This window comes from Chiroxiphia lanceolata, chromosome 3 (genome assembly GCF_009829145.1).
Source record: "Chiroxiphia lanceolata isolate bChiLan1 chromosome 3, bChiLan1.pri, whole genome shotgun sequence".
Classification (NCBI taxonomy): domain Eukaryota; kingdom Metazoa; phylum Chordata; class Aves; order Passeriformes; family Pipridae; genus Chiroxiphia; species Chiroxiphia lanceolata.
In genome coordinates, this window is record NC_045639.1 from 66,898,183 (window position 1) to 66,969,503 (window position 71,321).

At 38.8% G+C, this 71,321-nt stretch overlaps 2 protein-coding genes across 3 annotated transcripts in view; one reads left to right on the forward strand and one right to left on the reverse strand.

Moving 5' to 3' along the window:
* Positions 1–18,860: 18,860 nt before the first annotated feature.
* RFX6 (regulatory factor X6) lies at positions 18,861–53,703 on the reverse strand. The gene is made up of 19 exons (XM_032683039.1): positions 53,535–53,703; positions 53,173–53,329; positions 51,482–51,605; positions 50,189–50,250; positions 42,973–43,050; positions 39,934–39,961; positions 35,578–35,685; positions 33,179–33,256; positions 32,972–33,085; positions 30,868–30,917; positions 30,310–30,469; positions 28,763–28,907; positions 27,474–27,583; positions 25,333–25,450; positions 24,123–24,245; positions 22,539–22,748; positions 21,512–22,021; positions 20,409–20,627; positions 18,861–19,638 (listed from the first exon to the last, which is right to left on the reverse strand). Exons 1-19 carry the CDS (start codon positions 53,701–53,703, stop codon positions 19,472–19,474), a joined length of 2,730 nt encoding a protein of 909 aa, XP_032538930.1. The 3' UTR covers positions 18,861–19,471.
* Positions 53,704–70,712: 17,009 nt separating this feature from the next.
* Positions 70,713–71,321, forward strand: part of GPRC6A (G protein-coupled receptor class C group 6 member A) — a 13,348-nt gene continuing 12,739 nt past the window's right edge. For both annotated transcript variants that reach the window (XM_032682016.1, XM_032682017.1), the window contains exon 1: positions 70,713–71,099. In XM_032682016.1, coding sequence (XP_032537907.1) covers positions 70,909–71,099 — 191 coding nt within the window. In that variant the 5' untranslated portion in view covers positions 70,713–70,908. The remainder of the gene's footprint in view (positions 71,100–71,321) is intronic.

The window sequence follows — 71,321 nt, forward strand, 5'->3', positions numbered from 1 at the left end:
AATAATACTGGAAGAAAGTGTGTATAGAAAATTAGTATAAAGGTGGACTGCATGGCACATAAAGCAGACACAATTTTTTTCATATATCATCCCAATTCTTGACAAGACCTTAAGGCTCCATGGTCAAGGAAAATAGTGCCCTAAGAGCATATTAATATTTCTTCTGTCTCTTTTTTTAAATGGAAAAAATAAGAAATATGTCCTCTGAGATTTCAGCTCTGGAGCTTGTTGATGCACTGTATTGAACCTTTTGCAATGGCCAATATACTTTAAATAAATTAGAACTATGTAGCACCAAAGTTTTGACACAGAGAAACATTTTTTTTAGGTAAAACAGAACTTTGTTAACAATTTCTGTGTGAAAGAAGAAAGCACAAATATCACACATATACATATATGTATACTCTCTCATAATAAAAAGCTTAATTATGGTATGAGCCAGCATGTCTAGAGAGCAGCTGGCTCTGCTGGGCCAGCTACCCGCTACCATCCCTGGATGGTAGTCACAGGTAGCAGCCAATCCTCTGCACTCTGGCAGGCCTTGAGGGTAAAATGGGAATCTGGGCTACCATCCTACGGGGGTAGGCCAGAGGAGAAAAGGACAGAAAGGGAGGCCCTGCCACTGCACAGTGATGCTCTGCGCCAAGAGCCATGTGGGATGTTTGTCAGCGGGCAAGAGGAGTGTCCTTCTGCAGGGAGAGATGAAGCGAGCAGGGCAGCTGGGAGGTGGTAGGGCTCCGAGTGGGGGGAGATGAAAGGAGGAGAAACTGAACACAAGTATGCACGCCTCCAGGTCTCCAAAGGCTAAAGCTGTTAAACTTTGGAACCACATTAGCTCCAGGAAATAGTTGAAGTTCACATCCTATCCCCACAGTCTGCATTTAGCTGCACGTTTACTCTTAAGTTTATTTTTAATTTTATGGCCAGTCCACATGCTACTCATTGGCCTCTGCTCCTGACCCTGCCATATTACTTGGGAGTTTCAAAGAATACATTTTTTTTCTTTCTGGTAGTACAATGCTGAACCACATTCACAAACTTACACATTCCCCAACTTTCTTTAACTGTGTATGGTATTTTTTTTCACATTTCCATAGTAACTTTTACTTCAGGAATATGCAAGAAGGCAATTTAAGCAAGGTGGTTAAGAAGTTAATTAAGGTTATTAAATTACAATAACACAGCATTTTTTGCTTCATTAACAAAATGAAGTGCTTAAAATCATTATGAGTCCAGGAACTGAGGAAATAAACCCTTGACTAAGCCTCAGCACTTCCTAAAACTGGGAACTTCAACTGGCATATCTGAATCCTGCACACAGCAGGGATCTGGCCAGGGGAGGCCAGCATCGAGGCTTTGCCATCTCCTCCCATAGGGACAGAGGGAGGAGGAGGACGGTGAAGAATGTGTCCAAGATCTCCAGCCTCTTAGGACTGCACAGCAGACAGAGAATGAAGAGCAAAGGGAATTCCATCACAGGATGCTCCCTTAGGTTTTCCTGATCAACTATGGGACTAGAGGAGAAAACTCATCACCCAAGGGAACATCTGTAGCAGATGGGTTTTCCTCACAAACACCAGACAAATCTTAAAACCTGAAGTAGCTGTAATGATGGCAGTTTTGACAATCATATTCATCTTGGCTGAGGTCAGGATCACAGTTGTCTGAACGTGGAACATTCACAGGGAGTTAGTCATATAAACCCAGACAGCAAAGCCAGCCTCAGCATGGAAGATTTTACTATGTACCAGGGTTGGAGCTACAGCAAAAAGAAAATGTGTTCAGAGCATCTCAGATTAGCATCTCACATAATGCTCAAAACCTTCACACATTTGGTAGAGGCTTTTCTAAAAAAACTATGCCTAGTTTACAACAACACTTTTAAATTGATAAGTCACATTTCCATCAGGCAGAAAATTTTATGATAGTGGGATGGGGTTTCAGACGCAATTTTCAAAGAAATGTCCTAGTCCAACTCCTTAAAGGATTCAATCTTACAAGTGTAGAAAGCTCTTGTGCATTCACTTCTGTTGTTAGTGCTATCACATCTCACCAAACTCCTGCAAACTGTGCCCCTGTTTTTGCGAAATCAGTAGTAACGATTTCTTCTGGATTTCGTTAAGAGCCTATGTACGTGGTAGAAAGCTGGCAACTAGTAGGAAGAAATGAAGGTTTAACTGGCACCACAACAGTGTTAAAAAGGGGATTAGTATTAGCATGTCCTTTGAATTCAGAGTAATAGAAGTAAAACCAGACGCGTTTTGTTTGGCATCTATTTCATGTCCCAGTGAAACTGGCATACCACCATTTGATCAGGCACGAAGCCATCCCAACAGATGGTCCCCAGCAGCAGCAGCCAAGAGTCCATGTATGAACATCAAATGTGTTTGAGAAGGGCAGGTCTCCAGGCTGCCAATGTCAAAATTGTTTTCCATTCCCAGCTTCCATGCCAATGGCTAGCTGGGCTATTCAGCCCCTCCACGGCACTGGGGACAAACTCAGCATCATGGGGAGGGTGTATGATCAGGAGTGTTGTCAGACCTTTTGTGCTCACTCCTGCCTGACCTTTTGGAGGAGGCCTTCATCAGATCAGTAGAAAAGTGCTGCTGGACACACCATTTGTGTTTAAATAAAAAGATGGAAAAAGAGTGAGCTTCTGCTGCATGATTTTCTCATGACCTGTATAGGTATAAGGGCACCAAAGTGCTTACAGAATGGGCACTCCTGGGAGGAAATGAGACATTTCTTTAAGGGCCAAATGAGCACAGATGAGCACTTACTTGTGCCAGCCACTACACATCATAAGGAGAGACTTTTTTTTTCAATTGGCAATTAGATGGCTGCTGAGCAAATCTATCGCTGGTGTTTCTAGGTTGTAGATTACTTAGGTTGTGAATTTGGTTTGCAGAGGTTTAGCTAATCCACTTTGGATCTGAATGAGCCTCAGCTCTTCCCTGTCCCAGTCATCACACCTTTATGTACAGCAGTAAATGCCACTCAAGCCCTGTTGAGCCTTTTGCTTTCCCTTGTTGTACCTGTGCAGGGCTGTGCCTTCATTCCCAAGAAAGACTGAACCACTGAGATTACAGCCAAAAGCTCTGCTTTTCCTTCCTTTTTTTCATCCTGTTCCAAAACAGAAGGTGTTTATACTGCCAGGCCAAACGCTCCCCCTCTACCACATGAGAGAATAAAGAAGGAGGCAAGCAAGCCTGAAATCTTGGAAGAATGTCTGTAATGCCAGTTGGGCATGCTGCCCCCTTGCCCACCAGCGCCTGGCCTGGGCGAGCTAAGGGCATGGAGCAAGAGTGGTGGTAGGAGCTGCCTCCAGCTGGATCCTCATGGTCACACCTCTTGATGGTGCACTGTGGAAAGACAGGAGAACCCTGAGGCTACCTGGCTCTAAGGCATGGTCCTCGCACCACACGGTACCCACAGGTGTCACTGGTTATGGAGATGGTTTTTTCCCCCTTCCTCATCTTCTACGTGTTTTTCCACTCTACAGGAGAGGTTAGCCTTTTGAATTACAAAAGTATTCTAAAGTTCCTTTGGAGCTCACAGTGCTGAGATCATGGCTTAATTGCCATCCACTGTATATCATGGCATTGTCCATCAAGGAGCATCCCAGAGCTTAACAAGCCAGACCTGTAAGCTTCACAAGCATGCAAACATAGACATATGTATTCCAAATAACTTCTCTCATTGCTGAAGCGCAGCCATCCTGCCATGAATTGTGGCAATTTTTCAACAATGTGCAGCTGCATTACCAAACCGTGCAGGGTAGGAAGCAAAGGATACCTCATTTCAAGGAAAGCCAGGAGGAATCTGAGGTTGGCTCCATAGAATTAATCCCATGTGAATTTGTCTCCTGACCAGGTTAAATAGTTGGCAAGTGGAAAGGAAAAGAGAACATATTTTATTAATACTGGGGCTTTAATTTGCTTATATTTGAACTCTTTCTTGTGTATGAATCTTGAAAATAGCTTGTGATTCAACATCAGATGCTTTTGTGCAATTGTCCTGCCAAGAGAAACTTGTTTGAGCTTCACTGATAGTCCAATACCAACAGTTGATACAATCTGGCTAAACCCTAAATTTCCATTTGTTATGTTCCTTGAATGTTTCCAATACTAAATAAAGTGTCAAAAATGAAATGGATCTATGAATATGTTAGAGTGCAAAAAAAGGGGTTACATACACTGATCCATATATACGGTGTATTCAGTGAATACCAGAAGGTCTTCAGTCTGGCTAGGGTGCCAGAGTTGGTGCCAAACTATCTGCAAACAGCTTTTTTAATAGCATCTGCCCTGGTAAGGCCTCAGGTGGACCCGCTCTAGAAAATGCTGACACAGTCCATGATGGCACTTCCAGCAGTCTTGCAGCACCACCTAATGAATTACAAGGTTTTTTCCTGGCAACATCTGCAGGTCTGTGGGAATTCCTCAATCGCAGGTTGAGCAGACCTGGAGTCTGGGGCAAGAGGGAAGTAACATATGTGGTTTGATATTAATAATTTTGCCTGCAGCTTCTGACTGAAAGCTCATGAAGGAATAAGTCAGAAACAGTCCTTTTGTAGTGATTTTAGTTTTGCTCAGGTTTGTTTGACTTAGAAGCATTGTCACTACAGGTACTTTATGTTTTCTGCAGGTTTGGTTCTGGGTTTGCATCAAGCATCAAATTCTTTGTAGGTCTGACATAAAGCCCTATTTATCACATTAGCAGATTTAGCAGATTTTTAAATCATCTTTTTCATTTAAATCATATGCTAGAAGACAGGGAAGAGACATTCCACAGTATTATCTTTCTAGTATGAAGTTTTATAGGTCTGTGGGTGATACGTGGATACTTCCATATAAAGTGTTAAAAGGACTGAAAAAATGAGGTTTCCAGTGGTATCTTTGCCACTTTATCTCTTGGGGGATTTTTTTTTTCTCTTGTGAAAGCTTGCGACATTTTGGAGTGGGATGTGTGCTGTCATCATGCTTAAGGACTACTTTGATGCACAGCAGCAATTTCAGTTTAGATCTTAACCAGGGTTCTTAGCAATTCAGTTCAAATACTTACTGGGCACGTGCGTGATTTTTCCCTTTTAAATTCTTCTTCCAGTGAGCAGAATGGTGCTTTGCTTCCCTGAGTCTCCTGAGATCTTGCTAACAGAGGGAGTTGGTTGGGGAGTTTTTCGAGCTTTCCAGGACTGTGCTGCCATCTCCTGATCAAACTTGAGGTTTCCCCTGCTGAAAATCTATCGGGACAAAGGCTAGCAATCTTTTTCGTTCTCTTTCCAGAATGGACAGTAGAATCATAGAATCATTTCGGCTGGAAAAGACTTCTAAGATCATCGAGTCCAACTGCGAACCTAGCACCACCGTGTTCACCACTAAATGATTTCCCTAAGTGCCACATTCGTATGCCTTTAAATACCTCCAGGGATTGTGACTCAACCATTTCCCTAAGCAGCCTGTTCCAATGCTTGACATCCTTTCTGTGGAGAAATTTTTCCAAATATCCAATTTAAACCTCCCCTGGTACAACTTGAGGGCTTTTCCTCTAGTGCTTTTTACTTGGGACAGGAGACCGATCCCTATCTCATTACAACCTCCTTTCAGGTACTTTCAGGGAGCAATAAGGTCCCCCCAAGCCTCCTTTTCTCCAGGCTAAACCATCCAGCTCCCTCAGCTGCTCCTCATAAGACTTGTGCTCTGCAAGGAACTCCATCCGTTCCTCCCACCTACTGTTTGTCAAGAGTGCTTGTGCAGAGGACACCTGTGGGCAGTGGCACCGAGGCTGGGTTTGGAAGAGGACTGAAGCTGCTGGGAGCTGCTCTTGCTAAGGGCATTCCCCGGTTTGCCTGGCAGGTGACTGGGCAAAAGTCCATTCTGGAAAGATGAATAACATTTTCTGAATGTTAGTTTTTGGGAAATTCAACCTAGATTTTTAGGAAAGTTTTGTTTTGGGGGGTTTTTTTGTTGTTTTTTTTTTTTACATGTCTAATCCTACCTTTTCTGATGCACTCACTATCTGCCCATCTCCAGGGTCCAACTCTGAGGCCTACAGGTGTTTGTCCAATCTCCTCCCCTCTCTCCACCTCAGTATTGAGACTTGCATCTTTCTCTTTCCCCTGAGGCAGCATGATGCTGCACCAGATGCCTCCCTGCCACTCACGCTCCTCTTTTTCCTCCTGTGGGGAGACTGCCTTGCTGCACCCCCTTTAACCATTTTTAGGGTGTCCAGCGGCACTTTTGGGGTTTCCCCTACAGCACAAACACTGGGTGGTCTCCCCGGGAAGACGGCAGGCGCCAGCATCCGGGGGCAATTGACGCAGCCCCATTAGCGGGACACGGTTCTCACCATGGGTTTAGAAAAAACTGCTGCCGGCCATGAGCCGCATCCGCACCGCCGACGGCTACCGCACCGCACCCGCACCACACTCATCTCTCACAACACACGGAGGCCCGCACCGCACCACGCCCCGCAATGCTCTCTGCACCGCGCACGCCTCACGCCCCGCCCCATCCTCCGCACTGCGCCTCGCACCGCACCCCGCGCTGTGCCCACCCCAAGCTCTGACCGGCGTTCCGCACCACGCCCACCCTACAGCGTGACCAACACCGCGCCCATCCCATGCTCTGCACCGCATCCCACCCCACGCGGGCACCACGCCTGCCCCAACTCAGGACCGCGCCTGCACTGCGTCCCGCACCGCGCCCACATCAGCCCCGCCCCACGCTCCGCACCGCGCCCTCACCGCGCCCTACGCGGGTCAGCAGGGCCGCGCTGCGCCCACCAGGAGGCATCCCAGGGCCGAGGCGGTGTCGCTTGCGCCGTCAGCGCTTATTTATGTTTTTTTATTTTAATTTTATCTTATTTTATTTTAATTTTATGTTATTCATTTGATTTTATTATTTGGCTTTGGTGTTTTGGTGGTGGTGCTGCTGGTGGTTTGGTTTGGGGTTTTTTTGTTTATAATTTCCTTTTTTGGTTTTGGCCAGTGGCAATAAACCCTACGTGTGGTACGTCTAAGAGTACCTTTTGCAGTGATGCTGTAATCTCACTAGATTGAAAGGAACAAGTAAAACGTTAACTGCCCCACTGTACATTTATAATGGCAAAGTGTTTCCCTCTCAGATATTGAGAGTCTTTCTTGCATCCAAACCCAGGGTGTTATTTACTCTTTAGCCCCTACTCCGCTTATTTATTCAGGTTTATTTATCTCAGTAAGTGAGTCATTATTGGAAATTCTTTTTAGCAATAAGGCATGAATTTGCTGCTATGTTCCTTCTAAAACAGGAGTAAAGATTTAATGGTAGCATACCACCTCTCCTACAGTATGATTTCTGTCACTAAAGTAATGGCAAGTGGAATAAGAGACAGGTGGTGGTATCTATAAACTCTGCTAATGGCCCCATCAACATATGTTTAATGTATTCTAAACTATACTTCACATCCTACTGTTACCAGTACATTTCCTCTGGCACCTCTTCTCAACAAAGAAATTTGGAGAGGAAAGGAAACATTAATAAACCCAAAGTGTTTAATTTGAAAGCAGATATAAAGTTTAACACTGCTTATAAGAAAGCTTATTTGACAAGAGATCAGCTCATTACAGATCTCAATAATTTTGTTGCTAGCATTAGTGAAAGGCTTTGACAAAGCAAAGGCTTTTTAGATATAGTTACGGCCTTTCTGCTGGTGTTTGGTGTTTGATCATGTCGCACAATAACATCAGCTTCTAATGGATTACAAAAGTCGACCAGTCATGAGACAACCCTGGGTAAATGTTTGTTGGGAGGAAAAAAAGGTCAGTCTACGACAACAGGATTTCTCCTGCTTAGCTTTTTAAAATGTATCTTCCTCTGTACACTGTATGGATATATTTCAGGCTGACTTCAGATCCCTTGCTATTTGGTGAGGTCTTGAACAAACCTGCACTGCCATTTCCCCTCCAAACTTTCAGAGGGTGAGCTTCCAGTGGTGACAACTTGCCTCCTCCCTGTTCACGAGGAGCTGCCAGAGCAGCAGGGCCATAATCCCCAGCAGCGTCACCAAGTGCTTTGAGAGCACCGATAAAAGTGATGACAACACTGATAGTCCTTGTGCCAGCAGTATGTATCCAAAGCCTTGCCAACAAATTCGGAGTGAAATCAGCTGTCTTCAGAGTGCAGAGATCCCATGGAGAGTGGAAATCTGCAGGAATAATCACCTGTAAGTGTGTGAAGTCAAGACTACGGTCATTAAGACCAAATTCTGCCCAATCTACTTACAAAATGCCTACTGAAATCAACATTTAATGTGGCATAGAAAGGCATAATTTGGATGCCATCGTTTCTAGCCAGCCCACAGAGGTCATCCTGAATGTGCATCGTATGAAACAGCTGCTATTGGAAAGCCTGGCTTTGTAGCACTATTATATGCCATCACCAGGAACACTTTCTTCCAAAGAGTTGTGTTTCTTGAAACGCACTGTAACTGTGATGTTAGCATGCTTTTCCTGGGGCTGTGCTTGTCTAGCAATGATGAGAGCCAAAATTCCCAGCTGAACTGCAGTATTCACAGCATGCCTCTCATTAGCAGTATCTTAGTCTGAAATCACTCAAAACTACCTATTTTCTGGTACCATGCTCAGGATACAAGGCCCTTTCCAAAAAAGTGGACACAATGTGATATTGGGGAAAAATACACAGTTTAATGTATTCTAAACAGTGTCAGTTGTAAAGTGCCAGTGCAGGAGAGATGAGGAGCTCTTAGGTACGAAACCCCAGGTGGACTTTTGGTATCCAAACTCCTATGTACTGCTATGTATGTGATGTACATAATGTACACCTGTAGGAATCAGCTCCTCACAGAAGACAACCTCCATCCTTGGCTCCTGCTGGGGCTCAGGAGGAGAAGGAGGGGATGCTTTCACTTCACAGCTTCTTCCTCAAGGAATCTGTTCAGGCAAGGGGGGGGGGCAAGGTCTACTTCATCTCCTGATGGAGAAGAGTCCTTCTCCCAGAACTGGGCACTGAGCTACTGGGTGAGAGCAGTCACTAAAGACCTGCTGACTTAAACACAGAATTATCCTGGGAGCAGTCATGGCAATTGTGTTCAACATGGACTATGGGAGAGACTGAGATCTGATACAAACTTGTGGGTTCTGCCCTCAGCTAAGATTTTTTAAAATGTTGTGACCACACCTTATTTATTTGGATTGATTTCCTATTTGCAAGTACATGCTTAGGGTAAAAAAGGGAGGCAAACATTAGAATAGAAGAAATTACTAGACATTCAGAAGTCCTCTACAATATGTTTTAAAGGATTATTTGTTATTATGAGTAGTAACAAAACCATTTATTATCATATTCTAAGAAAAAAATACAAGTATCTTCTATTCATATATAAGAGTAATTCAGTTTGCTTTTGTGTTGTCAGTGCCAGAATCATGCTGTGATTTCCAACAGAACATTAGTTTATGGGGTTTTTTTCGTTATTACAGAGAATCAGTTCCACTCTAATGAAATGAAGCACTTCAACGTGCACTTAGTCTTAATTGAAAGTCAGTGAGTCTACTCATATATGTAAAGCTAATTTTCTAACTGGAGTATATAACAACCTGAAGGATCAGGCTCTAGGAATGTTTCCTCTTTCCTCTTAATCATTAAAGAAGATTTTCCTTTGGATTCAGTAGAGTGTCCCTTCCTCTCATTTTATCCAGTGCAGGTCTTTGTCCCAAATGGTGTTATTTATTAAGAAGCCCAGAGAAACAGATTAGCTGCTAGAAACTCTTATTTGCCTTAGCAATTTTGATCTCAGATACCCAAAGTTAGTCTTCATCTCTCAAACTCTGCAATAAAAATTATAAAGGAGAAACACAATTGTGAGAATTCCTCTGTATTGTAGCATCACTTTTCAAGCCTGTTTTCCCTCTTGCTTTACCTTTTGATTTTGCTCAGGGATCAGTGGTGGGAAAAAGTGTTGAAGATGATCTCCCATTTATCTGTTTTGGCTTTTACTGGTCTGTATCTCTTGCTTGCTAGTCCCTGTTTTTACCCATCCAGTCAGGTAAGAGAGCAGTGCCTCACAGTGCTTCATATGTAGCAGGGATGGTGGATGTCTTATGCTGTGTCATGATGGAAGCAGATGGGACCAGATTTTAGTATATTGCTAATAAAGTAGAACCCGACTTCCTCTGACTCTTCCGGCTCCATGTTTGACTTGGTGTTTGCAGGGAACGCAAGCCAACAGAGGGAGGGTTTGTCACTGTTAAAGAATATGCAGCATACATACACACTTGGCAAAGACCAAGACCAAGGCTCTCAGCTGCAAGAGCACAGCTTAGTGAGATTTCCTTACAACTTTCTCTATGGAGTTGCTGCTTTCCCTGCACGTGAAAGATCAAATTTGGGCTTTTTGAAATCATCCCCACCTTTTTCTTTCCCTATGCCTTCCAAAGTCCTGTTATTTTTTTCTATAAAACCATAGTATAAAATAAAACATTGGTTATTTCACTGAATTTTATTTTCATTTTTTGTATAAATACCTTTATCTGCTCAATTTTTTAACCTCTGCATTCATTCCTGGTAAGGTGCTAATAATTGTCTCAGATGCACACTTGTAATATTAGCCTTTACATCCAACCTTGCTGAGCCTCTGTGTGCAGTATAGTATTGCAGTTTATTTCCTGAGGGTTGTTTGTGGCTCTCTCAGAGCTGCCCATTGATACTGAGGCAGAGATGGTTAACAAATACAAGCTGGGAAAATCAGTTGATATTCCATTTGCTGAAGGCCTGATGGAGAGCTGTACTGCAGTAGCTAATGCAAAGTTCTGGTTAAATATTGTCCTACCGTTTGCACTATACCGTCTGTTGTTTTTACACTAAGGGCTTAGCAGAGGTTGGAGGCAGTATTGACTTTGTAATTAAACTATTTTAACTTCAGGATTTTGTAATCACCATACTTAAACCATCTGTTATGGTACATGGGCAATTCCCCCAACCCCCACTCCACCCCTCCTCTCTGGGAAAAAAACGCCATCATGTTTTTAATTGCAAAGCCCCTCTCAGGATGTGGGTAGAAAGGGAAAATGGGAATAATTTTGTTTTTCTAAGACAACATGCAAAAGCTTCACAGATCTCACTCCTTGAGAAGGGAGATGCACGTAGTACTTCCACTCCTACCTGTCCTGGGAGCAAAGTAGAGGGTTTCAGAGTGGGAACCTCCCTTTTCTGACTGACTGCTCAGCCCTTGCCAGGGACTTCTGCTGGGAGAAGTGAGGAAAGCGGATGGAGCCTGAGCTCTACCACGGCAGAGCGTGGCAATGAGAGTTGCTCCTGTGGAGATCCACTGAGCTCTTTGCACTTAGGGAAAGGAAAAAGAAGAAAGGGTTAAGGCAGAAGAGAGAGGAGCAGATTTAGTGAAACCATTTGTGTCTGTTGACCTAACTGTGTAAGTTCCTTATTGATTAGGACAAGTAGCTGAAGTTCTTGATGCTGCTCAAAAAGAAACACAGCTGCCTTTATAGGCTTGGACAAATCCCTCAGGATTTTCCTACTCCTGCAGGTTGCCGTTGTCCGTATGGACAAAGCCATAGCAAACCATTCCAAGGGTATAACAATTTGGCATTCCCAGCAAAATGGGTATCAGCACTTGGCAACCCCAAATTCTGGACTTTCACTCCTGTAACTAACTCAATGCAAAGAAGATGATGGTTGAAGCACTTGTGATAGTAGTACAGGCATTAAAACCTGAGATTTCTCTGCCTTGGTAAAACAATTTCCTTTCTCCCAGCTGTGTGAGATTTTTTGTTTTGTTTTGTTTCAGTGGGTTGTTTTGGTCTGCTGTTTCAGCAGATCTAAATGTGTGCTAAATGTGTGCTAAGGTAGGGTTTTTGCTGGATTCTTGATTCCAAGTTTGCTGCTCTGAATTTAAATCACTAGATTAGGCATTTTCGTGCACCTCTTGGTTAAACATGTCTTCTGTTTCATCTTGCCCCAGTTTTGTGTATTCACCTGCATTCTGTTACTGGGAGTCAGCTTGGCAGAGCTCTTTTGACCAATAAATGAGATAAATGCACCTTCACATCTTGTCACATAAACCTGAGATAATGAAAAAAAAAGAGAAAGAGAGAGAAGCGGCAGGGAATCTTCCTAGTTCTATTGATCAGAATTCCCTTTTTTTTTTTTTTTTCCTCTTGTTCTAGTTTGCCAAGGAAGAATTTTCTTTCAGGACAGATCAAACTCCTAAATCAGACAGCAAATGTTCTGTATACCTAAATCTGGGATACAAATGTTCTCCCACATATCATATCCATCACACAGGTTGTGTAGACCTGCGCTTTGATCCCATCCCAATTTTGTTTGACATTATAGCTTCTTTTTGCACGACAGCAGATAAAGCAGTGCTTGAGAGAGGCAGATTTTTGCTGTTAAGCAGTTCCAGCACACCAGGACTCCTGAGGCTGGTAAAGGGCTAGCCACCCTTTGGTTGTCTCAAACTGCCTGCCCCACTGACTCACTTCCTGAACCTCTCACAGGGAAATTACTAATTCTTCAAAATTCCTGAATGCTGAAAAAAACTGGTTGATGCATTGTAAGTGGCTGAGAAATTCAATTTAATTCAATCCCATCTGACAGCAATAACCACTGTTATCAATGATACTGGGTTTCACTGATTTCTATCCTATTGTTACTATTTATTTCCTTTCCTAAACAGGGAGCCTTGTACCATGCTGTAGTTGTTTTGGAAAAGCGTAGCATTTGACCCAGTGCTGCCATAGATCAGTGACATGCAGTGAGACCAGTGCCCACCCACCCCCACCCCCACTCTGTGAGTTTTGTTTTTATCTCCATGGCTCTCCAGCATGCACTTTCCTGGCAAAGCCGTTTCATTAATGCCAGTCAGCAGGAACTGCTGAGTGTGCAACACTTCAGAAGAGCTGTTTGCTTACTTGAGAAACTAAATGCAGATGTAGAAGCCTTGCCTTACCTTTAGAATTGTCAATAAGATGAAAGACCAGAGGATAGCATTTTTAAGTAGTCAGTCATGGGGGATTTTGCATTGTTTTCACATGTTGATCTGGTCAACACTGCAAGGGTGAAGATCAGTTTCTTTAAAGATAGATAAGTATTTCTATAGAAGTAAGATTTCTATAAATTTTTAGAAGGTATTTTCTATTACTTACATGATTAGGATGAGATCCTCATAGGCATCAAAAGCTCTCTACACACATCAGTGTTAATGAAGTTAAACTCCAAATGCCACTTCCAAAAATGCTTGGGCACTTGTTGGCTTATCTCTCTGTTCACCTCTCAGCTTAGCCACAAGTACATATAATGCATAGCCATATGTTGATTAAACACATATTTTCCACTGCACACTATCTGGACATCATCCAGTTTCATCATAGAGACTGTGTGATGTCCAGTTCAATCCGGTCTGCTATGTGACTAGTATTTCTTGAAGGTTAGCGTCAACTCTTACGAATTGCATTGTTGCAGGACTGCTGCCAGCCTGGCACTGAGGCTCACAGAGTAATCCAAGCAGGTGGACAAACATGTCACCCTGACCTTGCAGACTGCACTGAGACTTTCAGGGTCAACAGCCAGGAAGGGACTTAAAGTTTGTCATGTACTAACTGCGTAACAACTGCATGTCCTCTTGCCAACCACACTTCTCAACCTCAGCTGAGACGTCTAGGATCCTCACAGGATACGTGGAGTGGCTCATGGAAATCATGTGAGCCACAACTCTAAGAATCTGTAAAAGCAGCAAGGGCTAAGGGAAGGGACTGCTGAGCTAAAGCAGTCCTAAGGGACACCCACCTGCCAAATTCTACTTTGCCTGGAGATGGACGAGAAAGGGACAAATTTCCAGCCATAAATAATTCAGTTTCGCATGGGTCTGAGCTGTCCAGGACTCAGGAGAATCTCACTTATCAGTGATAGATAGCTTTCAACGCTGGCAGAAGTAGCCTGAACCTTGTTCCCAGCTCTTTGGAGAGAGCAGGAGCTCTGGAAGTCTCCTTTTGAAAGACTGTGAAAGGATGGGGATCACATCGCTGATGTAGAGTAGATGTGGACCCTGGAGTGGACAAAATATTGATTTTTTCACTGTTTCTCTGCAAAGGAAACAACTTGGCTAGAGGCTGAAGCCAGAGTATACTTTACAGGATTGACTGTAAAGTCAGGAGATAAAGACCACTCTGCAAAGCAGGGGAGTAAACAAAGCTGACTATATAAGTATGTCTTCAGTTTCTTCTGATAACACCATTCTTCCAAACTTTGGAGCAGGACCTTCTACAATTCTTGAAACATTACCCATATTATCAATTGTACAATGCATATTTTGGTAGTTTCAGGTATGGAACTGAGAGAGAACTGTTGCATCTAGGGCAGGAAAGGTGTTTCACCAGATCTTTCTCAGGAGCCAGAGGCTGGGTAACTGCTCTCTTAAACATGTCTGGAGTTCAGCCATGTGACCTCTAAAATGAAAGTACTTACCACGAACTGAAAGTTGGAGACTGTCAAAAATTAACACCTGCTGTGGATTGGGTGTGCAGGAGCATAGATCCAGTACGTCAGTGGATTGCACACCTACCTAGGAAAAGATGTTTAGAGTCAAGGGAAAGATGCTGTTAGAGAATTCAGTACATTTGAGCCAGTTTTTGAAAGCTGATCACACTTTAAAGAGGAAGGTTGGTAAAAACCATAATAGAGAGAAAGGAAGGGCTATTTATTGTCCACCCCTGTATTTCATACAGTTTGTATTTTTCCTATAATGGGGATTTTCTAAAACATGTCATTTTTACTAAATTTAGAGTGATCTCTGTATCTTGGTGCAAAACAGGTGACTAGTCAATAAAGTCTGAGCAAAACTGAATTATATGGGAAAATTAAATATGATAGGAGTCAAAAAGGCATATAGTACTCTAAATGTACAATTTCACTGTATGTTTCTTTCTACTGTAGCAACCAGGGCACAAGGGCAGTATGAACATGTGGCCCTTTATTTGATCAAGGATAATAATCAACTAAGTCAAAAGGAAGGGAAGTAGATTTTCCTAGTTCAGCTGCTAATATAATCTTTTATGTGTTCCCAGTTGTGTAACCATTGCTCTGTGCAGCATTGTAACATGAACCCATTGTTAAATGGGAAAAAACTGTGCAAATAACAAAGAATCCAAATGTAGAGAAATGGTATTTGGTGTCACTTATTGTGCAATGAGCACAATATTTTGCCTCTCCTATTTCAGATCCCAGCCCTGCTTTTGTCCTGTTTTGTCTGATTATGCCTGCATTGGCAGGCTCAAGTCCTTGTAAGAAGGGATTCTGTTGAGCCTGGAAGTTGCTGCAAATGTCTGATGACCATGGAAGCAGCATAGTTTTTAGTAGGATCTCCTGCTTTCCCGATCTTTCACCATCCCAATAATGCTGATTACTTGAAGTCTAATCATCAGCAATGATGCAGCATCTCTCTAGAGGATACAAATCCAGCAGTCCTTCCTTTAAAGATATCTTCTCATCTTTGGTTGTGCAAGATACATCTCTTTTCCATCAGAGAAGTTTCAGCTAATGGCTAATTAGACATACATTGTTCCTGGCTGACACAACTACTGACCTAGTCCTAGTCTTTTATTTCAACCCTTAGCTGAAGATAATGACTATATCAGTGAACTCTTATTAATTTCAATAATAAGCATAGATACATTAAGGTCTTAAACCCATAATTAGTTCAGATTCATTGCTTCACGTTGGCTTGAACCTCAACCATAACTTCAGATTCCAGAAATGCCAGTGTCAGAAGATTGATAATGTGGCCTCCATCACCTAAAACTTTAAATTAGTTTCACTCATTTCTTCTAGACCTGGCTTTAACCTAAATGGCTCATCTTCTTTAATTTCCAAATGTAAATTTCAAATCAATTTGAAGTCTACTCTTAAGACCAGACCTTGAAAGAATCATACCTAGATCATCTGGTCTGACAGTAAGTTTTGTATAAGCTCAACAACCCCTGCTAAATGCAGAAACAACTCACTTTTACCTGCTCCTGCCCAAGTAAATCTTAATTATAATTCTGACTATAATAGTAATCTATATTGTTCTCCCTACATTCTGTTTTATCTAGGACTAAACATCATTTGTGGATCCCTCTAAGCAGTAGCAGTAAGTCAAGCTTGATGGCCACTTCTAATTCTACTATTGTCTCATGGTTCCAGCTTCATGCTGACTCAGCCCCTGAAGTTAACCTTAATGCCAAAGCTAACTCAGGTTTAAGCTCCATCCTGAGTACATCACTAAGAAGAAAGCAAAGAACTTCCATGCATTAACTACATCAAGTTAAACACACCGTGCAGACCCTTCTGCCAAGAGCCGTAAGCCAAACTCAGGTATTGTGCAGGCTCATCCAGCACAGTAGCCTGAATCCAAGACCATAAACTCAGACGCAATAATACACAGGTTTACATTTTAGAAATTATTTCACTGTGTTTTCACTACACATCTAAAGGTAAAGGCCAACTTTCTCACTAATTTTGAGTTTGGAGTAATATTCCTGTGGTCCTACTTACCTTCAGGGTCAAAGAACTGCACTTCTCTTGCAGCACAGATTCTGTGCTGCTAGGTATGGGCTCAAGGCACACAAGTAATTGTTTTTTGTCCAATATTGCTTCATCTTGGTCGATATAATTTATATTAGAATCAGTTTTACTTTAGAAGTGGAAGCTGAGTTGACCCATTCATACATCTCTTTTGCCTCTCCTAGAACCAGTTCAAATTCATTAATATCAATAAATAGATCAAAAGGATTTAATTTTCCATCTTACTTTCTCAGAAAAAAAAGCAAACCACCTTTTTTTTCCCCCTTAGGCAATATTCAATTTGACACTGATTGTACTCAACATGTACAATTTTTAATTATGGATTTTCTGGCATTTATATATTAAAAGCAATGCATCCACGAAAATTGCAACTGAACTGAATAGTACAAGACCACCAACAGTCAACTCCATTGATTCTTCATATTATTTACTGTAATGCTGTTGCACTACAAAAGGTAAAAATCTTCCCATGGGGTATTCACAAAAGCTATGAGTTATTTCATTTCCCACAGACAAAACTTACTGAATTCTTCAAACCATATATTTGATTGAACTAATGGGTCATAAAATGGAAATTTCTCATTTGGTTTTGCTAGTTACAATTATGATGGGCTTGGTTTGTTCTGCAGCACTATGAGAGAATTCTCTCAACTGGTTATTTGAATATTAGAATATTTTTTATTGCTCCTTACTATTCATTATAAACTGTGATTTGCAGCAGTGTGACACTTTATGTTACTTTCTATTCTGCAGCCTTCAGAAGAATCTGCACATTTAATGACATATGACTGTTTCTTAATTCAGATAATGTGCAGATACAGTAATTTATGGGGAAAACCACAAAAAAACCCAAAAAACCCCAATGCAAAATGTTTCACATGAAAAAAGAAAATGACTGGCAATTATGCATATAAATCCCATATGAGAAATTATGTATCCTGAGCAGTTCTTTTTATGTAGGGCCTAACAGACTAAGACCCTGTCTGCCAGTGATTACCTACCTCCTCTAAATTCTACATATTGGTCTCACATATACTCAGCAATCTGGAAGCTTAAAATATTATTTGTGCCATGCCGCTTGTCAGCAGAGGGAACCAAGCGCTTCAGGATAGTGACATATCCCTTGTCCTAGTGGCATATCCCTTACCTTTGCACTCCCCTTCCCCATCTTATCTCACTTGGAATGGGAGGGATCTCCTCTCCTCTCACGGACTATAGGGGTGACCTGCATAGATAGAGGACCTTTTATAGGACTAATTTTAGAAGAAAATATATCATGTTCTGAACAGTCATGAAGAAAGAACTCTTTTGCACTACTTACTTCACTTGCTACAAAACCTTTTCTAATAAATATTTTTTTGAATAGTCTGTGTTACCACTACATGTCATTGTGAATTTTTATAGAAACCAAAACTTTCTTACACCATTATGGCATTTTTGGTCACAGCATAAGTCTTCATCCTGGACTAGGAAGCAATTGAGTTGAAACAATTCAGCTGAATTACTGAAAAATGGTGTCTCGTTTCTACACAAATTTTTTCATATCAGGAATTATGCATGAGCTAGCCCAGTCAAAGTTTTTTATTATTTTTCTGCTGCAGTCAGGCTTCTCATGATAGAAAATACTAAAGGAAGTTATACAGAATTAGAAAGAAAGTATCACCCATTTTCTTCCACCAAAAAACTCCTTACTCTCCAATTCCACAATATTCAGCATATATTCAATGGGCTGAATGGGAATATGGACATCAAATACCCTCAGAAGACTGGATTTAAATCCAAAACTGAATCTGCTGTTGAGACAACCAGATTATAAAGTCAGACCTGTTATTTCATGAATGTGTAGCAAGAAGTTTGTTTTGTGAGTGCGTTCTCTGTCCTCTGTAATATCATTAACGAATATTCTTAACCTGGCTTCTCCAGCTGCATACATAAATGCATGTTTGTGCACAGATTATCATGGCACTTGTAAAATATTTTTTTATTAAAATAGCTGTCTAAAGGGTTGCAATATTTTTTAATAATTTTTATTACTTTTGCATTAAACCCATGAAAATTGATGAACATATTTTTGTGGATTTCCATCAGCAGAAATTTTCGGCTTGTACCACAAGTAGTTCTGAAATCCCATGACATTAAATGGCATAGTTTTATTTCCTTCAGTTATTCAACTACAGTAGCAGGCTACTGAAATTAGTTAGCTTATGATATTTGCATGTTTTGTTGGTTTTATTTTAAGAGAAAGAGAAATAAAATACCCATAATAAGTTTTATTTATTTCCTGAGGACTTTCACTTACACAAGTAGGCACTAAACATTTGAAATAGACTTTCCAGAGCATAACAGTAAAAAACTTAAGAATTTGGCTTAGTTTCATTTAAAACTGTAAAAATTGACCTTGTAAACATTTCCATAGGAGGTAGGATACATACATTTGACAGTCTGTCAAATATGAGATAGTAAACAGTTACTCTGTGGTCCTAATAAATAATGAGCAACACAGGCATTAAATAAACCTTTTTATAAAAAAAAAAAAAAAAAAAAAGAAAACATATAAGTGAAAGACTAAAATAACATTTTTAATAAATTAGGAATAGATGCAATAATTTCTTTACAACTTAGTCTTGTTTGCAAGAATCAGTGGCTCTTTCTGCTTACCCTAAATTTCTGACTGAAAAGCTGTGATGCTGAGAACAATCCTGAGAGATTCACAAGCAGGACCCAATCTAAATATAGCTATTTTTTAATGTGTGGATGTCTGTTACTATCACTAAAATGGCTCCTCTAACACCTATATGTAATACTTTTATATTCCACCAACTTGAAAGGCATTGTCTTCATAGCTTTAATGTCTGGAGTTGGAAATTAAGCTAAAGGCACTGACATGTTTCTCCCACTTAGGTTCCTCCAGCAGCTGCTCCCATGAAGACAGTGTTGATCGGTGGTAACGATGACACCATATCTCTGCTTGGTGGGCCATGGACCTCCAGATTTTCCTGAGAAGGGAACGGACCAGGTGTTCCATACATACATTGTGAAGAAGATGTGGTTTGCAAGTTTGAAGCTGTGGTGAAAAAAAAATTACCATCATTGCAAGTTTTCAGTCTATTGAATTGAACAGAAATTACAATCCATTTTCATTTGATGGAACCTCTTTTCTACCAGGCACATCATCCGAAGGATGGAAATTTCTGATCTTCTGTGCAAGGTTAACAGATAAGTAGAGGGAAGATATAACCTTGTGGAGAAACAAATAGTGCCCTAGTTTATATCTTCCATGCAACCCTTTTTGGAATGTAAGACCAAACTCAGCTGCCATTTGTATAAGGCATATACCAAAACAAACACTCTGCAGTCAGGTATTTATGCCTAAAATTCACTGTCAGTGGGAGCTTTGCCTAACACACTCAGTTGTTGAAGCACAGGATGGGGACTATACCACAGGAAGTATATACCTAGACACCTCTGACCCAGGGTTCATTTGATCTGTTTGACAGTGAGGATCCTCGAGAGACCTTAGAAAAGCCCAGTCTGTCATTAGTTCACTTAATAGTTAGAAACTGTTTCCTAAACGAGATTTTTCTGCAATTCAAGCCAGTCATTCCACTCCTCATGGACAGTGGATCATAGACCTCCTTATGGGAGCAAAGAGTTATTAAACCCATTGTCCTGCAATTTTAAGGAAAACACATCTTATGATAAATCCGAAGTACCGAGTTATTTCATCTCTATATTGCATTTTATATCTTATATATGTGAGCTTATATATGTAAGCAACACTTGCTAGGATGCTATAAAGTTCATAGCTGTTCCTCAGTTGTTGGCTATACTTACGCATAGGAGTCCGGCAGACAATTGAAGGTGAGGACTCTGTGTAGTATGAGCCCGTTTGTTTTCTTCCACTGTCATCCAAGATATTCAGTGGATCATGTATATCACTGTACGATGGTAGTGATCGAATGCTGCTTACACTGCTTATTACAGAAACATGCTGATCCACCATTGTTCCAAGTCTATGAGATTCTGAATAATTTATGCTGTTTCCATAATATCCTATTGAAAGAATATTGAAAAAGAGTGAAACTACTGAGTAGGTTAGGAGCCTGTGATAACCTTGGACAAAAAGTACTTGAGAATAAGATTATTTATGTACACATACAGCCTAGTAACATTAGAAACATGTGCAATGATTGACCCAAAATAGAGGTGGTAACAAGGAAACAAAAAGATGCTAAGGGTTCAGTCATGCCTTCAGCACAGAAAATTGCCCTTCCCTTCTAAATTCAGAATCAAACATAGCCTGCAATTGGTGGCTGTAAGAGACACCATGGGGAGCCCTATCCATAGTTCAGTGCTCCCTTTTGAAGCTCACAGCCAAGGAAGGTATACATGGAAAGAAAATCTGCAGGGTAATATGGACTTACTGCATATACAAATCCATATAAAAGTAACGTTTCCACTGTGTCCTTCCTCCAGCAGAGGGAGATGGAGGGCCAAAGTCTCAAACTATTGTTAATGCACATTTTTATACTTTGTTTCATCATCTTGACCCTGTGACTAGAATGGTCCATTATGTTGATCCCAGAGGTAAACTATCTTGTGTCTGCTCTGTTTCCTAGTAGATGTTTTGGGGGCTTTTCAAGAGATTGTTAAACGACAAGGCCATGCTGCTTTTGCGTCCTTTGTGCAAGACATGGTAATGGTACAAAAGGAAGATTAGCATAGGTCAGCAGATGCATTTGAGGTCAAATTAGGATTCAACAGAGGAAAATAAATCTTTAAGTAGATTATTAAGCTGCTTTACACCTCTGTGTGTCATCAGAGAAGTGGAAAACAGGAAGAGTTGAAATGCATCTTTCATAGAAAAGTGGAGAAAAAGTATTTTACTCCATCAAGAAAAGAGAAACAGAAGAGAAAAAGAAAATATATATTAATACCATTGGAAGCATTAGCAGGATATGCTGCTCCTGGACATGTAGGCACTGAGTTGTTCAAGAAACTGAAACTCCCGGTATTCAGAAACTGCATATTGTGTGTGTCCTGAGACATGTTTGAGGGACCATAGCTGGAAGGGGATCTGGCATTGTATGGAGACACAGCACAACTGTTGCTGAAGTAGTCTCTGGAGAACTGCTGTTCACTGAAGGCATTGAATCGGCTGTGCTCTGCTCTGTGGTCATAAGCTCCTGAAGTGGAATGGGCTTGTGTTCTGAACATAGCCTGGTAATTGGAATTGTTTCCGTAGTAATTCTGATTAGTTTGTGCCAAAGTCTGATAAAGCGGTTCTGAGTAAGAAGAGCACTGTGAATGTGTCGATAACACGGGACCTACACTTGGAGGTCTCACAGCCATTGGCCCCTGGTTGATAACACTTCCTCGGCTGACCATGGCTGGTGAAATAGGTGGAGTCATGAGGTGGCCAGTACTTTGAGACAGCTCCATTTGATCTGGAATAAATAAACATTAGACATGATTAGCACCCATACTGCAGTACTGCTGTGAAGGCACTAACCCTCTAGCGAAGTGTACATTACTATTTGAAACTTTTACAAAAGATATGCATTAGCCCCCACCTATACAACTCACAGCTTTTAATCCTTGGCTACAGGCTATAAAGCTTCCCTCTTTCATTCTCGAGCTTGGAGACACTACATGCAGTGGGAAACTCCAGCAGTTACAATCCTCTTGTGCTCCAGATGTTACTGTTCATTCTCTCCTCATAAGAAGCTCACCAAGCCAAGAGGTATAAGATAGTTTACCACTTTTCCAAGAGGAACTATTACTGGCAGGGTAATTACAATTGCTGACTTCTGTAAATCACAGAAGGTGAGCTCATGAAATGTTGTTTATAAGAGGTCTTTATAAATGCATGTGGTCATTGCCCCTTCTACAGCAACATGTTACTGTGAACTGAGAGACTAATAAGCAAATTGGGAAGGAGAAGCTGGAAGAGTTGATACATACCTGTCAGCTGCATGTTCTCGCTATCTCCTGTGGTGAAGGAGTTCAGACCAGAAGGTACGCTACTGGGCTGGCTAGCTGACAAGGACACATAGGTTTGCTCTGCTAGACACTCATTCTTGACTGAAGTGTCACTGGGCAGAGGAGCAGCTTTGTTACGATTTGCTAGGAAGCAAGAGCTTGGTGATGCAGTGAAGGTGGCTTTGCTTGCATCTGAAGGAGTAAATCAAAGCTCCTGTTGGTTGTATGTATGCTCATTGCACATAAATTTACTGCTAGCATATAGACAGCATATGAGCTGCCCAATTTGTTTGTATCTTTGGTTGATTATTCTAAAACCCTCTGAAGTCTGCGTATTTTGCATGTAGGCAACGAATACAAATATTGCTCTAGTCTTGATCTTCCTGGTAAAAATGTTGGTATCATTTTCCCTGACCACAGATCTATATCGCACAGTATCGGCTCTTTACTGAAGCTGTCGTAGTGAAGGTACGAATCAGATTTATTCCCTTGAAGTAAATGTCAACAATGAAGCAAAGTAAATTGCACTAAGAGTGAATCAGGCTCAACATTTCATCCTAAAGAATTAACAATGGGAACTTTAGAATGCTCGAACTCTGTTTCATGTTGATATCTAGAGAAAAGCATTTGTTATACTCAATAATTCTTTAGTTTTCTGCAGATTATTGATAAAGTCAGTTCTGTTATTCTGCAGTGGAAACCATGATTCTACCTTATGGTTTCAAGTATTCCACCTAAATACCCAGGGATAAGGCAACCGGCACATAGGACAGGTTTTTCTCTTGGAGGCTGAACTAAAAGAAGTGCAGCACTTACTGTCAGACAAAGTCTATGCAAGTTTCTTTCAACAAAGTTCAGATTTAGAGTTGATTGCTGGTGCTAATGTTAATAAAGAAAAATTCTGCAGAACCCAGTGAAGTTTCACTGTTTTTTTAAGGATTAACTTGGACCAGAACTTGATCCAAATCCATCTTCATTCTTTCGATAGCAAAGAACTTGGAGCATATAACTTCAAATTGTCTAACTTGGAAGAAGTCTGGTAGATGGAAAATGTTAAGGATGCTGTTTTAAAATAGTTTTATTTCTCTTTCACATAATAGTACTTCATCCAGATGATAAACAGGGCTCCAAACTTTTGTTCCAACATTGCAGGGATATTTGCATTTTGGTAATATTTCATACATTCCCAGTTCAAAATGTAATTACATATTTAGGCTTTGGAGAAAAACTGGATTAGGAATTCCTGCCCTTTCTGTTGCTTATACCTGTTTTCACATTTCAGCTTATGGCTCTTCAGATGTACCTACAAGTATTTGTTGCACTCAAGCAAATTTCAGCGATCCATTGTATTCACAGGCCCACAAAATATTATGAAGTGAACCATGCTGGGAAAGTGTGAATGAATTGCTGAGTGAATGGTCACAAACTTTTCAGGTGAATTTGATCATGTTGCATATAACTACAACTTCAGGAAAACAGAGTAAACTTGCTTCTGTTCAAAGTTAAACAAATACATCAATTTCTAAAAGTACAGAAGTATATGCAAAAGGACCAAGCTCTAGTTACCTAAATTCTTCATGTATTTGTCCAGTAGATTCTGGAGTTCTTGTTCTTTGTCATTGTTGAACTGTGTCTCCATGGCAAGCAGGATGTACTCATCTAGTAACATGCGGATCAAATGAAAAGAACCTTTTGGAAGAGAAAGAGAGAGAGTAGCTGAGTTATCTTTGTGACCATCTCTCTCTATTCTACAAGAAGTCAGTGAAACAAACAAATAATTGTGGACTTTAAATGACCTGGCAAGACCAACAAGGAATAGTGCCTAAATTCTAGCTCTAATCTCTCTTTGCACTGGCCCACCTGGCTCAATTGTTTACTGTCCTGTAGGCTATTTGACCACTAATTACATCAAAGAAAAATACTGATGAAAGTGAGACATGCTTTAGACTTGAAGAGGGCACACAGTGGAGCTAGATAAGGCCGAAGTCTGCTAGAATGCCTCTGCTCTACTTCTGTTTGTCTTGTGCTAAATAACCAGACAATAACTGGTGAAGTCTTTGACCTTATTTCAAGGATATATCACATTAAAAAACGTGTGTCCCTAACAGCCATTTCAAATACCCTCTGAATTTTAAATAACAATGTACCTATGACTAAATTTAGGAAATTATGTACTAGAGTTAGTTTCACTTGTTCTACCATCTACTATTTTATAAAAGATTCTTCCTGAATGTTCCCAAAAATGTAAACATTCCTAAAGATGGATGTGTGAGCCTTAAATTTTAAAAGCCAGAAACACTGTTGAATTGATAATCTGCTGATCCCGGAATTAAATGTGTGGTGACTGCCAAATTTCTTTTGCTTTTATTAAAACATATCATGCACAAATCTTCTACAAAACAGTAATTTTTTACCAAACGTGATCCACAGGTAAAACTAATAATTTAAATCTTCTGTCTCCTATACTGAGCTATGCAGTTACACTTCCATTGCCACATTAAAGCAAACAAAGCTTTTACCACTTAAATGACAAAGGAGTATCAAACAACAATTAAAAAAAAAACCAAACCACGTTTTAAAAATGAACATGTGACACAGGTCACCACCAAAATATTGCTAGCATTTAACATGAAATGTTAGTTTGAAAAACACATTACACAGCATTTGTGGCTTTGATCAAAGCATCTTTAGATTAGGACAGGTTCCTCTGTTCAGGAAAGCTGGTAAGTACTGGTATATATGTACAAAATATGATTGTTTTTTAATGATCAGGTACCAAAACTTGATGCGTTGTTTAGGGTTAGATTATGCATCACTCGAGCACCAAAAAAGCTCCATTTCAGAAGGAAGTCTTGAGCTCTCTTCTTTAAAGACCTCCCATTTTGCTTGCTTGCCTGAAAGAGAATATAAAATACTGTTAAATATGCTAACCTGCTTTCTGCACACAGGAGAGAGGAACTCAATATGTTTGAGAGTTCAAGGAGTCCTTGACTCAGGCTAATGTGGCAGAGTGAATCAAGTTGCTTGATTGATAGTATCTTCTTAATGTGTGTCCTAATGTGGTAAAAAAGAGCAAGATCCTCCCTTTTCAGTGCAGAGCTCGTAGAATGTCAATGTTCGATGAAACTGCTTACTGCTTGGGCCTTGGTATGCCCTGAAGGTACATAGATTACCTCATATTCTAGTACTAAAGGTGCCAAGTTGTTCTATAAATATAAGGCACAAAGAAAGAAAGAAACCCCCCCTCCTTCTGGCACTTTGTTATTCCACATAAAGAGGGAATAGAAATTAGTCCTTGTACTTTAATTTAATCTGTATAATACTGGCCAGACTTTTTCTTACAGAATGGTATGTTTACTATCATGATGATCAAAGTGATGCTTTTAATATTGCTCATTTCATACTGTCACTTTTTTCTGGCAGTGATTTGTTCGTGTAGTAACATATGCCCTGTTACTTTCTCAAACAGCAAGCAGAAAGAAGTTGTTGTACGAGTTTGACAGTAGCCACATTTTAGCATGAACAGAAGGCAGACAGCAATGGAAGGATTGCATGTTCTGTCAATTATTAGCTTCTGCTTAGTTGACCTAGCTTCATATCAGAACTTGTTGGTATTTCTCCCCTTAACTACAGGAAAGCAATGGTAGGAACCTTACTTGTTAACTTTAATAATACAGAAGCACATAGTAGATGCTGAATGGAAAAGTACTTCACCTTTTCTGTCTGACTTGTTTTAACAGAAATTTTCTTCTGAAATTGTGAAATGAATTTTAGACTATAATCATTCAGTTCTAAAATAAATCGAGATTGCTCAGCTTCAGTGGGAGTTTTTTTGACTAGGGCCTTGTGTGTAGATAAGGACTTGCTTTGGCTATGCTGCCCTGAATCATCCAGAGCTCCTCATTGTGCTGCTTACATATGTCAGCAAATGTTAGGAAACTCAGAATACTTTAAAAAGAAAGAAACTATCACTGTCTTCATTGAAATTTGGGAAAACAGGCAAAAAAAGGAAAAATGGCATGCCCATGGTTTTCCTGTACGTGGCAGTCACTCTTCTGCCAGTCAGTCGATGCTAACTGCACTGTCTCATCCTTTTACATCCACTCATATCAAGATGCCACCTAAAATGATGGATAAATTATTACATTTCCAGATAGAAAAAGTCTGATGAGGAGACCTGTGTTCAACTATTAGCAAGCAATGTGTAACATCTTATTTTGCTAGTTTACAGTTATTAAAGTCACAAATGGGTTAGATATCTCTTACTTGAGATATAACTCAGAACTCCTTTATTTTGTTCCGAGCTGTAGTATATTAATCCCTGTATAACTACATGCATATAGAATAGTTGTGATGATAATGCATCTTGTAAATTGGAGCCGGGTGGGGGAATACCATCAAAACCATCAATTACTGTGTTAAGCACCTTACAATGCTACAAAACTGTATCTTTCATCCTGGTATGTAGAAATCCTTCTGGAGGCTGGCTACTTCTGAATCCACCTGCTACAGTAACTTATACCACACACAATACCAACCAAATGCCATGAAAGAAAGAATTGCTTCTCTAAGGAATAACTTTTGCTCACCTTTCTCACTGAGAAATACCTCTGTGATTCTGCATGCCCACAGAAGCTGGAAGGATTTCTTTCATGTAAAGTTTATGAAAGTGTTGACTTTACTGTTTTAGTTACAGTATTTCTTAATTGGTCACACATGCAAGATTGTTCAACAGGCTCAACATGATTAATTAGACCTAACAGCACTGGAATCTTTCACACTTCCCTGTTACAGTAAGGAGATGGGAGTAGAGATGAGAATCCCATGTGGGAAACCAATAGGACTGCATAAAGGTCTTTGTAAGAAGTAAGGGAAGCAGGATTTGTTCTTGAGTCAGGCAGAACATTTGAAATGTACCTTGATAACCCTTTGCTCAACCACAGTATCCAACCATTCAATAAATGATTCCACAGTGGCATTCTTCTTTAGAAGGTCCTTCAGTTCTTGGAACACTGTAATAGAGTCATCTACCATGTAAAAAGGAGAACATATCATTGCACACTATTCTGAACACAAGAAAAAGCCACTCACCAGCCATATGACAATATTGTAGCATGGAAAGGAAAAGCAAAGAATTAGAGCTGTGAAGAAATAAGTAATTCCCCAGCAAGGCAAGCAGACACACATCCATCAGTCATATATATTTTAATTACTTAAGCATTACGAGCTGTAAGACAATGAAGTTTTACAAGAAAATAAAACCAAAAGATTATATTTTTCATTCCTTTTAAGATTCAACCTTGAAAACCTTTCTAATACTAAGTTTAGTAGTAAAGTTTTATCTGTTATGTGGCAGATTTGTAGTGTCTTGTTTCCCTTATATCTTACAAGTTTCTCACTATGTTATGCAAAGTTAACTTCCTCAATTCCCATTTTCAAAAAAGTGCCTGAATGACCAGTTATTTCTCTTCTCCTTTTCTTTTTTAACCAGTATGAAAGAAGATGAAGAATAAAATAAAAAACAACTACACCAAAAGTAGAGAATGGGCAACTCAAAAATGTGAATAGGATTATGAACCATTAAAGAGAACAAACATTCATTATCAAAGTAGTGATATTTAGAGGACAACACATTGCTCTTCCTTTCAGCTCTCTAAACTCTGGTCAACATCACTCTTATGACACAAGTTATCTTTTTAATGAAAAGGTTATATCTATTTTTCAACAACTGCTATGTATATGAAAATTAACACCCTCAGAATTTATACTTCTCTCTGTTCTGTGTATGAAAATAGCTGCTGCACTAAAGAGAAAAATCATTTATTTAAGATCAACTTGCATCAAAAAAAACCCTATTCATAAAAAAAAATATTCATTACATTAAGCCATAATGACATGGAATTTTTGAGACATCTTTCAGGAATTGATCTGTGCTAAGATCCACATTTAATTACATCAAAATTTCAAAAGAGATTTGATTGCACTTAGCAATTGACATGTAAATTAATTTTTCAGCAACCATTTAAAGTCATCTAGCTGGGATGACTTCCCAGTACAAGCTTTCTTAAGCTACTGAAGTTAACAGTGTACTAGATTACAGAATGCAGTGTCTATGTGTGCCTTGTCTCAGTCAGTCCAAGTAAAATAGTGTGGCATGGAATGAAATAGTGAATTATAATGATACAAATGTATCACCATGGACTTACATTCACTGTAGACCTCCCCATCAGAGTCTGTGCTCCCTGAGACTGCAAGGAGTGCCTGAGAACCAATACTGTTCAAATCAACTTTTTCAATATCTGACACCATGGAATTCACCACATGCTGATCAAACAGTGCTGGCCGAGCAATCTGCAAAAGAAAGCAAGGTAAAATGCTGAGATGCTGCTGTGGTTTAGCCACATCAGGCAGCTAAGCACCACATGGCCACTCAGTCACTCCCCACCCTGTCACGGAATGGGGGAGAGAATTGAAAAAGTAAGAAAATTTGTGGGTTGAGGTAAAAACAGTTTAATAATTTTTAAAAAGAAAAAATAAAAACAATAACAATAATAAAAAGTAAACAAGCAAACAAAACCAGAGAGAAATACAGTCCAAGACAGACAAGTGATGCAAATGAAGACAACTGCTCATCAACTGACTGATGCCCAGCCAACTGCCCAAGCAGTGGTCCCCTGTGAAACTTTTCCGTAGTTTTATTGCTGATCGTGATGCCATATGATATAGAAAGTCCCTGGAGTTAGCTGGGATCAGCTGTCCACTCCCACCTACCTGTGCACCTTCAACCTACTCTCTGGCAGGGCAGTGTCAGAAGCCAAAAAGGCCTTGAGTCTATGTAAACACTGCTCAGCAGTAGCTAAAACATCCCTGAATTATTGACATTGTCCAGTACAAATCCAACATATAGACCCATATAGCTACAATGAACAAAATTAACTGTATCCCAGCCAAAACCAGCACAGACTCACACCTGGGGATCGCCTTAAGTTTAATTTTACTATCATGGCTGGATTTTTTCACAGATCAGATAAGATAATGTTTCCCTTTCATCAGACTTCTAATGCTCTTCTAATGTGCCTTCCTATCAGATAATCTTCACAGTATCACCCACGTGCTACTTTTGTCTTAATATTTGTGAAAGAGAAAACCAAGTCAGGATGAATATATGGTGCATTTATAGTCATTCATGAGGACGACCACCTCAAAGCCCAAGCTGTTAGCAGTGAGCAATGCTCAAAGGGCATTGTATCCTTCTGTATAATCTATAAAATCGTCACCTGGAGGTGACTCCTAGTTGCAGATACCTGCAGCCGGACAACACAGCCTTGGAGTCCCCGACTCCCTGTCACTCCCATGTTCCCTTTTTGCTCAAAACTCAAACAGAAATAAGCTCACTAAAGAACATCATGGACAAGACAGCAAACGTTTGCTAAACAAGATGATCATCTGAAATTTTCCAGTTTGGAACTAAACAAAATACACACGTATTCCACTTCATCATTTGATTGCCAAAAATTGCAGTGATGGCTGTTCATTATAACCATGGTCTTTGCTCTCTTTTCTACTACAAAAATTGGAAGTTTGGGTCAGATCTATTTATGGTCACTTCCTTCTTTCATGGTTAAAAGTACAAGATGTAAGTCTTCCATGGTTGAAGGTCAACCTTGAAAAAATAATGCATTATATCTCATGGCCAGAAAGCTACACTGAATATAACTAACAAATTTTTGATGTATAGTCTTATTCTGTTTACCTGTGCTAGGTGTAAGAATGACGTCTGTCGTTTCAGGGAGGAAACAAATCTTCTTGCAATAGGCAATTTCTTATCTGTCAGGTTTTCTGGTAGATTTTCTAAAGAGGAAACAACCCACTGTTCCCAGTTTTTCGCAAAATTCCTTATATCTGCCAGTAAACTATAAAAAAAAAACCAAAACAAGGTTTAGAGAATCACCAATAAAAATTGTCTTGCATTAGTTTAAATAATTGGGTTTCAATCTATGACTAACTTATCTATGAATTACTCCTCAGGTATTACTGAAAGGAAACAGGAAATGACCAATCATTAAGCTAAAACTGAAAATATATTGATCTGTACCTCCTCAAGAAAAATTGTAAGCCAATTGGGACATTAAAATACTGTGTAATATTTTAAGGTTGTCCTATAGGTGTCCTCAGAGCTGACAGTATTTTGTCATACATACTCTACTGTTCTAAAAACGAGTATAAATACTGTGAGGATATAGAATTACTGCTATTTACTTGGAATATGCCTAAAAGCCAGAATGTATTGTGATTATTGTCAAATACCCACCTTTCTGGCATTTCTTGCATTGTTGCAGGGATGAGTACATCTGTAAGAACCTTCAAAAAGTTAACAGAAAATTATATCAAGCTTCCAGTGGCCATTTATTCATTCATTCATGTCTGTTGTGCCTACTTAGATTGTAAAGTGATAAGTACAGCATTTTTTTACAGAATAAAGCCATTTAAGCTATTGGCCAGATATTTATATACCTAGATTTTTCCAGTCACCATTACATAGGAACATATGAGATATTTATATACTGATAGCTCCCATTCTTAATGTATATCAGCATACTGGTAAAACAAGAAAAAAAAACAAGACATCCTATCCCACATGTCCTCCAGTAGGGAAATCAGTAGAAATGAGGTGCATAAACACTTCGGCTTTTCTAGCATCACCAAGTCTCTGTAAAGCAGATACTCAAGTATCTCCCAAGTCTTTGAGTGCTGTTGACTCTTCTTTCTGCCAAACCAGACATGGCACTAAAAGCATTCAGAGTTCAGCCATGGAACCCTGTAGCTAAGTATGGCGTGGAACTCTTTTTGCAAAAACTGTGCCATCTGGCATGGCCTTTGGGGAATGTTATTGTGGAGGGCAAAGTTTTTAGCCTATATCACAAAAATCTCTTTTCATTGTTGATGTAAATTGTTTGTTAACAATCCAATGTAATTCCTCTTTCCTTTTGTCACTGTGCTGTCAAGAACATCTAACATGATTATTAATAAGAAATAGTGAGAGACAAAGAAGAGGCACAATAGTAAATTTATGAACTTTTTAGAAACTCTGTCTTATTCAATTTATAATTTAATGCTCCTGTAGTGTTTCTTCTTCTGTCACATTAAATCTTTATCATGAATAAAGTTAATATTGAATCTATTGAGACAGCACATTTAGAGCAGGAAAAAACTCATAAACTCAAAGTACAATGTAATCACTACAAGTAAATGAGGCTTAATGGTTCATCTCCTGTGTAGTAATTATGATTCTCAATACTAATTACCTTTATTTCCCTGTGGTAACTAAAACACTTCTTCTTACTTCACAGATTGTTATGCTTCTAAGAAATACATATTTTCATCATTTCTGGATTTTCCCCCATACTTTTGGACAGTAAAGAATGACAAATAGATTACAATAGGGCATCAGGGCTAAACAGCCCCAAGTCTCTTGCTTTGACAGGTTGATGTTTACTGTTATGCCAATAGTTATTTCTTCCCATCAATATGTGATATGAAATCTGTATGACAATCCTTTTCTATTTCTATGACATGTCCTATCAGAGGAGCTTAAAGTACTTTGCAGCTATTAAATAATGATCTGATCTGACTTTTGAAATGAAAAACTTAGGAAACTTTGGTGGCATTATTTATTTATTTTTTTTATTTTTCCCCCAGAGCACTATCATCTAATCCAGACCTTACAACACTCGTAAGTTTCACTTTGTTTCAACTATTTGTGTGATCATGCCATGAACTAGATCAAAGAACTCACATGGCTTAAAAGCTCTGCATACAAGTATTACTTAAAAATTTTTTTTGAACCCAAACCAGTTCACAGTGGAGCAGCTTTTCTGGCACATCTAGTAGCACAGGAACAGATATGAAGTGCAGCAAGCAGGAGAGGTAGGAATATTTTAACTCAGTATTGTTCCAACTTCATAATATGAAACCATGGCCTGACATAACCTGAAGTCTGTGAGCAGCAGACTGGCATGTGGAATCACCTCATCCATGTGCCACAGCCTTTCTTTGCTGGTAGAAATTACAGTACTCTTTTAAGTGAAAACAAGGCTTCTGTTTTCCTCCAGGATTACCTTAGTCAGCCTTTTCAGTGAAGCACACGAACATTTCTTTTAGCTACATTCAAGCAAGTAAGTCAGGATTTCATTGTTAGTGTGCTACCTGTGGTTACACAGCGAGTGCGCAGCAGAGCTGAGACTGAAGTTCAGCTCTTACATGTGCCCATTTTATTTCTTTATTTCAATGATTCCCTTGCCAATTTACACAGCAGAGGCAGAAAGCAGTCATGGCATCCTGTTATTGTATGTTTTTACAGATACAAAAGCTGTAATGTGGTTGATATTATCCATGTAGCTAAATGCTTAACTTACCTTATACAGTATTGAGTCACAGACACAGAAGATGTCAACGATGACGGGATTTTCGAGCAGAGGACGAAGATGATCAGGCATTCCTTGCCAAAAATGTAATAGGAAATGTTGAATCTAAAGGAATAGGAACCAGATTCATAGACATAAATAATGCTTTCTTGGTTCCCTGTGCATATATACCAAGAATATATGTTCAAACAACCTTACCTCTTCAAAGTTCCCATTAATTGCATTGTCAAGGACACACTGACAGTGTGTTTTGTACATCATGATAAGAGTATCTACCTGTTTTGGAAGGAAGGAAGAAAGATAAGACTGAGTTTCTTAGCTCTCTCCTTTACTGCTATAGTGATCTAGGTTTCTACTTTCTGTAGCTATTTAAACATACAGTATAAATTATATTGCAATGCATATTCACAAGTAGACAGTCTGTATATCCAGAAGTGATGAGGAGGGCACTCATCTCTAGTTTTATCAACATTTTTAAGTCATTATTAGTCAAACATTATTTAAGTCAAGCATTTATGTTGTTGTCAGAAATGTAACACTTGAACATGTATACACTGTGAAAATGTAGGTATTAAAGTAAGGCAATAGTCAGATTATCCAGTCAGATGGTAAAGTAAATTCACCTTTCTGAAGCTAAGATTAATCCCAAAGAGCAGTGCAAGTTAATCATTAGGCTACTATAGGCGTCTATGAGTGTTCTGAAACATCATCTACTTGGACAAATGAGAAAATAGCTGCCAGTCATTTGGTCAAAGTTTAATCACTGCCTTACATGAACTGAACTTTAAAAAGCATAACTCCCTTTCATCTCATCAGGCTACTTTATCTGAGTGGAGTGCTCTCTTATTCAAAAAAAAAAAAAAGGCAGTAATTTTTTTAATTTGTAGCAAATTATAAGACAAGAAATACACTAAACTATTTTAAGAAAAGAAAAACGCTAGCAAAACAATTCTTGCGGTCCTGAATCACAGAAAAGTTGTCACAGCTTGTGAACTTCTCCAGCAAAACACTATCAGATTTCACGTGAACCTAGTACCATCTAATTGCAACAGGTTTAGCATGCAGGTTTCTTTGAAAGTAGAATATTTCTGACTTTCAGATCTGCTACTGTAACTATGTATCTTTGAAAAACAATGGCAAAGTGTGAGATCTAAGAACATTTTTAAAGAATTGTTTTTGAAAGGGGTTGATGGAAGTTTAAAGTTTGGGTAAGTTTTCTTCAGAAATATTAAATGCAGAAACTACCCATCTATTTTATTGCAGAATGCTACATTTATGGACTCTTAAGAGATTTCAGGTGCAAGAAATTTCTAGGAGTTTAATGCAAGAGTCAAACCTCATGTATGGACTGTCTTCAACAGCGTACCTAAGTATCTTAGGTTCAATAATCCTTGGTCAGATAAGATGAAGGAGGGGAAAGACGGTAAGGAAAGAAAGCAGGAAATAAGAGAATTGGAAATGAGGAAAGAGCAGCAACGAAAGAGAGCATGGGAGATACACTGAAATTCATCTCCCTTCTCAGTCTCCTCACAACTCCACAAGTCTGCCCCCAGACAGTCAGGCACAATGCTGCTGACTAAAAAATGAAGGTGAAAAGAGCTGCAAATTTTTCTTCATCGTTGGAGCAGTAAAAATCAGTTTTGTTTACAGTGCTGTGTAGAGTTTGCAAGGAACCTCAAATGTTCTTCAGATTAAAATATTATGAGACATATATAGGAGAGATGTCAATTCGCTGATGGAGGCTACAGCAACAGGTGGTGCACACTGCTGAGTACCTCTGGGCTCTCTTTAGAAACTGTGAGATTTCCAGCTAAGATGACTCTTTTTGTTTAGCTTCTCACTACAGGAATCCTAGGCTTCACTACTTTCCTAGAAAAAAGCTTAAGAGGAAGGGCTCAAAACCAAAAAGCTTTAAAGCAACATATCTCAAAACAGTCACCATCATGACCTGCACTGGAGGCTAAATTGGAGAGTTCACAATGTCTATCAAAAGGTTTCTAGAACAGTTCAGGGATGTAGCAGCCTGTAATGTGACCAGAAACAACACAGACATAACACATGGGCAATGAGTCAAAGACATAAAACATGAGAGAGAAACTTTTAACTGAACAGTTATACTTAGGATACGCAATACTAAATATTGATTTGAGGAATGATTTTAATAATTAAAAAAAAACCCAGATGTTCAGATTTTCGGTCTCTTTTCAAACAATGAAAGAGAGTAAAATTCATCTAATTATTTGTTGTGAATTATTTGTTCTGTTCTAATCAGAACAAAAAACTTACCTTAAATCCAAAGGTATTTGGAAAGAATACAACTCTCAGTTATTTGTTTGTTTTGCTCTCCCCGTCCTACATACCATCAGTTTGTAAAATGCTGGGTCAGTTAATAGGTAAATAATTCAACCACCTTTCCAGTGGAAAGCCGGTTAATCGGTGTTAGTAAAGGTTTGCCCCCTCTATAAATCAGTCACCTCTATTTGATTATGGACATTTCTGGCTCTTTCATGTCAATACCTCAAAGGCTAAGATACGAAGAAACATTCTGTGGCAAATTTTTGATCTTAAAGTCGGAAAAGAAGCAGCTCACATTTTACCTTGTCTTTAGAAATGCACCCTTGAAGCAAAAGGTGTTGAGCACTTGGAAACTCTGGGAGGAGTGTTCCAGTTTTGGAACTCAGAGAATATTTACGAGTAAAACCACCCTGAAACAGAAAGGAAAAAACAGGAACATTGAAATAGCTAATATCGATACAACTGAAACCAACAAATCATGCTAAACTTGTATATTATCTCATAAGTCTCTCCACATACCAGAATACTTGCATTCAGATAATCCTTCAAAAATATTGATGCTTATCCAGATCTGGATACCGGCTCAGGAAAGTTATTAAATATTTGTCTAGATTTAAACTCCATCAAACACAGTTTTCAGAGTGAAGTAGCATTTGAGACACATTACTTCATTGAATTCTACAAGCTTTGGATTTAATCTATGTTTGAAAGCTAAAGTAAAATACTACTCTTCTCTACAGTGTGGACTGTGATCCTGTGATTCAAGGAGACCCTAAGTTTTATTTGATATGTATCTTTCTAGTGCAAGGATCTAGAGTAGCAGAGATATTGCTGTTCTCCCCTGCTCTCTTCCTGCTCTGATAGCAGAGCAATCATGATTTCAGCTATTTTACTATGCCAACTGTTATTTTAGTTTATCATAAAGTTTGGTAATAGTTTGTGGTGTTATGGATGTGATGGTATATATGATCTGTGGATACTTCTGTACCATGTATTTATTATATAGCTTTCTGTGATTGTGGCAGACTTGACATGAAGTCAAGTTTTACATCGCAGGAAGAATATTCCCATTCTCAGTAAGATATTCCCATTTAGTGTTTTGCACTTTGTTGGGACATGGTCAATGTTGACTCAGACACAAGATAAATTCCTCCTGAATTATGCTAAATTCTGCTGATCTGAGAGTTTCTTTCTGTTCTTAGATTTCACATATTAAGTCTCCTTAACATGTGATATCTAAAATATTGTAGGCGCATCTTGTTCCACTTACAGACTGAGAGCAGATCTTGAGTACATCTTGTAGTAATATAGGGTAATTATGTTTATACTTATAATGCACACCTTATTAGGCCTATTAAGCTCCTAAATGCTATAATTAAGGTGAAACCCTCATCCTCAAGAGAAGCAATACAATCTGTATTATGATTCTGTCCTTACTGACTGAACTGTACTTATTCTCACAGGATTGCATTCAAATCTGAAGACTGTTTGGCTGAAACCCTTTGTTCCATTTTAGCCCAACCAGTCCTTACATTAAGTCAGTGTACAGAGCCACAAGCTTGCCTTCTGCATATTCCTGTGGTAAATCCATTACTTCTGCTTAGATTCCCTCTGTCCTAATGGATGAAATTTATGATCATGCAACAGGCTTTTGAATGGAACTTGAAGTGACCGTTTCCTACCCCTTGGCATACAGACAGATTTTTCTAAAGTGGGAATAGTAGTTAGAGAGTGCAACATACAGTGTAAAAGTGTGCCAAGGGGACTATATATCTATAAATGTTGACTTATTAATTGGAGGCCATTTTCAAGTGAAATTCTCTCAGATACTGAATTCAGAAAACTATAGCTGTAACTGACTTATTCAACATACATATAGCCCTATTTTTAGAGGGAGATGTGTCTGCCAAAACAGACAGCAAGAAAAAAAGCATACACTATGTAAATGAATTTTGTCTATGTTATCTACTATGCAAACACATAAAAAGCTCTAAGTCAAAGAAACTGTAGAAATTTAGAAACCTTAGTACCAGTCTGTGTCAATACTTTTGGTGTTATAATCGTCTATCAGTATAAGGAGGTTCTTTTGGGGTTTCTTTCATAACAGGAGTAGTCTTAGTGATTTTATTATGCAATTACCCATGAAATATATTAAAAGCTCTGATTAAAACGGATTTGCTCATTTAAAAGAAGTAGTGATTGCGGTGGGAGGTTTAAGAGAAGATAGTATGCAATGTTTTTTACCTTGTTAATGGACTTACATATGACTGTGCCTCAGTTCTAGGCTTAATATTTTAACCTGCTGCCACTTGCCCTTTCAATTTAAGGCCATCTGTTTCTAATGGCCATTTAACATTAAGATAATGACAGTAATATTATCTGCCTAATTAACCATACAGACTCTAATGGTGCACTAACTGGTTTAGATAAAAGAATTTGCTGATATCTCCCCCTACAGAGAGAATACTAGAAAATGCGATAAAACATACCAGAAGTAAACAGTATCCCTGGCACTCAATAAGTATTCATTCAAATGCCATTTACTCATTATATTTAGACAATCAGTGCTTCAACATCTTTTCAATGTCTTTATGTTCCTACTGGGAATTAGACCTTATGCAATCATTGTAAATCTTTCTGGAATACCTGATTGCATGTACTTTCAAGCAAATGAGTGAGGATATATCTATCACCTGTTCATATTAATGGAAAGTATGATGCCAAATTTTCCATAGGCTGAAATTATTGTAGTTCAGTTTTGACTATGAAAGACTTGTTTCTTTTAAGAACTGTCTGAATAATTTCAGACAACGAAGAGATAGACAATCAAAAACTCATACTGATGTGCCTTTTCTCACACATCTCTACCACGTCATCTGTGAACATTTTTTCTGGGAGGACAAGGGAACTTTGGGGTAGAAACAAGACAGATTTGTGGAACTTCGAATTACAAGGCAAACTGGGAATGCTACATCAGAGATGGAAGTAAATATGCATTCATTTATGCCAAGGGAACTAGATATATTCTGTCCCAAAACTGAACAAATGAATGCTGCAGTAGTGCTTATGAATTTGTTGGGAATATCCCATGGTATAGCAGTATCTGTATTTGATAAGATAGCTGATTATCTGAACAGGGAAACTGTAGCAAATCTAATCTGTCTGAACCTCACTAAAATACTCGATGTGGTGTCACCATGGGAAATGATTACTTACACTGGTGAGAGTGGGGATTAGTAAAAGAATGTAAAAATGTTTAAGAAGCTGACTCCAGCTGAAAGGCTAACAAGTTGTGTTGACAGGGAAACTACTGGGTTGAAAAGGGATTGCAGGGAAGATTCTCAAAGTTTAAACTTGGGGCTGATCTCACTGAACATTTCATAGATTAAATTGGTTGACATGAGCTAATGAAATCATCAACAGAGGAAGATCAAGAGGTCATGTAGAAAGATCTGGATGGCTTTGAGATAATTGTAATAAAGGGGATGAAAATCAATAGAGCAAAACTACACTCCCAGGGACCAATAAGAATGTCTGCTATTAGCTAGGGGTTGCTTATCTGGAAACAAAAAAGTTGAAAGTCTTACTGTGTATCAGTTGATCACAGAAGGTGTATCTAGTCTAGTAAATTAAATGATGTCAGAAAACATTCCCAGGCAATACTGGAACAGTATTATTCAGGATGGTCTCTGGCATTCTTTCAGCCCAGGTCAATTAGCGGCATCCCAAACACTTTCTGGTCATACTTCAACAGGTACTGCATGTTAGGGATGTTTTTCTGTGGCAATGTGGCTGAGATGTGCCTATGTTTTTTTGCAGGTTCAGGAGTTTAATAATGTGGATGCAGGATATTCCATGCCAGCTGAACTCAGTGTCAAAGAAAAATACTAGGATCAACCCTTCACCCTTATTGTACAATAATACATAATTTTCTGGTATAAATATGACCGTAATGACAACGACTATACCATAGTATAGAGTTGTGAAAATGTAGACTACTTTGCGAAAACAAAAAACAACAAAACCAGATCCTGTTCTAGGGGTCAGCAGAAGGGATATTTCCAACAGAAATTGCAAATATGCCATTTACAAGGCTTTATGGTTTTTTTTACTCCAAAGATACTCAAATCAGAACAAGGTGAAAGGCCGTAAGGCTGATCAGAAATTACTAAAAGCTGCTGTTTGTTCCATCCAAGAAGCAAAAGCAGCAAAAGACATATCACAACACAATGTCATGAAGAGCAATAAGTAGAGAAAGACAATCCTGACAAGAAGGCAAAAATTTCAGTTTATTAAAAAAAAGCTTTCTATTTGGCTTCAAGTCAGACAAATGAGATTCTGAAAAAGTCCTCCTGCAAAGGTAATATATACAAAAAATTAAGTAAGAATCTGATCCTTTACTTAAAATGGTCTATTATGAACATCTATGGTTATGGGGAGTTGGATTGCCATGGGAACCCTAGAAGGTGTCACCGATCTTATTTTTCTTTGAATATTTAGAGGAACAAATACTCAGCATCATCAAAAAAGATTATGTAGTCTAATGTGTAATGAAAAATACTGTTGCAATTTTAAAAGAAATTAATGTGAAGAAAATCACAGGTCACTTCATATTTGGACTACAAAAGAGGTAAAAGGAAACAGGCTACAGTACTTACCTCATTTTTTAGCTTGCTTCCAGAAAACCTTTGGAAATAAACACATTTGGTTATTTTTTTTCTTAAGCAGAATATTTGTAGAGATGAGGTGCATAGAGGTGTATATATATATAAATAATAGATCTGTTAGAAAAATTGTCACATTTTTCCAAATGTAACTCTAGTAAAAGTCATGTTTTTTTCCTTAATTTCTTCCACTGATTTGCAAATGCCTGAGGATATCTGGAAACCTACTGATGTCTTATAAAACATGAGGCTTCAGACCGTTGACTAAACAGTAAAGTATAAAACCCAGTTTCAACTTTTTGTTTGGATCTTTGCAACTTCACAAACAGCAAAAGGATAGCATAGATGCAAGTCCATAAGGTTTTTATGAGGAAATAAATACAGCTAAGTAAATAGAGCTAAGTAAATTCGGAGCAGAAAAAGTATATATAGAATTTACAGTTCTTGGGAAAATTAGGAAATCCTGGTGATTTCCTATTCTTTTTCACCACAGAACTATTTTGATAAAATTCATTTCTGAGATCAAAGATTTGTTAACAGGCAAAAATATGTTGCAGTATGGTGAATGTCCTATCCAGAGATTCTCAGTGAAGTCACTGGACTATCAGACTACCCTTCCGTGCAGAAATCATGAAGCACATGTTTTAAATTATAACTACTAAAGTAGAGAGAATGTGTAATAATAGCGATTCTAGTAGATCAGTATAATGATAAATGTTGTTTGACTATTTTTATTTCCTGTACCACTAGCTGCCAACTGATAAGATACTGTGGGCAACGTGGAGTCTTATAATTATTAGGGGCAATATTGTGGTTTCCTGCTGTTGAGATGCTCTGCTGGCAGAACAGAAAACCAGAGGCTGAGTAGTTGTGGAATTCCTCCTGCCCGGGCCAAACACAGGTGCCTAACGATTCCCACCACATGATGATCCAGCATATGTTACCTACAGCGTTCCCTTGCCTGTCGATAGATAAGTATAAATTAAGGTATTACTCAGCTGATTACAACATAGATCTAATTAACTTCCTAGCTAGACGTATTTTTTATGGGCTCTGGATTTCTGCATGTTCAGTAAAATGTACACAGAATGTACAGCAAAAATGTGAGGCAGCACCTGCTAGCAGTGCTCTTCCAGAGCCTTAATTGCTAGCTAAAGCTACCCTTCACATAGTGCTGTGGATATAAACCATTTTTGGTGTTAGGTGTGCTCCTTTCACAGTGCAAGGCTTGATATTTAGAAGAATCAGGAGGTCAAATTTACGGTTTAAAGATTCAGGCACTGCAACCTTGGATTTAAGGACTATTGTACTCAGCTCAGTTACCTAAATATTAATACATGAATGCCAATTAAGTTTGAAATTGCAGTGTAGAGGCCTATATTTAGGCAACTAAACTGAAGCCCATTGTCCCATCTAATCTCTGGTCAAGCTGCCAGCTGACATGCAAACCTTGTGGTAAAGGCCTCCATATGTCTATATTTGTGTATGGGCATGATGTGATCTGACATCATTATCAACCCATATATTTTTCCTGCCTATTTTTGCCCCAAGCTTGATCCAGGAACCATTTTTATAGCTCACCTAGAAGAGATATCAGACAAAGCACAGATTTTATGGATCACTATATGTAGCAACTGGGGATTCAATTATGAATCCCTGCACTGCCTGACTCTTTCCCTATCCAGAAGCTTGTTCTTAACCCCGGGGTACTGCCTTATTCTGTACACAGAAAAATCCAACCACAGTTGTGGTCCAGATGGTACAAAATGAGCATTTGAGCTTCTGTTCTAAATCAGCTAGGGAGGCAATTAGACTGCCGGAACCTGAAAATTTAACATCTCATACAGCAGCACAGTTCCTAACGCAAAGAAAATGTTCCTAAGTACTGAATCTCATGAGTATTCCTGAAAATCTTAGAGAGTATCTATGCCATCTTTATGTGTGTGTATGCTGTCGGAAATCCAGCCGTGGGGAATTCCGCATGACCTCGACTTTCTTTGTATTCATTGCTGCTAGATTGTGCAAAGACAGAGCTTTACATGAGCAGGCACTGCCTGACATAAAGCTGAGGAATAAGAGTTATTATAGTCCCTTGAATGAAATTAACTATCTTTTAGTCAATTAGATAAACAGTTGGTTTGAAATAATTCTGTATTATGAAAGAATACACTGTGTACCAGCAACACCTCCGCAGCTCTGGACAAATACTGGATAAGGAAATAGCATATTTGAATCTATTACACCCTAAGTCCTGAAGTGGAGAGAGCCCTCCTTTTAAGCATCATTGGAAACATTACTCTCAATTTTTACAATTGTCCTATTGTTTGGAAAAGGTCTCTTTGAATATAACCTAAATCTGCCACCAGCTGAATTTTCTATGAGTGATTATAAACTCATTTATTCCTTTCCTTTCTTAGAGTCCCACTTATACAGGTATACTGCCATAGACAATGAAAGCCATCATTCAAGCCATATGTGAACAGAGACATTTGTTTTACGAACTATTAATCTTTGGCAAACCAACAGGCAGCTATCGTAAAGTATTGATCCTACTAGCTGTCCCTTAAATAAATATAATTAGAGCTTCCTGGGTTAGGTTTAAACTGATATTAGCCAGTCAAAGGACCTGTAAATATTAATCTATACAGACCCCTCCCTCCTGCCCTACAGGTGCCAGCTTCACACCATTCTCTAGACGTTTCATAATGGAAAGCTGTCCTGAGGAAAGAACTCGCAGGGTGACACACAAGCAAACAAAATGAGACAGTGCCCTGGAAATGGGATTTTTCTGCCTCATACAAACTTGAACAAATGCTCCTCTGTCATAAGCTGATGCACCTCCACACTGACTGTGGTGGGGTCAGATTGGAAGACATTAGCAAAATATCTAAAACAACATCTTAAAACAAACACTGAGATAAGCAGTAGTACTAGTTCTGGTAGAAACAAAAAGTAGAGTCCTACAAGTACCTTCTAAGGGAAGGTTAAAGTTAGACCTTCACTGACTAAATCTCAGAAGTTATGTTATTGTACCTGGTTAAGCCTTTTCCAGAATACACTGAGTGGTAGTATGCGCTGCTTTCTTTAATGCCAATTCCATAATAGTGGTACCTGTGGAGGAAAAAAAAAAAAAGAGGAGTGTTTATGAGTGACATGCCAAGTAAAGCAAGTGGTCTAATTGATTTTAAATGCTTTACGAAAACTTTTCTAAACTGTGTCTAACAATTCCTTCCACTGACACGGAACACAATCTGGTCTCATAGAAAACAGTATTGTCATGATTTTATCAAAAATTCAAGGATAGGGTCTTCTTTAAATTTAAAATACTTTCTCTCTTACAAAAATGTAGCTGGAACAGAAAATACAGAAACATGTTACACCTGTTTTCCCTGATATGCATTCTGTTTCATTTGACTTCATTTGTTGAAAGGGTGCTGGGTTTGATCTACCAGGTTTATTTTATCTGTCTTACCACTGCTTTATTTAGGCAATCTGTCAGAGTACTTCTCAGTTGAAAACAGCTTGTCGGTGTACCTTATAACTTAGTGTTCAGTCTCCTAGACTAAAAATGCTAACATGTCATTCATTCACTCTTCTGTCACGTTGTAGGCTGCCTAATTCTGAATTATTTAGCCATTTAAGCAGTTCTTATCCACATTTGTCTCCCTTGCTGGTCTCCTGGAGATTACTGCTCCCAAATAGAGCTTGAAGAAGGAAACATGCCTATTGCTCAGGCTTTGCAGTGCTATGCCCAACACCTTAATTGAAGACAGCAAAGGTGCAAAAGAGGGAGTGTTGTTGCTGAGAAAACTGGCTGTGCAGTGGATACTTACTGCTTTCCACTGACTCTGCTACAAAATAAGTGACCTTCTGGAGAAGGGCAGGGGAGCAAGCTGGGGGCAGCTCTTTCCTTACTGGTCATAGCAAGGTTTGCTTGAGTTCATCTATCAAAGGTGATAGCCCCTGTCTTGTAGATTTAAAAACTGATTGTGTTAAATGACATTTGTCTAAGAATGTTATGGATAGTATACTCAGGTTCAATTGTTTTTTACTAAAATTAGCTTGAAAATGCTACAGCAGCTGGTTTAACTGAGCTACTTCAAAGTAACACTTGCAATTTGAGTACATTGTGTGTAAATCAAAATTAACTCAGAGGTACACTGCAACACATTGCACTGATTTCGCTGAAACTTCTCAAAAGCTTGAAGAAATGCATTCTTAAGACACAAAGACCCAGCAAATAGTTTGTAGAACACATTAACAAAAGTGTTTATCTCATTTCTGCTGTTCCTGGTGATACCCATTAAAAAAAAATCGTAGTATTTTGTTTGTTCTTGCATGGGACTATCACAGGTAAGAACAAAATCCTCAAGTGCTTTATATTTACAAATCTGATTAAAGGCATTAGATGTAAATTAGAGCTAAGAAAATATTCATTAGGATGATATATTTGCCTAGCCTAGGTAGCTTTGAAAATCTCAGCTGAAATATTCTGTTACTGGACAGTCTGTTGTGTGGGTTCAGGATTTTACAGCCAAAAACATGATGAAAAGTGGCTGTTGTTAAACATCATCACTTTTAGTGTTTTCCTGAAACTGATGAGTCTACATAACACTGCTATATCACTGTGGCACCTGTCAACCCCTAGGAAAGCCAAAAGTCTCTCCCCTCTTTATTCACTTTCAGTTTTCTTGCCCTCATTTTTCTGAGGGATGATGATGTGATGAACTGACTATTTTTAAATACCTGTTAACATAAAAGCTCAGACATAGGACCATCTACTCATAACAGTTCTCTTTTCTCTGTTAAAGTCAGGCTGATCAAAGCAAACTGACCCCTCAGTGTGGTTTGGGATGCCAGTGGAACCTTTCATTAAGTGTTACAGTACTATATGGTTGTCCTCCAACTCACGTGTTTTGTCACCTATGTTGTGAGTAAAGTCCTGAAGATTTTCATCCATCATTTTTGGTTTAGGAGTATTAAACTTATAGACTTGGGCTAAAGACCTGGATATGGAAATCCCTAACATTTGACAGAGTTCTGACACAAATGCATTTTTTCTTCTTTCATGAAAATTAAGTAATTTTAGATGTGACACAAGAGGTATTGAAAAGATACACATGTGGGCTCTTTGAAATAACAGCATTTACTTAGTCTTTACATTGTAAAGGTTGTCCATTGAACAGGATGAAAAAAAAATAGAGCTGTGACCACTCTTTAACAATGTTATCTGTACATTTTTCATTGCCAGTGTAAGCAAGCAGTTGCCTACATCTCCTTCCAGTAGCTTAAATCTCCCAGTTTCTATCACATGCCATTTTTTAAATTCTAAAAATAAAACTTTACGCTTTCAGCACAAATTTAACATTCCCTCCTTGGAGTGGTCCAGAAGCAAGGAAAATCATTACTTCCTTACAAAGTTAGGATTCAATATCTAGATTATTCAACATCTCATTCAATATTAATATATTTGGGTTAGAAACAGGAACTATTGTGTGATTTAGATTCTCAGGTTTCCAGTGGTAGGTAATATACTTATTCCTGCTGGACTGCCTCAAAATATCAAAATTCATCATTGAAACATTTTGTTATGTACAGATATTTTCCGTAAGTATTCTGTGTATATTAAAGGCACAACAGTTGCCATTCTGACTTTCTTCAGCGATTTCTATAGCTGAATTTTTTGTACTACAAAATACAGTTTTCTGGTCATGACACAGAAACAATTAAAAATAGTATAATCTTACTGTTCACTCTCTGTCTGGCATACTTCATAGAGTAATAGGGTATGAAGATTATTATTCTCTTACAAGCCAAAGTCATTAATTCAATAGGTTATTTTGGGCTCCCTATTGAGAGTAGTCTATCAAACCCAGACACACTGATAATATCTTAAACCTACATCTTCAAATGCCTTCTGTCTCTTTATGAGCATATTTTTATATGTATGTACAGTTTATCTGTATTTTATTATTTATATTTCTATTGTATAATTAATAAAATTTAACCAGTCATCATAAGGAACTTACTTTCAATTTTTGAAACAAACATTTTATAAAACAAGTTGAACTGCTTTTCTCTTTTCATTTCAGTGGTTTGTTGTAACATATGTTCCTATGCTACTTGTAGTCCTGATTTTAGCATACACTGACACAAATGATAGCTGATAAGGAAATGATAGGCTTAAGCTGTTCAGGGACTTGCAATAACTTGTTATCACAGGGCCAGCTGCCATATCAGTTTTATTAACCCACTAAATCACTCCTAATAAATAAGATAATAGTTTTCAGACATGATGGATAAAAGCTAAGATTCATCATTGATCAAAGTCTACAAAGAAATTAAATTGTAACTTGAGCTCAAACAGTCTTCTGTGCTTATGGATTAAGCAGTTTGTACGTTTTCCCAAATAGCTGCTTGTAATTCATGTACCATGAAGGTTATAACTGAATTCTATCAGTTATCACAGTATGTTCAACATTACCTATGCAAAAACGTGGATTCAGGACCTGCTGCACAGAGAACTGTTATTCATGAAATACTCATCTAAGAGAGTAGTTTGCAGTATTTATGGTACTGAGCCTTCTTTCACTGAGTAGGAATATAGAAAATTTCCTTTACATTGAACAGTATAGAGTGATTGGCATAGGCATGAGAGATGAATGAACTTTGTTAACAACATTGTGTCCAATGTGTTGTACTTCTTGGCCGAATATTTAAATGAGTGTTTTAGTATCGACACTAAATGGGTTGTTGGATGTAAACACAGAGGAAAAGAGGCTCTGACTTGAATTCTAGGAATCATTAGACCCAGTTTTAAGTCTGTCCTTTGTCCAGCACTGGAGATGACAAGTGCTGCTTGGGATCACAGGAGGAGCTAACAATTGTGTATCTCACACCTTAAAACGGCAACTGGATTCCACACATTAGAGCAGGAACTCTTTCTCAAATCCAATTCATGCTCATGAGAATGTTAGAGAGAGCTTGGCCTTGTTTCAGTATGGGAGAAAAACAATTTCTGTCACTTTCAATATGATGGAAAAGGGAACTGATTTTCTTTGCTTTCTCCTGGTCACAGCCAGGCTCTATCAATAGGTTGCTGTGTATGCATGCAATGTCCAGTAAGGTACCTTTTTCCTGGGGAATTAACTTTTCTTTGCAATATAAGAACAATGATTCCATTGGAGGAGAATTGTCTCTTTCCTTTCATGCTTTTGCAGCATCTGACTCAGTAGAGTCTTGGACAATGATCAGAGTTCCTAGGCAATACCACCAAATAAAACATCACTGTTAGGAATAGTTAGTACTAATACTGCTCCTACTAATATTATATGGTAATAATGATAGCAATGATAGAAATAATACAATGTCACTATACTACCATGCTTCAAAAAATATCATTTAACTGCTAGTAAGAACTCTCTTACCAGTCTCAGTAACCCAGAAACAGCTTATAACATTTAGAGTCTGTGTGACATGAAAACAGGGTGACTAGCAATTTCCCAAAACTGATGATCAGTCCTTTAACTTGCTTATCAATTTAATGGAAATACTTCTGTAAATGATATTTGTGTGACAAACTGCTACCTGGTGAAATTAGAAAATTAGAAATTAATTTGCTCCTCAGTAAGTCTGTGGTTCTGAGGGGAATATGGTCCACAACACCAGACGTAGAAAAATAGATAGTCAGAGATGACTGAACTGATAGAGGGTAGGTTTAGATTAGATATGAGGAAGAAATTCTTTACTGTGAGGGTGGTGAAGCAGTGGCACAGGTTGCTCAGAGCAGCTGTGGATGCCCCATCCCAGGAAGTGTTCAAAGCCAGTTTGGATGGGGCTTTGAGCAACCTGGTGTAGTGGAAGGTGTCCTGGCCTGTGGCAGTGGGTTGAAACTAGCTGGTCTTTAAGGTCCCTTCCAACCCAAACCATTCTACTATTCTATGCCTCTATGATTCTATGATTTATACTGCCACTTCTCTATGACTACTTGCTGCTGTATTCAGTTTCTGGAGATACTGTCATTTATGCCTTTTGTAAGGATCTTTTTAACATGGCAAGATCAATGTAAATGTATCTTAGTGGAAATGAAAATTGCAGAGGAAAAGTCTCTGACGAAAACTCTGATGAAAAAAAATAAGGAGAAACAAGTGCCAGATGTTCAAACAAAACCAGCAGATACCTCACCCCTTTGAGGAAATTGTTCAAGAACAGTTAATCCATATGATCTGGCACATAATACCAACAAGGTAAGTAGGGATATGGAATCTGCCAAAGAAATGTTGGGCATGAGTTATATCTATACTAACATTTTTAAATGTCTTAGAGAAAAGTGGAATATAGTGACACATGTCCAAAACCAATTAATTTTTGTAGCTAGATACCCCTTTGAAACATACTCATTTGCTTAATATAAGTTGAATTACTGTGCTTAAATTATGCAGACACATGACACATTTTGGAAGTTTAGCTACTGATTGGATCTTGTTTATCAATCCATTAGATATGTCAGAAAAAATATATAATGAGAATGTGGGAGACTTTTTCCTCTATTGTCTCATTAATTATAGTTTATAAGTTGTTCTCCAAATGTGTTGGATTATGAACCTAAGAATTCACCAAGACATTGATGAATTAGTAGGTTGTCAAATAGTCCTGTACAGATCAGCAGCAAGTGTCTATCTGTAAAATTCTGTCTACATCATCTTATGCCTGTATCCATAGCTTAAGTTCACCACAGCAGACAATACATAAAATCCCTCTTTTCCCCAATAAATAACCTTTCTAATAGTTGCTCTCCTCAAAACCCCTCTATTCAGCACCTATAGGTCATCTACAAAAAGAGAAATTAACTTTAGTCCCAGTTTCCCTCTGTAGAATGCAGACTGTGCACCATCTCCTAAAAAAGATCAATTGATTACAAATTTATAACTCTGTGATAGAAACTATACAAGAACTGTCCTCTGTCAAAAAAAAAAAAAGGAAAAAAATAAAAGAAAATAATAATGTTCTATACAGGCTTTATTTCCTTTGGATTTTACTTTCATTAGTGGTTATTTAAAATAAATACTTAAGGCATACTCAAGAAATAGAATGTCTTAGTAAAAATTTGGAATTTATATGCTTCTCCACTTTCCATTTTTTCTACAACAAAACCTAAAATCCACAAATGACATCTCACATGCATTCTTCAGCAAAACTAAGGTGGAATCAAGTAGCTATTTCTTATATTTCTAAGGCAGAAGAAAATCAAGTATAACATGTAACAACCCCCAAGAATTATGAAAGTAAAAAATGTTTCTTTCAGACATTTCTAGTATATTGCAAAGCACTTAGGAAAACCAGTCTTGTAGGGTTTTTTTCTTTTCAGTCTCTATTTGCTTTGAGTTTTGCTTGTAAACTACTGAAAGACCTGAGTAATTTTTTCTTTCAAGGCTAAGTAGTTCAAAATTAAGAGTTTTCCCAACATACAATGTCTGAGTTTCCTCTATTACTATTTTTATTCTGGTTTTCTGTCTTATTCATTAGCAAAATGGATGTGAGGGAATATGTTTGTTGCCACTGTTCACAACAGTTTTACACTAACATTATTATGGACAAAAGCATAGTGCCAGAACCAGAACTAATAAACATTTCACCATAGGTGATACAGGATCATCTATGATCTATTCCTACAACCTAATGTTCCACAGATCAAATATACAAATGAATTGGATTTATGAAACGACTGCATTATAGGTTGTGTGCTTTTTAGAGTTTTGTAAGATACTCACAACAAAGACCAGACATATACTTTCTTCTCAATTTAAAACAACATTTTTTTGTAGTGTATTTAAGTGAATCCATATTGTTATATACAGAACACAATGGAAGTTTTTATGCTTGCAAAATGGAAATAAAATCTATTTATAGAAAGATGAGTAACTGTAAAAAAGATATATGTATTATATAATGTTTTTTATCTCTAACATTTTGACATATATTTTCAACAAATGCAAGGATCTATAAATATGATAACAAGATTTAGAAACTTACTTTAATTTTAGAAATTATACCCGCAGCAATGTTTTTAAATTCAAACTTTTGAGTTGGAATTTAAGTGTCAGTTTAATGTACATGAAATTTATCACTTGCAGTGTATAATCTGAATAATTAGTATTTACGCCAATTAATATTTATTAAAGAGACATGGAAATACATGTCATTCCTAAAATGTGTTCTATAAGTGAATACACAGGTAATTGTGCCTTACTTTGAATGGCCCCTTGTTCCAAGCCGCCTTGTGGTAAGGAGAGGGAATTTCTGGCGAATGGTCTAAAGAGAAAATAACTGTATTAATTTTTAACACTGGTATACTTTCTTAGCAATCTGCTCATAGAAAAATTGTAGTGTAAATATATGATCTAAGGTTGTTCATGAATAAATATTTGTGACATATATGGCACAACAAAAATGATTAAGCATGTTTCACACTGCAGGATTTCTTCCATCTTCCTGTGTGTCTGCAGTCTTGCCACCTTTTCTTCCTTTCTGTTTTCAATTTTACATTTTAAAATCTAGGCTTCTTCACCACGATCCTGTTTTGTTCAAGTTCCTAAAATGCAACTTTATCTTTTGCTTCAGAGATCTAAACAAAACCAGGGAAAATTCTGCCCTCTAGCTATTCTGTCTTCGAAGAGAAACAACTAGAAATACATTGATTTTTATTTGAAAAGTGTGGTCTGAAAAATGGATTCAGTACTAGAAGTAAATCCAATAGATACATCTAATAGGTCACTGTCAAAACAATGTTTAAATGAAAAGCTATTGTCTTTCTTATTTGTACCGAAACCGTGTAATAAAAATTAGACATACAATTTCTCAATATATCCAATTCAAGAGGAAAATATACGAAGCAAACATTTTATAAAATGGATTTCAAATCCATTATTATCATTCAATTAAATTAATGCAATTTGCTATGTATAAACAATTACTAGACCAGTAGTGTTTTAAAAAAGATGATTCTTGAAGCATTTTTGGTTTCCCATTTCACTAAATACTCAGGATTTAATTTGGGGAGTTCATATATCCCTTTCATTAAATTATTTCAGGATTAATTGTAGGGAAGGGCAGAAACTGTGGAATCAACAATTTTTCATTAAGGAACTCTTTGTGTTATTAATTTTTATTCCCCTTCTAGTATTGCTTCTAGTGTCACATCTCACTTTACATTGCCTTCAGTGTAATTATGTGTCTCCCATGTCCAATTTGTTTTTGTGGAAAGAACCTATCACTGTCATCAACAAAAAGGAAAAAAAAAGGCACTCAGAGAGGAAGCCTTTTTTTTTTTAAGAATAATAATAAATTAAAGGTAATTTCAGTTTCAGTCTCCAAGAGGTGATGTTATGAAACCCCACTGAGACAGTGTATTTGTAGTTAGTCTGATCCCATGTACATTAGCAGTAGAAAATGTGAATTTCAGAGGATTTTTGACAAAAGTGTTTTAAATTGTGATTCTGTCAAACGATTAATCTAACAAATTATGAAGGTATTTACTTGTTACCTTCCCAAAAGTTGCAGCACAAGCAGGTTCCAGCTTCTCTTTTCTGCAGAAGTCCAAATAATGTGCATAAAGGATGCATCTTGGTAAACAAACTCCTTCGCAGACAATGTAGTTTTCTTCCAGCCTGTGTAGAGAAAGAAACTGTCAGAGTGAGATGCACCATGCAGTTTCTCCTGATTGTATTTTCCATTTTTTGGTACTGCTGTCATTTTTTTGTTGTTCTTTTTTTAATTTTACTGAAGAATTCCATCACAGCACACAGATAAGTTTCATGCTGAACAACACAGAACTACAGACTGACTCCACACTTGGTGCTTAGGTTAGTTGCAGAATATGAAAAACCTGGAGTCAGGTCCCTTTTCTTCATGAATGTCTTTCAATGTCTGGATTTTTTGCTTTATATGAATAATTAAATTATCATCAACTAGGAGCCAGTCTTAGTCTGAAAATAAGAGCACTAACTAGACTATGAAAGACCTAGGTTTAAGTCTGTCCATTGAAAGGACTTAAGAGCAGGGATCTGGACTTGCATTTTCTGTCCCACTGTATCCTTAACACTTGAGCTAATGTCTCTGCTTCTTGACCAAACCACACTGAAAAATCAAAGAACAGGTTTTTTTGAAGGAGATGCATTTTTATGTAGCTTCCCAATAATTTACAGAATGCAAGTGCCAAGTAATGGTCATTAAAGTAAAATTTTAAAAACCTAAGTGAAAACCTGGCTGTCTTCACATGAATGGAACCCTTGGGTATTTCACTGCTGTCCTGTTGGCTTCTATCTTTATCATTTTACATTATTCCCTACTCCTGGGATGATGTGCAAAAAAATTTATTTCTCAAATTACACAAATCTGTAAGAAAATACTGTATAGTAAACACTGCATACTGAATAATTTTAACTGATTCACCAGACTTAACTATTTACGCTTAGAACTCAGATGTAAACTAGACTAAGAAACTGAATAATTTAGATTAGTCTAATTTTTCAGTTAGAAGGAAAAAAAATCTTTATTTACAGTCTGCATTTGCTAATTAAGTTCCCACTTAATTCAACAGCCCTCCTCCCTAATTTCAAGTGCACTTTAATAGAAATGTTTATCAATTACTGTCTGCAGAATTTGACCTCTTATTTGGTTAACTTTTTTCCCCAGATAAAATGAAGCAAAGTTAGGGCTTCCATGGGTAGTAGAATAAAATGTAAAAGAAATACATTATAAGACTGAAAATCTGTCATATAGCCTTAAAAGATAATTAAAACAGCCATTCACATATGTAATCCTTGAGTAGTGTTTCATTTCTATGTTTTGTTGATACATTTCATCCACAGCCATGTACTGTGAGAATCCGACAGAGACTTCTGTTAGCTGACAAACCTCTGATAATTTAAAAAATCAGAAATTTGGGGATGGATGTACTTATTCGTAGGGAAGGCTGATACGAAAAAAAAATATAATAAACCAAAACAAACCCAACCCCCAAACCAACTAACCGAACACCCCACAAATGACAAATATTTCTAAAATAACTGTGAGATGTCACCCTCTTTGCCGGATCTGCTGTTAGAGAAAGGTCCCTTTGAGTCTGACGGCTCGGTGCTGAAGCCGCGGGGTCCCCGCCGAGTGGCCGGGTCCGGGGCCAGAGCCGGCCCAGGGGCCGGGGTGGGCAGTGGGGGCTGGCCGCCGGGGCCCTACCATTGCAAGGTGAGCTGCGTCTGCTTCTTCTTGTCCTTCATGATCTGCGTGATGCTCTTCTTCGCAGACGGGCTCTGGTCGGCGGCTGTCAGCGCGCCGTCGCGAGGATCCGCATCCTCTTCTTCCGAGGAGAGGGCTTCGCTGCTGAGGTGTGTTTCTGAGGGCCAGGGCCGACAAGAAGAGAAACCCGAGGGCATCGTTACGGTCCGGCCACACGCCACCCCCTCCCGCCCGCCGCCCTGCCCGCCGCTGGCCGAGGGGACGGCAGCGCCCCCCGCCAGACCCCGAGCTCCTCGGCCCGGCTGCCGCACCCGCCCTGCCCGCGGGCTGAGCTGGGGACGCTGCCAGCACCCGCCTCTTACCTGCCTTGATGCCGGCGGGCAGCGCCGGCCCCGACAGCCCCTCTTGGGCGCAGGGCAGCAAGCCGCGCCCCAGCAGCCCCCCGTAGCACTCCTCCTGCCCGTCGGTGGGCACCGCCTGCTCGGCTGGGAGGTGCAGGAAGGCGTCCTCCTGCTCCGGCCCCTTGGCCATGCTCCTCACCGGGCCCTGCTCTGCCCCATGGGCTGCAGGAGGGGACGGGGCAGAGGGTGCGGTGGCAGCGGTGGCCTCAGGGCGCGGGGGGCGTCGGCTGCGGCATGGGCCGGGGCTCTGTCGCCTCGGCGGGACACGGTGTCAGCCGAGCGCCGACGGGAAGGGGAGGAGAGGTGATGCGGGGGCGGCGGCGGGGGACAGGTGTGCCCTACGGCGCCTTCCAGGGAGGTTGCATCGCTCCCCTGCGGGCAGAGACGGCCGCGCCCGCAGAGGGGACTCCGCCTTGGACGGGTTCCCGGAGGTGGCTGTCGGGAGGCAGCGGGGAGTTGTCTCCGTCCCTGCCTCGCGCCTCACCTCCCGCCGCGGTGCTCAGTCAGGCCAGAAGGGGACAGGGCACGGCTGAAGGCCCGGGAGGTTCAGGGGAGCCGGCTAGGAGCGGATCTGTTGGGGATTTAATGATTAACTCCTGTCGGCAGCGGCTCCGGCTTGTGTCAGGGAGCTCCGCCGCGACGAGGCCAAGGGGGGGCCTCGAGGCTCCCCTCATTCCTTCAGGGCAGAAGGCGGCCGCGGATGCTGTCCTCATCCTCCCCTCCGGAGGAGGGAGAGGGGTGACCGATGGGTGCTTTGCTCTGCACAGCAGCCTCCTGACGGCCGCAAGGCCAAGACGGGGGAAGCTGGTCCTTGGACCCTTCTGGGCTCTGTCTATCACTGTCAGTATTTCCTTAATTCCTAGTGTAGTTTTGTGGGTGATTGAAAAAAACATCTTCAACCTGTACAAAGTCAAATTCATATGGCAGTCGTGTCTTTGCTTTGCTCCATTTCAGCATGCTGACTGAGAGATGGCAGGAGACAATCACAGAAAGATGGTCCCTGCTTTTTTCAGAGAGCAAAATTGTCAGTAGTATAGAAAATTAGTCTGATCACTGCAACATCCACTGTTTTAATATGTTCTCATTCAAGCAAAATCTTGAGTGTTGTGCTCCTCCAGATAAGGACTGGGAAATTTAGTACAGCTTGTGGTAGCAAGTAGCCCTGAAATATTGTATAGGATGAATTGAGAGGTATTCTTCTAGCCATCAAGTAGTGTTGGTCTGTCACAGACAAAAAACTTGTGAAGAGTTGTTTTGTCTTCTAGTCTCCTCCAGTCTTCTGTTGCACTTCAAGTCATTGATCCCACCAGCGCTACAAAGCAGCAGAATACGACCACTTCCACTCCTGCACAGATACATTTTCAGACCAGCTGTCAGCCATCATCTATTATACCCATATTTAATAAAACCTCAGGTGTGTTCATATCTGCCAAAAGCCCAAAACCTCTTCATAAGTAATAAACAATGGTCTTCAGAAATGAGGAAGTCATGTGAGAGGGTCCTAGAGTCAAAGATGGCATTTAGCCTGAACTTTCTGCTGTTCTGCTTTCACCTGTTCCCTTCACTGTGTAAAATATATTTCTTTCCTTGCTGGTTACTCTATTCAAACATGTCTTCACTGTTTCCATGTCTCTGTCTTACCTCATTAAGTGATGCTACATATGACTTTGTCGGTACCTGCCTGTGTCAGTGCATCAATTCTTAGTGTAACTCACTGTGACAGTTCATCTTCTGGTCCCAATGGCTTTGTTTGAGGTTATGGTGAAACAGCATTTGACTCTGACTTTTCTGTGACTTTTCACTGGCCTGAGCACTTCAGAATTTGGTCCACAAGTACCTGTATTTCCACGGGATAATAAAATCTCTTAGCTACTAATTGTTGTGTTGAATCTTTTGTGAGCAAAACTCAATGCGACATTATCTTTTTGGTATTATGGAGCTAAATGTACCTTTTTGTTCCTTAAGAGCAGGGTTCTCCTTTGCTATGATGCCAGAATACCCTCAGTGTCACTAATGAAGTCTAACCATCATCACCACAGAGATTAATTGAGTGAGGGGTCCAGCCCAGGGGCCAGCTAGGTTCCACCCTGGGACAACAGCTATTTGTAATCTTGCTGAAGGAAAAGGGGGACACCAAAAGCTATGGCAGTGGACAATCCTACCCCACGTCTAAGCTCCCTGCTGCTGGAGTTAGCAGTCGACCCAAATGTATGATTTCAGCCTTTGGAAGACAGAAAAGAGGGGGCAGGTATAGAATTGGGCTAGCTGGAGCCATAAGTACTATGGACATTACAGCATTGCCAGTGCCTAGAAATTTTTATTATTATTTTGTGGAGTGTCCATTGAGAATTGTGATCCTAACACATGGTTCATTACTGAGTAAAATCTAATTATGAAGTAGAATGGTTAAAACATACATCTACATCTCTTTGTTTCTTCATAGTTTTCCTCTTCAAGAATTGCAGAGAGAGAGAGAAAGAGTGATAGATAGATAGATTAGATAGATAGATAGATAGATAGATAGATAGATAGATAGATAGATAGATAGATAGATAGATAGAATTGCCCAGAGATGGGGCAGATGCCCCATCCCCATCCCTGGAAACTTTCAAAGTCAGGCTGGATGGGGCAGGATTCTGAGCAACCTGGTCTAGTTGAAGGTGTCCCCGCACATTGCAGGTGGGTTGGACTAGGTGAGCATTAAAGGTCCCTTCCGATCCAAACTAATCTATGGTTCAGTGATTTGTCCCTGAAGCATGTGATATCTCTTGCCTAACTCTGTCTCAGAGTAAGTTTTCTGTGTCTAATCTGTTCACCTTAGTCACCCTTTATAGTCAGTGGAGAAGAAAAGGTGTATCCCAGGGATAATTCGTACCAGACACATTACCCAGTGGAACAAGCCATTTTCTCAACAAATTTGTTTCTCTTCCTTTTCTGTCCTGAGAGCCTAGAAAGCCTTGCTTAGTTTTAGGTGAATTTTGTAATGGTGTAATCCCACCAAAATTCAACAGATTCTGTTATACAGCCCGGAGTAAATAGATACATGTGCTTTGTAGCGCAATAGAATTATTTTTTCTAAAATATACATCTGAAATACCTTTTATATCAGCACTCAAGTATTGCACCATTTCATCTTGCTTTTTCTTCTTACCAACACAGCACATTGAAACAAAACGTTTTTAAACTTATTTGTATCAGTGTGACTTGCCAGAAACAACAATCTACTTGAGGGGTTCTCTGTTTTGAACCTCAAAATGTTTGGAAGGTAAATAAGGCAATAGAAGTGCAATTTGTTATTGATCTGTTCTCGTGTAACTGCATGATATTTACCTAAGTGTTAGACACTGTTTCACCTCATATCCTCCCCAGAAAAATGAACTACACAGTGGCTCTTATAGGGTGTTGATGTCAGGACTATTTGGTAGGTTCTAACACCTATTTCTTTCCAAATATGCTGATAGTACAATAACGGTACAGTATGGTACATACCAGTACTCTACAAGGAAATAATAAAGTAATTTCTCGTTATTGTCAGTGTTTGTCATTCTCTCTGCTTTGACAAAGCATGAATATATTTAGCTCTTTCTGAAGCTCCATTTCTGGTTTTCTGTAAAATTACAAGAAACAGTTTTAACCACCACCAGTTCAAACAAGACAGCCTTCCCACTTATTTTGGTCCTTTCCACATCTCAGAGTTTACTTTTTGACAGTATTTTGGTCTTGAAAATTAAAAAAATTAGTGCACTAGCTAAAATCTCCTGCATTTCATACTGTCACTGGCAGTATCTTCTGCAAGGGCATAACCAGGAATAGATATTTTTATCATAGAGATTTCTTTAGATTAATATCTACTTATTAATTAAAGGGTCAAAGCATTGAAACATCCTCCATAATTTAGATTTACTGTTTCCAATAGTAATTGAATCATTCTTCTTGATATAATAATTGTAATGATGGCTTCGGGTCATCACTCACTAATAAGGAAAAATTCTTTGGTTTTGCGTTCTTATTGCAGCTTCTTTCTGAGCCCTTCTCAGTGTGCTTATACCTCAGCAACTTTTTCTAAGTAATTTCTCTAAAGAATTTGTTTAGTTCTGGTGTCTCAAGTCACCGGTTTTGTGAATGCGACAAAATGAAACCTTAGAGAAAGCAAAGGGAAAGAAAGAGGAGGGCCCTCAAATTTTACCACTTTTCCATTGGATCTCTCTTCTCCCACAGAGGAGGGTGCTTGTTGCACCCGCTGCTACCACTCAGTGCTGTGGCTTCTCTGACACTCGTAGTAAAAAGAGGTGGAGAGAGATGTAAAAGCAGGGGGAGAGCATCGGGCACCAGGCAAGGACCCTTAACTGTGTGGCCAGGGACTTCTGCTCTCAGTGGGGAAGGGAAGGAGCGTCTTTTGTTGCCCAGCTAGTCCTGTCTAGTAACTAAAGCAGGGGAGTGAAATCCGCACTGGTGCCTTTTGACTTCAGCAAGCTCTGTGAAACCTGCTCGCAGTCTTGATGCTGTAAATCACAGAGATATGCTTGAACTTTTTCTGTGCAGCCGAGAGAGTAAAATGTTAATATTCAAAACCATGAAGCTACAGTCAGCATGAACTACCCGGGGGACAACCATGGAGCTCTGTGTGGTACACATGCATGTGTTTATCTACACAAAAATACCACAAGGAAACAAATTGATTATCCAGAAGATGTTATTGCCCTCACACCTGACTACACTCACCTTCTTTGTATCAGTTCCCATTCTGCCTTATTAGCAATTTCATAGCCTGCATTATAGCAACACGAACTTTCTGAGTTTGTTTTCATAATGCTGAAAATCTTTTCCCAACTTGGTACTGAAAAGGTCCAAAAACCTTGGCTTGCCAATAACTTCACAAGCAATGTCAGATCTGTGAAAGTAGAGGCTTATCTGACAAGTTAATTCAGCATAGAAGCTTACGGTTTCCTTTGTAAGGAGCAGTTACTGGCATCCAGTAGATGGTGATGTTTAATAATATATTTCCTGCTCTGTCTCCAGCTGGTAAAGCCAAACGTGTCTGTCTCTACATTTAGGTATTTTGCTCATTGCCCATTCCTATGACCTTTAAATGAAAACCCTTTTTTTTTATAAAGTGGACTGTTCTTTATTTCTTCTCAAAGAACAAACTTCAAAATATATAAATTAGGTATTACACTAATCCCTTCACAGTTATCCACTCTATCATCTACAAATAAAGTGAGACTCTACACTCTGTAGGTAGTCTAGATAAACTGTGTAGTTTGACCTTATGTAGCTACATGTAAGTAAAAATTTTCCATGCTTACCTCTCTCGCAAGTTGTTGTTAAACAGTTATCTCAGGTTACTTGTCTTGATATTGAAATGCCATTTTCCAGTATGTATTCTTTTTTTCTTTACCAAACTGGGAGAAAATGTTTGTATTCATATAAGTACATACTCCTACAAGCTTATAGACTGAATAGGCACTTCACTATTCATGTATTTGCACTGTGCTTTGGTGGGCAGCATCCAGGAAAAGAACAGTAAGGAGGCCTGCCAAGTTTTTCAGTGGGCAGCTATACAAACATCTCGCATTTCTCTATGAATGATGCAAGAATAGAGCTGAGCTTAGAGAATATGTTCACCCTTTAAGAAGTGGTTTTGAGAGTTTCTACAGATACTCCAAGCAGCTCTATTAGCAGCACTTATTCTTGTATACCTAGCCTATCTGCAAACAACTGCTAAATAGGTGTTAACAGAAGCAAACCACTAAAGTCAAGGGACTATTCTCTTTATGCAAAGCTGAGGCCTAAGGGCTCTACCACCAGCTGGGTACAGCTCCCTAAATTGCTTCATTCACAGACAGCTCACCACTGCAGAAAACAGGTTGGTTTTCCCTTCTGTGTCTCTCTGTCCACCCTATTCCTGGCCACACACTCCCACTGCTAACATTGTGTCAGCTTCAGCACCTGTCACTCGCTTCTGTGTCAGTTTAATTCACTGAAATAACAAAAAACAAGAGTAGAAAAAAACAACGAAGAGCTTTCTGACATTTCAGTGAATCAAATCACACAAGTGTGATCAGAAAATATGGGTGGGATGGTATAACTGTGACTGAGGGAAAGAGAAGGAGGATGGAGTAGGATAGAGGAGGGAGAGAGTATGTAAGAATGAGACTCAAGTGGAGTGGAGCAAGATTTCCTCACTTTTGTAGCAATAAAATCTGCTGAATTGCCTCGAAAATCTTTTTTTTTTTTCATTGAGATTGATTAGCCACAGTCTACACAAAGCCTCAGGGACAGACAGTGCCTTCACTTGGAAGTTGCTCAGGCCCTCAATTAACCTGGAAACAAGACCACGGTCCTGCCCCTTTGCATATTCCCATTTGTACCATATGCTCTGTGGTGAGATGAAGGAGTGAGGTTTTGAATGATAAGGGGATGAGGCTGTTTCCTGGACGGAGAGAGATTCCTGCACTTTCTGTTCTTTGAGTTACAATAATTTCAGCAAGAGTTTTCTAAGATTAGGAACCAAGTGTTTGCTGTCACTGGTCCCTATTGTCACTGATAAAATGGTGCTTCCCAGTAATGGACACATTATAGCCAATTATTTTTAAATTTTGGGACCGAAGTAAAAAATTATGATTTTCTTTTTGTATTATATATTTGGACAATATTTTAAAAGGCATTTAATAGGTACACTATACTTAATGACAGACAATGTAAAAGCAATTCAGTGCCTGATCCAGAGGCAATAGGATCCTTCCCACTGACTTCAATGGGATCTTGATTAGGTCCTTATTTACTAAGTAAACACTAGCATGTACACAGTCACAGAATACTGTGCTCTAAGTAAAATCACAAGTTCTTGCTGGTAACAGATTCTGGAGTCTGTTCTGGAGGAAAATGAATTTGATTATCTGTGTCAGGGAAGTTATGTTGTTTACTGTCAAAGATCTGTCTTCAACCACGATGTGGTCATGCTATTTCAGAGCTTCTGAGCATAAATACTGGCCAAAGACAAGATCCTTGGGAGAGCTGGGATAGAGGACAGAAACCCAGTCATGCCCTGGTGAGGGTACAGTATGAAGCCTTGCGTGATGCAGAGAATCTACATTGATATGGGTTCCTTCATAAAGAGATACTAGATATGCTCAGTAATGGTCAGGTTCCTGATGGTCAGGGTGCTTCCCAAAACACTGGCATTAAATAAGCAAGCTTACCCATTTCCTACTCCATTTAATACACCGAGCCAAAGACGGCTGAGTACCTCCTTAGCTCCAGTGAACCTGAGCTAGTCCTTTCCTTCACCTCGAACACCTTGAATACCACCTGTTCCACCTGCTACATGTTTTGAAAACATCAGAAAGGTCTTTAATGCGTCTCTTATCAACAGATTAAGTGAACAGAACATTTGTGCAGGAATTAGCAGTACATCCCACTACAATCTGAACCAACATGTGCATGGCATAATGAATGTTAATGGTACACTGAAATGATGGGTGGATTATTATGATGGCACTCAGCAAAGGGTACTCTAAGAGGCAGGTTTTATTACTTGCTTTTAGCATGTCTGATTTGCCCTTGGAAAAGTCACCTGCTCTGTCTGTAAAACGAAGTTAAGTAGTTCCTTGGGTTCAGTTAGCATTAAAATCTTTAAGGGGAAGAACTGTTTCTTTTTATGCATAGTGTGCTATAGAGGCTTACAGTCTCAAACTTCAGAAGCATTACAAGGGATAATACACACTGATACATACTGATGGCAAGACATAGGAACAGATTTCCCAGAGACGTTGTTGTGAACGCCCCACCCCTGGAATAGTTCAAGGCCAGGCTGGATGGTGCTCTAAACAACCTGATCTTGTAGAAGTTGTCTCTGCCAATGGCAGGAGTTTTGGAACTAGATGATCTCTAAATGTCCTTTCCAACTGAAACAAAATATGGTTCAATGATGGTTCTATGGTATTTATAAAAAAGCCATTACAATTATCTTCCACAGAACAAAGAAGCTCTCAGTTTTTTACAGGTACAGTTTTTTCTTTGTAAGGGCTCTTTGTAAGATTCTCTCATAATACTTTTCATAGAATAATGGAACTATAGAACCATTAAGGTTGGAAAAGACCTCTAAGACCCTCAAGTCCAACCACTAACCTAACACTGCCAGTTCCATAACTAAACCATGTCCCTAAGTGCCACATCTACACATTTTTGAACACTTCCAGGGACAATGATACCACTACTTCCCTGAGCATCCTGTTGAATGCTTGACAACCCTTTCAGTGAAGAAATATTTCCTAATATCAAATCTAAACCTCCACTGGCACAACTTTGAGGCCATTTCCTCGTCCTATCACTTGTTACTCGAGAGAAAAGACTGATCCTCCCCCATCTACAGCCTCCTTTCCAGGTAGTTGTAGAGAGAGACAAAGTCTCCCCTGAGACTCCTTTTCTCCAGGCTAAACAACCCTGACTCCCTCAGCCACTCATCATAAGACGCTTCAGTGCTCCAGAACCTTCACTAGCTTCATTACCCTTCTCTGGATTATTTTCATAGACCTCCAAGATCATCAAGTCCAACCTTTGACCAAATACCAGCATGCCCACTAAACTGTATCATATTATTTCAACAATCAGGGGAATCTACAAAGAAACTTTGTTGATCACTTAATACATTCCTTCTATTTGGGATGAAGAGTGATCACTTAATACATTCCTTCTATTTGGGATGAAGAGTGATAGGACATGGTAACAAGGACAAGTCTTTGGTTTTTATCTATCTATCTACCTTTTTAATTTTTCATAGATTTATGCACATAAACTTGAAGAAAATAGACATGAATCTGTATGCTCATTTACCTGAATTCCAATTAAATACCACTGCTACACTTCATTAAAAACAAGACACTTGGAAATGCACTGTTTACAAATCAGAAATAACATAAATAAACCAGAATGAGTAACAGTTAGACCTAGTGAGAATAAGAAAGGCCTCATGGGAATGAAATTCCTGATGAGAAACTCTGGAGATTATGTCATTTTCAAAATATTTGTATTGGATTAATGGGATTAAATAATTCTGACCTTAAAATTTGCTTTACATTTCTTTCATGTTTGTATTAACATTTATTTTCTAATAATACAATGCATATGCTACATTGCCATGTATTAAAACTGCTGTTAAAACTTCAAAGACCTTGGTACTTTCCAGATCACACTGTGTTTTGAATTTGGAGGTATGATTGGGGCATTTCTAAAAGTTATAATCTCGCACTGAATCTTGAGATCTGTCATGTATAGCCAAAACATCTCTGCAGAATTAAGCTGTAAATTATTCTTGTGTAATTCAGAAAATAATTTAGTTTTCTGTTTCCTAATTTCTTATTAATGAGATAGGACTAGACATGGCATCTCTACAGAGACCTTTCTTACTGCCTCACTTAGAATCATGTTATTATGAATCATCTCTCATTAACCTACAGATATATTCATAGATTCTAATATGAACCGTCATCATCTACACTCCTTTACCTACCATCAATATCACTATCACCATCATCATTATCATTATTATCATTATTATCATCATCATGTTTTTATTGTGCCTGGTTGATGATTTATGAATGCTCATACATGGAAATAATGAGATTACCTATTAAAATAAAATATTGTCTCAAGAACAACAAGAAAATATTTACAGCCTATTAGTACATAAAGGGGACTTACAAGAAGGATGAAGAAAGACTTTTAGCCAAGTCCTGTAGTGACAGGTCAAGGGGCAATGACTTTAAATTGAGAGAGGGTCAATATATTTTCTATATAAGGTAGACATTTTTTACTATGAGAGTGGTGAGACAGTGGGACAGGTCACCCTGAGCAGTTGTGCCATCCCTGGAAGTGTTCAAGGCCAGGCTGGATGGGGCTCTGAGCAACCTGGTCTAGTGGAAGATGTCCTTGCCCATGGCAGAGGAGTTGAAACCAGATTGAACCATTCCATATGTCTAAGAAACTGCTGCCCTCATGTAACTTCTTGGACAAATGAACGTCAAAGAATTCTGTATCCACATAAGAACAGTAGTATCTACATTTCAATGGAGTATATGCATTTCAATGTATTTGAGGTAGAGAAAAGATTTGAACAAGATATTAGGTGCCACACAAATATGATTTTTCTTATCACTAGGAATGATGTGAAAACAGAGCTTCCCCAGTGAGTGGTGGGAATTTACATAAAGAAACTGATGTGTGAAAAGAAGAAAACCATTCTAATTTAAAAACAAAACAAAAAATCAAGAAAAAAATCGAAAGAAAAAGATGGGAAAACACTATATGCCTTGGACTAAAACTCCTGAAGTTCTTTTTTCTTGCTGCCCCTCTGGATAATAAAGATGATATAAAACACCTCTGCTGTTGAAAGAAGTGAAATCTTTAGACAAACATGTAATACAAGGTTTTATGCTTATCCTCTCAGACTTCAAAATGGCTCCATCTAACAGAAAACGCTGGTAAATATCGCTGTCTTTTAAACGTAGGGATATTTAAATATACCTTTCGGAAAATACTAACTTTTTTTTTCATTTTCCAAATAAAACTTCCTTGCTTTTTCATGAAATCATGAAATTTCTGTCTGGCAGTGTGGCAATAACCATTTCATCCACATAGGTAATGAATTTTTCTCTTGAAAACATTTTCTTGGTTGATGCTTGTAAATTCTTGTTGTCTTTTGGATAGCTGCTGACATAATTTGTTTCTTCTTCGAATTAATGAAGGTAATTATAGTTTTTCTACCACCCTCAGCGTTCAGGGCTGAGAGACTGCAAAGAGATTTAATACCAAACTTAGGACCAATCACAGTTTTATGTACTGTTAGCTTCTTTGTATTGTATTTCTAGAAGATGTGTAAAAGCAGAATGCTTGCAGAAGTAACTGCAGATTAATGGTTTTATCCATCCTTGAAGTATGCCTTCAAAGACAATTTCTTGTCAGGGAGTCAAAATGACAGCAAGATCTTCCTTCTTATTTTCTGTTTAGCCAAAGTCAGTAATGCGGTATTTTTGTGGATGTAAGCTCTCCTTAACCAACAGTGCATGATATTCTGTAGGAAGTGTGTAGAATCTTATGCTAATCTACAAGATTTTAAGAATGAACCTTTTAGAAAGAAACATTCCCAGTGGTTTTAATATGTAAAACCTTTTTTTTTCTCAGTCTTTAACTCTGAAGATTGAAATCCAGAGTGTCTCCTGCGGGTTTGCTGTTTTGGGTTCTTTTCCTTATCTGAAATGAATCTTTAGGATTGTCACCTGTTCTGCCTGTACTACTCTCTTTGCAGGTGTAAGTTTACTCTATAAGACAATCAGTTAAACCTTGTAAGGTGAACTGAGATCTTTAAGTTCTCAAAAGAAAACCAAAGTAAATTAAAAAGTCCAGAATAAGAGTGACAATGACAACCTTGAATCAATAAGCGTAAAACCTGAACTGAGTTAACTAAGGCATAAATTATATCTCTTTTCCAGAATCTTGTCCCTTACCTGCAGAGCTCCTTACAGCTGCATAAGGAGCTCCCAACAGCTTATAACCTGTACAAACATAAAGAGATTTAGGTTCTCAGAAACAAAGTTTCTCCAGACATGCTGGCCAAGCTCAGGACTGCCTACAGTAGTTTGTCCTGAGAGAACCCTCAGATCTCACTTAGGTCTTCTATAGTTTGGCATCTGTGGACACCTATCCCTCCCTTATGAAAGAATCACACAATAATTGAGGTTGGAAGGGAATTCTGGAAATCCTCTAATCCAAAGCCAAGATATCTTTTGCTGTGTTAAATAACTCAGTGTTAAGGGAGAACATAAACAGCTATGTGTTAGCTCAGGTATGTGGTTTCAAGACAGTGACAAGATGCAGACTCATATGAAATCAGGGCAAGTGAAGACCACAGCTCTTTTCTTGGTGTGACATTGCAGATACTGTCGGCCAGCACATTTGGGAGACACGGACTTGATTTCCTCCTCCATCTGAAGGGTCTTAAATCCATGTTTTCCGGAAGTGTTCTTGATAAAATACGCTGAGGGAGGGAAGCAAATGAATTCTCACTTGTTTTTATTCTGAAATTTGCATAGAGTAATTGAACATCTGGGCAAATATTTTCATGCTGTCTTTTAGTGATTCATGCATTCCCTTAAAAGTAGGTTCAACCTGACTTTCAGTCCATGCTTTCAAAACATTTTCCATATCTCTTATTGAAATTACAGTTTAATACTATCACTTCTGCTTTATCTCCAAAATAACTGAAGGAAAGTGCTCATATTTTTTAAGGAATTTATGTGGGACAAACACTGCAAGATTTAAAAAAGTCACTAAGTGCTATTTGCAAAAGAGATTTAATGAGAATAAACACAAGGTCCCCAAGACGGCTATGGCCATTTCACAAAATGACAGAATATGCCGAGTTGGAAGGGACTGACAAGGATCACTGAGTCCAACTCTAAGCCCTGCACAGGGCCATCCCCAAGAGTCAAGACTTGATGCTGTGACCACTTCCCTGGGGAGCCTGTTCCAGCCAACCTCTGGTTGAAGAACGTTCTTCTAATAGCCAGCCTAAACCTCCCCTGACACAACTTCAGACCACTCCCTCAGGTCCTGTCACTGGTCACCACAGAAAAGAGATCAGTGTCTATCCCTCCTCTTCCCCTCACAAGGAAGTTGTAAAGACTGTGAAGAGATCTCCCCTCAGTCTCGTCTTCTTCAGGCTGAACAGAACAAGTGACCTCAGCTGATTTAGGTAGTTTTCTGTCCCTTTAACAGCCCATATTCAAAACTAACACACTCAGATCCTCCACTTATATTTCTAAATACCTATAAACCAACTTCATACCTGCTTGCCATTAGCATTTTCATATGAGATATCTACAGCCTGACTTTCTTGCCAATACACCCCCGGTATTTCTGGCTATATGAGTCTCTGAGGAGGGTTCTTAATGCTCAGGTTAGAAGGACTTTCTCAAAAAAATTGTCAATGGCATTCCAGGGAGTAGAGGGCACTGGGAGAAGAAAGATTTGAGTCCCCTCTTTTATGTAGGAAAGATGTCACTATGGGATAGTCTTTGGCAGAAGGACCTCTGGCCTCCAGTCTTCCAGGAGAAAGCCTGAATACCTAAGCTAGAGGTTTTCTTTCCCTGTGGGTGACCCCTTCACTACAGTCTGAGACCAAATATTTGCACTGTCAACAGATGAACGACATTTTTGCTCTCTTGTTTTTTAATTAAGAAAGAAGGAAATGGAACAAAGGAGAGAAATAAAACCTGGTGAAAAATTCTGAAAACAGCATCTCAATAAGCTGGGTCGTTCCTACTATGCTGGCTTTTATGAAAAATTGTCCTGCATCCAACCTATGCAACTATCTTGACTGGGTGGGAAAGGGGCAACCTTGCTGGATTATTTAAAAAACCCCAAACTGTTAATTATAGGTAAGTTCAGTTTTGGAAAGGCTAAAAATATTTGTCATCAACATCAGAAAATTCAAATCCCCTTGATTTTTCATGTCAAAATCGTATTCAACCTGAAGTTTAATATAAGTATATTAAAATATCGGAGAAAGAAGTTAAGTGAAAAAAATTTCTCTGATGTGAACTAAAAAAAAAAAAATGTAGAAATTTCCCCTTTCACCACTCTGTTTTATTTTCTTTTATTCTACTATAGCACAAATAACAGAGGTGCATTGAATACACACAACATAAACTACTAACTAAAACACTTTCTGCAAAAAAAAATTACTGTGAGGTTGCCCAGGATGGCCCTGACAAGTCCATGGAATAGGTTGGAGGCACTGTCATAGCCCTCCTCCATGCAGACAATCCAGCATCTCAGTTTTCCGCCAGAAGTATTCCAACATGGTCATTTGCATCAGGGGAAATTCAACTTTCAAGGCACATTACAATATTTTGACCTGATGAAGAAAAACAGGATTCATCCTTCCCACCACGCAGCTCAGCTGACACCCTCTAGAGGACAAACCCAATGAACTTGAAAATCGAGTTAGTTTGTTTCCAAATTCCATTTCACTGTTGATGTGTTTTTAATTTTTATGTTTGTTTGGTTTTATAACATACCACACTTCAAAATAACGGGTATTTATCTTCCTATTCTTTGATTTTAATATTTAATATTAAGCTATACAGGATCCAAATAAATAGAAGAATTTTTAAAAGGTAGTTGAAATTAAGTAATGAGATATCCACTGCTTTTTTCTCATTGTTTGAATTTCCTTAAAAGAAACTCAGTAAATCAAAATCATTGGGTTAAGTACAATGGTTCTATTGATCTAGAAAGCTGACAATGCTAACCAATATTTAATATCCTTAACGCAAATGATGGGATTTTGTTTGAATGCTGCTGGGTTCTCCAAACAGGGCAATTGCCATTATGTCAGTGTAGGTCCTGTCTGAGTGAGGAGAGGTTACCCTACTCTTTTGAATAATGGTGAGAATATCCAAATTTCTTCTTTTCTTCCTTAACTATTGTGCATGCCTGACAGAGGATTTAGCTGTCTGTTGTATGTTCATTTGGAAACAGCACAATTAAAACCAGTTTAAAATAAAAAGTAATGAAAAATGTCTTTCTCCTTTAACAGTATATGACTGAATGGCCTTCAGAGAAAAGGTATTCCTATTGGAATCTTAGCCATTAACTGCTCCATGAAAAACACCAACTATGACAAGAAGTTCGGCCAAAATATCGGTGTTTGTTTCCTGCAGAGTATAGTCTCTCTTTGCTTGACCAAGCTACTGACAGTTGCAAAACTTCCCTCTGCACAAAAGCCACAACCTGTCCAAGTCTGTTTGCGAGACGTGATGGTACTTCAAGAATCCTATGCTTGATTCTACCTGCCAGGAAATACTCCTATGCAGACGACTGTGAAAGTCTAGTGTTGTGTCAATTATATGTCACTATACTTGAAGCAAGGAACATTTTGTACTATACATTTATCTCTGTTGCATTTAAGTGCCAAAGAAAAAGGATATTTACAAACAATTCCAGTCAATTCTGCAGTATTAGAGTAGGCTGAGCTATTTCAGTAAGATTTCTAAGTACTTCTCATCACTAGTGGTAATTATGAGATATAGATCTTGAAAACAAAGACAATAAAATCCGAAAAAACTCTACACTATGACATAAACTCTGTGTAGTTGAATTGGAAGCATACCTCATTTTGTGGTGTTTTTATAAATAACATGAAATTATGTACCAATTATATGTGATGTTTATTTTGGCAACTTCCACTTTCCAAAGTGACCAAGTAAAGGCTTTTTACTTGTAGGTAAAATTCTCTTCCATAGAAATTAATAGGTTTTTAGAGACCAGCCAGAGTAAAGTTCCTTTTCTGTTTCTAATCATAAATTATAACAAAACTGAATTTTCAAATGATCAGTACTATATTTTCATTGAATCCTTAATCCTTAGTGTTAAGCCTTTAAAAGTTACATTTTATACAAAGGGCATGTGGTTGAATATTTCTTGTGGCTTGCTTAAGGAAATTGCTAGTTCCAGTCTTATGCTTTAGCTACATCTAAGTATACACAAGTTTTTATATACAAAGTTATATGCAAGGTAAAGGAAACACTAGAATATGTGGAACATGGATGCATTGCATGGCTGGTAAAGAACAAGTAAATGAATATTGGCAAGTGAATGTCTCATAACTCAGAACCAGAGTCTGACTACAGTTAACACTGCTATAAGTCAAGAGGAAAACTTTTGGAATAGCTGGAATTTTTGCAAGTCAGTGCAGAAGCAGGATAAACTAGTATCAACATCTCCCCATAAAAGTACGTGATCAGATACACTAAATAAAATGCAGGCAGCTGTTTACTATATGCACTGACCCAGCAGTGGGAATTCCACATGGAAAGAAAGAAGGCAGATGAAAAAAACACAAACTGTTATAATAAAGAGGTCAAATGTTCACTTAACTAAGGATTAGCATTTGCATTTGCAAGTAATATGTCCGTTACATTTGCATTTACAAGAAATATCTCTGTTGCAAATGTATACTCTAGCTACAAAGAGACTAGCAAGAAAACAAGCAAAATATAATAAATAATTTATATGGTGTGCATTATGCTTATCAGAAAGAATACATAACAGACATCCCAGTTCTCTTTTTGCTTGCCAGGAAATAATCATTGACACAAATTTTCTATGTAAAATCCAGGTTTTATACCATAATAGACAATGAACGCTGTGACTGAGCCTGTTCTTTTCAGAGAGTTTTGGCATACTACCAAAAGAAACAAAATCTGAAGAAGCCATTTCAAGAAAACAGAGGAATAAACCAATGTCAAGATCAGAGAGGGATTATTGTCAGATCTATGTCCCTTAGTGAGTTGGTATTTTTTATTTGTATAAGTCATGTTTCTGTCCTGAAGAGGTTCACTTTGGTGTTTATGGTTGGAGTTTATGAAAGCTGAGAGTCCAGCCTCTGCTTTTTTTTTCCCCAGTTCCCTCCTGGCACAGCATCTGATTCCTGTGAATCTGAGGGGAATGGTAACAGTGAGAACAGCTACTTCCCATTTCTTGCACAGCACAGGAGCTGCTTTTTGTGTCCTGGTGTCCTCAGTCAAAGGGGGAAGAAAGCTAAAACTAGGACTAATATTTCCCACCGTTCTGTGTTTATCACATTAACCAGCAGCGGACTCGGCCTGGCTGGTAAGTACAGAACCTGATCCAAAGCCCACTGAAGTCCCTAGGAGATGTGTGTGCATCACAACCATGACTATTAACTTAATCAAACAATTTTTATATAAAGATGTTAAAACATATAGAAAAGTGTTGAGAGAAAGGCAGTCTTTTGGTAATTTGGGGTTGGGTTTTTTTTTTTGGACTAGAGTCTGACCTAAGGCACACTGAGGCAGCAGGGTCTTTTCTCAGTACTCTTTGGACTGGACCCTTAAAATATTTTCACAGTAGTATCACTACCATATTACACGATTGCTTCTTTGCACCCTGCACTCTGTTGGAAGGTATTCAAAACAAGCCCAAATTTATACCAAAACATTTGCCATGTGTTTCAGATAATGTATGATAAACTTTGAACACAACATAACAGATTTAATGGCCAACATTTTCTTTTAAACTCACTTATCTTTCTCCCTCCCACTTCTCTCTCACATCCCTGCACCCTCACACTTTTTCTGACAGCATTGCTTTAGTACCTTCAATAAAATAGCCTCAGCCAGTGAAGCAAATACAATCACCTTATGAGGTGTGACTAACTTTGAGTGCAGACTTTGTCCTTTGCTGCTCTTTACAGATGACACAGGAGCCCTTGTTGGCCCTGCAGATGGGAGTGAGCAAGTGAAACAGAAACATGGCATTTGTCAGCTTTTTGGTCCCCTGCTTTGTGATAGGCATTGATCTTGCTTTCTCTTGCCAGAATGCTGTCGACTTCGTGGGTGCCAGTTCTCCAGGAGACATCATTATTGGAGGCTTGTTTGCAGTTCATAACGAAATGCTGCATCCAGAAGATCCCATCAAGCCAGTAATTCAGAACTGTGCCGGGTGAGTAATACTGGAAATTACATATCTAGCAAAGAAGAGGTCACTGAAATTGGGCACGTAACTCTTACATTAAGGTGAACAAATTCTGGTCCTTTTGCTTTTCTTAGTCCTTAAAAATACTTTGGACATCACACAAATTTCACATAAATTAATACAGGGTGATAAAGCATGGCAAAGTTACAGTAAAAAATACTGTGGCTGCCTGAGGAATGGAATGAGCAT

What these genes read in the sequence shown, in the direction of transcription:
- RFX6 (XM_032683039.1), bottom strand. Translation starts at nt 53,703, where the DNA reads ATGGCCAAGGGGCCGGAGCAGGAGGACGCCTTCCTGCACCTCCCAGCC. An exon ending in GCCCGCCGGCATCAAGGCAG is followed by an intron (nt 53,330 to 53,534) that starts GTAAGAGGCGGG and finishes CCTGGCCCTCAG; the next exon opens with AAACACACCTCAGCAGCGAA. An exon ending in GTGACTCAATACTGTATAAG is followed by an intron (nt 30,918 to 32,971) that starts GTAAGTTAAGCA and finishes AACTTTTTGAAG; the next exon opens with GTTCTTACAGATGTACTCAT.